General features: G+C 32.2%; 7 protein-coding genes across 19 annotated transcripts in view; 2 read left to right on the top strand and 5 right to left on the bottom strand.

The window, feature by feature from the left end:
* The window catches only part of LOC7462263 (K(+) efflux antiporter 6), a 7,786-nt gene extending 1,508 nt beyond the window's left edge, over positions 1-6,278 (bottom strand). Inside the window, exons 1-17 of the mRNA XM_006381963.3 lie at positions 5,886-6,278; positions 5,330-5,373; positions 4,802-4,860; positions 4,591-4,669; positions 4,452-4,513; positions 4,293-4,368; positions 4,081-4,155; positions 3,546-3,617; positions 3,385-3,468; positions 2,621-2,689; positions 2,439-2,516; positions 2,213-2,301; positions 1,991-2,087; positions 1,814-1,867; positions 982-1,077; positions 221-409; positions 51-128 (exon numbers count right to left, since the gene is read on the bottom strand). Coding sequence (XP_006382025.1) covers positions 51-128; positions 221-409; positions 982-1,077; positions 1,814-1,867; positions 1,991-2,087; positions 2,213-2,301; positions 2,439-2,516; positions 2,621-2,689; positions 3,385-3,468; positions 3,546-3,617; positions 4,081-4,155; positions 4,293-4,368; positions 4,452-4,513; positions 4,591-4,669; positions 4,802-4,860; positions 5,330-5,373; positions 5,886-6,108 — 1,524 coding nt within the window. The 5' untranslated portion in view covers positions 6,109-6,278. The remainder of the gene's footprint in view (positions 1-50; positions 129-220; positions 410-981; positions 1,078-1,813; positions 1,868-1,990; positions 2,088-2,212; positions 2,302-2,438; positions 2,517-2,620; positions 2,690-3,384; positions 3,469-3,545; positions 3,618-4,080; positions 4,156-4,292; positions 4,369-4,451; positions 4,514-4,590; positions 4,670-4,801; positions 4,861-5,329; positions 5,374-5,885) is intronic.
* Positions 6,279-7,522: 1,244 nt separating this feature from the next.
* On the bottom strand, positions 7,523-14,968 carry LOC18100651 (histone deacetylase 2). 2 transcript variants are annotated; one of them, XM_006381960.3, is made up of 13 exons: positions 14,607-14,962; positions 14,478-14,533; positions 13,114-13,231; positions 12,689-12,751; positions 12,191-12,259; positions 10,717-10,883; positions 10,531-10,595; positions 10,391-10,437; positions 10,162-10,206; positions 10,029-10,079; positions 9,294-9,380; positions 8,763-8,850; positions 7,523-7,880 (listed from the first exon to the last, which is right to left on the bottom strand). In XM_006381960.3, exons 1-13 carry the CDS (start codon positions 14,844-14,846, stop codon positions 7,801-7,803), a joined length of 1,176 nt encoding a protein of 391 aa, XP_006382022.2. In that variant the 5' UTR covers positions 14,847-14,962; the 3' UTR covers positions 7,523-7,800. The 2 variants fall into 2 exon arrangements, with proteins under 2 accessions (XP_006382022.2, XP_024460468.2); XM_024604700.2 differs by lacking the exon at positions 8,763-8,850 and having other exon boundaries at positions 14,607-14,968.
* A 7,198-nt stretch (positions 14,969-22,166) lies between these two features.
* Positions 22,167-26,102, top strand: LOC7462262 (calcineurin B-like protein 10). 6 transcript variants are annotated; one of them, XR_008059547.1, is made up of 10 exons: positions 22,170-22,411; positions 22,527-22,701; positions 22,975-23,057; positions 23,759-23,818; positions 24,256-24,364; positions 24,460-24,512; positions 24,648-24,728; positions 24,818-24,930; positions 25,087-25,209; positions 25,694-26,102. XR_008059547.1 is itself a non-coding variant. In XM_052454076.1 (9 exons), exons 1-9 carry the CDS (start codon positions 22,373-22,375, stop codon positions 25,734-25,736), a joined length of 756 nt encoding a protein of 251 aa, XP_052310036.1. In that variant the 5' UTR covers positions 22,167-22,372; the 3' UTR covers positions 25,737-26,102. The 6 variants fall into 6 exon arrangements, 4 of the variants coding, with proteins under 4 accessions (XP_052310036.1, XP_024460080.2, XP_024460079.2 ...); XR_002982602.2 differs by having other exon boundaries at positions 25,462-26,102; XM_052454076.1 differs by lacking the exon at positions 25,087-25,209 and having other exon boundaries at positions 22,167-22,411.
* Positions 26,103-29,949: 3,847 nt separating this feature from the next.
* On the top strand, positions 29,950-32,817 carry LOC7470705 (uncharacterized). Of its 6 annotated transcripts, none has more exons than XM_002309469.4 (6): positions 29,950-30,458; positions 31,065-31,135; positions 31,234-31,262; positions 31,381-31,890; positions 31,972-32,062; positions 32,513-32,817. In XM_002309469.4, exons 1-6 carry the CDS (start codon positions 30,317-30,319, stop codon positions 32,597-32,599), a joined length of 930 nt encoding a protein of 309 aa, XP_002309505.2. In that variant the 5' UTR covers positions 29,950-30,316; the 3' UTR covers positions 32,600-32,817. The 6 variants fall into 6 exon arrangements, with proteins under 6 accessions (XP_002309505.2, XP_006382017.2, XP_024460077.2 ...); XM_006381955.3 differs by having other exon boundaries at positions 29,957-30,458; positions 31,225-31,262; XM_024604309.2 differs by having other exon boundaries at positions 30,281-30,458; positions 31,058-31,135.
* Positions 32,818-33,260: 443 nt separating this feature from the next.
* Positions 33,261-38,101, bottom strand: LOC7470704 (protein REVERSION-TO-ETHYLENE SENSITIVITY1). 2 transcript variants are annotated; one of them, XM_024604305.2, is made up of 3 exons: positions 37,731-38,101; positions 34,468-34,819; positions 33,261-34,066 (listed from the first exon to the last, which is right to left on the bottom strand). In XM_024604305.2, exons 1-3 carry the CDS (start codon positions 37,910-37,912, stop codon positions 33,644-33,646), a joined length of 957 nt encoding a protein of 318 aa, XP_024460073.2. In that variant the 5' UTR covers positions 37,913-38,101; the 3' UTR covers positions 33,261-33,643. The 2 variants fall into 2 exon arrangements, with proteins under 2 accessions (XP_024460073.2, XP_024460074.1); XM_024604306.2 differs by having other exon boundaries at positions 34,468-34,793; positions 37,731-37,894.
* Positions 38,102-44,652: 6,551 nt separating this feature from the next.
* Positions 44,653-47,865, bottom strand: LOC7470703 (uncharacterized protein ycf36). The gene is made up of 4 exons (XM_002308528.4): positions 47,328-47,865; positions 47,067-47,095; positions 45,820-45,876; positions 44,653-45,103 (listed from the first exon to the last, which is right to left on the bottom strand). The coding sequence occupies exons 1-4, from the start codon at positions 47,794-47,796 to the stop codon at positions 44,879-44,881; spliced, it is 780 nt and encodes a 259-aa protein (XP_002308564.1). The 5' UTR covers positions 47,797-47,865; the 3' UTR covers positions 44,653-44,878.
* Positions 47,866-52,886: 5,021 nt separating this feature from the next.
* Positions 52,887-61,338, bottom strand: LOC7470702 (probable serine/threonine-protein kinase SIS8). Its single transcript, XM_024603797.2, has 13 exons — positions 60,603-61,338; positions 58,841-59,278; positions 58,526-58,629; positions 56,862-58,000; positions 55,565-55,605; positions 55,056-55,124; positions 54,841-54,941; positions 54,181-54,259; positions 54,007-54,105; positions 53,805-53,873; positions 53,653-53,702; positions 53,372-53,548; positions 52,887-53,294 (listed from the first exon to the last, which is right to left on the bottom strand). The coding sequence occupies exons 1-13, from the start codon at positions 60,999-61,001 to the stop codon at positions 53,186-53,188; spliced, it is 2,874 nt and encodes a 957-aa protein (XP_024459565.1). The 5' UTR covers positions 61,002-61,338; the 3' UTR covers positions 52,887-53,185.
* Positions 61,339-70,128: the final 8,790 nt, after the last annotated feature.

Here is a 70,128-nt window from a genome sequence, read left to right as displayed (position 1 = left end):
AGTTCTCTATTTGAAAACTTTTCCCAGTAAACTGTAATAGTACCACTTACCTCAACTAGATGAAGATTAGAAGCACGGCTAAGAAGAACAAAAGCAAACTCCCCTATTTGTGCCAGAGACATTCCAACCTACACATTTACATAAATACATTTAGGTTCCCTCAATTAACAACCAATATTCTTGAAAGTAACAGAGCCAGTAGGCCATCATAAAATCTTACAAGAAGTGCGGTCTTGTTGTTGTAACCAAATCCCCTTACAACTGTCGTGATTATGGCTGTCTTTATTATGATAACCAATATAACGGACGCCAGTAATATATCAACATGGCTCCAGAGAAAATGGACATGGATCAGCATCCCAATGCTGGCAAGGAAAAGAGCAGCAAAGAAATTCCGAATGGGTTCAATCTGCACAAGTAACAAGCTTCATGTGTGGGATAACTAGAGAGTACTCTGGTACCAGTAACAAATATCAAATGTCAAAAGCCTGACAAAATAACCAATAAACTATCATTGCAAAGATGGACTGCGACTACAATGCATAATACTGATAATAGCATAGTGGTTTTACAAATTCACCATAGCCTTCACCTTATTCAACGTCACAGCCCTGAAGAGCATCTAACATTCACAGTCTTCATATTCATTTAGCAGAAACAAACAAAACTTGCTAAACCTTAGAGACAAATATTGCCTCCATTGATTAGTTAAAAAAACAACAATAACAAGAAGCCCAAATTCAGTTAAGTCAGCCAGTCAGATTACAGTAGCAATTCATTGCTGAATTCTAGTGCCACCATGGAAAGCTTAACAACTTTCAAGAATCTCCTGATAGTAAAATATCTTTACATCACAAAATAAATGAGAAGGAATCATTTCTATTTTTCATGGTTGCAACATCTCCTTAGATGCCACATATATTACAGTATACAAATGCATACAACTTTCATTGACAAAATAGCATTCTAACTATAACTTACTTGTTCTAGTGTATGCTGAGCAAGATCAGTTGTTGATATCATCACCCCAGCAGCAAATGAACCCAGTTCTAGACTTAAGCCAAGCTTATCACTACTCTGAAATGTTATAAAATAAAAAAAGCAGATCATAGTGTCATTTAACCTGTAATGCAAAGAAATTTATAGAGGTAGCCAGCTTAAATTATCTCAAGAAACCCTAAGATGAAAAGCAAAGCAGAGAATGCAAGGACTTCATTGATTATAAAATGCAACACATCAAAGCTTTAGCAGATGCAACCGAAATTATATAACGATAACAGCCCAGTTAATTATAGCAGTATGTGACATGCCAAATACACCACTCTTATGTTGGTTCATCTATCTTTAACATTCTCAGGAGGAATCATCTAAACCAGATGCCAAAATGAAAACAGATCCAATATCTTATTTTTAGTTAGAAAAAAAACCATGTTCAAAAACTTTTAAAATGGAAAGCTATTCTTGGATCTACTATGTCCCATACAAATTAATTATGGTTTCAATACATGGCATATCAATAATTTCAAATATCATGAAGCATTTCCTGATAAACAACCTCTATTCATGAGCTTAACTCTAATACAAGACTTCTCCACCACAATGAAACACCTCAGACATTTAAAGCCACATGCAGCATCGCAATTCACTGGTTCAAATGCTCTAAGTACAGCTCTTTAAGAGCTACTGTTTGATTTCTGTACATAAATAGAAACCCAAATGAAACATAGCGAGCAATAATAGGAGTACTCATAAAGGTGTAATGAAGCGAAATCAAGAGTTGCAGATAGATTGAAAACAAGCAGATGATTCATACCCAGGCTACAAGCAAGCAGAAAGCGACGGATGCTAATTGATAGAGTTCATTGGTCTGCAAAAATGCATTAATGTCTTAGAAAAAAGACTGATGTAGCTAAAACACTCATACACATTTTTTTTATAAGCCCACAGCAGAACTTCTTTAAAACAACTTATTTACCAAATAAATGTGTACCTGTGATGATAGGCTCATCATCAATTTAAGAAACCATGGAACCCAAGTACGAGATAATATTGACAGAACAGCCAAAAATGCAATCAACAACACCAACCTGGAAACAAGAGTAAGCATATTACAACAGATAAATATCTTTACCGTGCCTGAACACACATGCACGTATACATGCTAACTCCAAAGAAAAAAGTTGGCAACTCATGATAATTAATATTTACTTACACTTTAGTCATGGACATTAGTCCTTGAAGAACACCAGAAGTTCCACATAGAACAGGAAGCAGTGCAAACAGCAAACCAACTGCACAGTCCTGAGAGGTAAAAAAATTCCAAAGTTGTAAGTGGTGGAAGGAAGGAAAGTTCACATAGATAACTTAAGTGCCAGAAAGTGATAATGGAACTCAACAAACAGAAGTGAGATTTGAAGGATGAGTGTAAAGAACCCAACCTGCAAAATTAGAGTTCCAATGGTGACTTGCCCATGAAGGGAATTAATAGAATTCTTTTCCATCAAGAACTTCAATACCTGCACCAAACCATGCACCTTTGAGATCATTGCATTACATTGTGAATTCTATAATGAGAGTGAAGGTTCAAGTGACTCATGATACATTAGGATAAGGTTTTTACCACTGCTGTTGAAGACATTGAAAGGAATGCACCAACAAACACACCCTCTGAAGACTTACCACCGCATAACTGCAAACAGCATCCAATCAGAACTGCAGCATCAAGAATGAATAACTCTGTGCAATATACTCTACTTGCCAAGAAAAAATATGAATGCAACATGCTCTGAAGCAAAACCAATGGCATAGTACCTCTGCTGTGTGTGCACCACAATGACAGGTACAAACTAGAGGTTTTATCACCAGTGGGTTAAAATAAAGAACTCTTAACTTCAAAACTTTTGTGTGATAGAAAAGATGCATATTTGGTCCAATTTTACAATGAAACCATGCAGCAACTACCTTAAACACTGAATTGGGAACCATGAGGCAGATTTGAACTCTAATCCCTTTACCACACAAGGTATGAAACTGGTATGGCAGGATTGTCTTTAGCAAAAACTCATTATGGTCAAACCCTGATGCCAGAATCTAAGAGCCAAAAATTATTGAATGGGAAAAACAAAGATGATGCTGTGTTGAATATGGGATCATTTCTATAACTGTCATTCATTTCAAAATGTCAGTTTCTCAGCCAAAAATTGCATATGTTGAATCATTTCTTATTTCTTCTCATAGATGTTATCTAGAATGCGATGTTTGGTTCCTTGTGATTGGTTAAACAATCAATTATTGTATACTTTGGTAAAAGTGGTCTGCACATATTAACGAAACTCAGCAATATAATTGCATATAATTTCTGAAACAATAAGTAGATAATCATACCATGGCTGTAATGCCACATAAGAACATGAATAAAACAATTTCAAGCAGACCTCCTACAACAGCAACTGCCCGGACAACTCGAAGCTGAAATTGAAGAAGATGAACTGTGAATACAATATTAATGAAAAAACAAAATTTGAAGAAGAAGGTCGAGAACTAACCTTTGTTGTTGAAAACTCCAAGCCCAAGGCAAAAAGAAGAAAAATAACACCAAACTGAGCCACCGTCTCAACCTGACAGATGAAAAACAAGTGAACTGTAAAGTTGGTAGAAGAAAATTAGCATCAATAACAAGGTAAGCTAGGGCATTAAGATTATAAAATTGCAAACAATAACTCAGAAGATTGTCATTGATGTTCGCAAAACATCATAAGAAGATAATGTGGAATCTTGTTTATAGTTGCAATTACAACAGTGGTGAACCATTTAACTATTGATGGCGAAAACTATATTTAATACCCCCAAATATTAGAGAACATTCTGATGTAAAGAACAATCACTTTTATGATTGTGAAATGGTACAGGTGAATCATCAGAATTCTAAGATTCAAAGCTAAAATAATCCAATTAGTCGTTACTACTAGATTATGCATTCAGAGCCTGTAATATATCCAAGTACAACACTAAGGCAGAGAAAGAATCATCCAGAAAGGTTTTAGGGGAACTGGTAAAGGAATGCATATCTATGCTACATACTTGAACCATTTCACTGACAAAGTTAAACCCTCCAGGACCAATAATGGATCCTGCTAGCAAGTATCCAGTGATGACCTGCAAGAATTTATCATTAGAACAATGATATAAGAGTAGCATGATGAGATGGTATAATTTAACTCAATGAAATGCTCCGACATTGATATAGCATTGCAGTGAGTCATGAACTAAGCAGAGATCAAATATAACCAGACCGGTTGTCCAGCACAAGCAAATGCAATGCCACCACAAGTTGCAGATACAATGACGACAACCAAATCTGATATCAATCTACAAGGCAATAAACTCAGATTAAATTACCAGCTGAGAAAGAGAAATAAATTGAATGAAATATAAAATATCAGTACACTTACCGCAAGTCTAGCTGCAGCACCGGATATTTTGATTTAAAGTTTGATATAATGAAGACATTATCCTGAAACAAACAATTATTTAGCAGGTGAACACTAGCAATGTCACCAACTCGGGATAGGTTTAGAAAAGCAATCACACCTTTCGATCTATCAGTGTTGGGGTATCTTCTGGTCCATTCTCATTGTCCAAATTAAAAACATCATGAAATTTAAACGACCTAAAATGAGATTCAGAAGAGAAATGTTTCAGATGATATAGCAGCATTCATATACCAAATAAAAGCAAAAGCCAACTTAAGGTTTAAAAAATAATAAGGAAAGCCACTAATTTACAAGACAGGAGCTTATACTTTTCCTCTTTCGTGTCATTTTTCTTCGATTTAACTCTGGCAACAGTTTCCAAAACTGCCTGAGCAACGAAAAGGTATCAAGAAGATATGTTCAGCAAAAACTTGTTCTAAATGAATCCAAACAAGGGGAAAGATAAAAGCTCTAAACCAAGCAGACTTTTCTCAAAGCAACTAGATCAAATTTATGATGAACAAGAAAAAAAGATTATAACCACAAGTAGAGTACAGGTGAAAAACACTGCCATTGCCAGTTTTTCTCGTCACAATATAAATTTCGATTAAAAAACTACTTGATTAGAATCTCAGTATATATGGTGAGAATTATAAAAGCATGAATTAGTTAAAAAATTCTAATAAACCATAACAGTGAATCAAAGCTAATGGCATCATCTGCCTTCTTGAGTGCATTGTGCCTCAATCACTGATTATAATGTTAAATAAATTCATCTTACACCCAAAACTAAACCCTCCAACGGAGTCAAATCTGCTGTCATTCAAAATTTGAGAAAAGAAAAAAAAACAACCAACCTGCTGTTCAGCTACGCTGTTGTTGAAGCTTCCGGCATCAGTTGCTGCCGATAAGACAAAATAAGTGAGGAAGGAACCATGATTAGCTAGGTGATGAAAATATGCATGCAATGATCCGGTGATTCACATCTTGCACAAACAATAACCAACATAGTAGAGTCTCAGCGCAAATTGAATTTCTGGAATCTATTGTACTGTCATCTACCTTCACAATCTAAAATGCACGCAGGTCACTATATCATCAAATCAAGCCTAACAATTAAAATTGAATGAGATTTAAAGACCACAAATTCTCAAAAAGACTGATAAACCCATCAAGTTTTCGATCCTGAGATCGAGTTCGTCAGTTCTGAGAACGAATCTAAGAAGACAAGATCTAATCCTCTATATATCAATGGTACATTCCCCGTCAATAGAGTAAAATTCACCAAAATGACACTCAACAAATGGCAAGCGTTAATAACAAAAAAATATATATAATTAACTAAATTAAGCATGATGAAATACTTCTTGAACGCAAAATCAAGAAGTAAACCCTAAAATTAAGAAAACGAACCTTCGTTTTGGTCATTCTCAGTGAACTCTTTCTCGAGAGCTTTATCGATCATATCAGCAAAACTACCGCCTTCATTAGGTTTAGGTAGAGAAGTGTTAGAGATTGAAGCGTTGGCGGTGAACTCGAGCCGATCTGAGTCGGTGAGTTCGTCAGCGAGTGAGAGGGAAGCGAAACAGAAGAGGAAAAAAATGAGTTTGCAAAGAAATGGTTCTCTTCTCAACATTGCTTGGAGGAGAAACGTCTTGATAGATAATTTTTTTTTTTTTTTTTGTGGGAGCAGGGTGGGGGGGTTCTCTTTTGCTTTGGGCGCTGAGAGAGAGGGTGAGAGAATGCAGGAGAGCGTAGTCAAGTAGAAGTCATGAATCGAATATGAAGGAAACCAGAAGCAAAGATCTAATTCTCCAATTTGCTTTTTATTTATTTCTCTTTTTTTTTGTTATTTTTTATTATTTTTCTTCTTTTTAATCGGAAACGGGACTGCTAGGTTTTTGGGAGTTTGATAATATTGTTTTTTAAAATATTTTATTTTTAAAAAATTATTTTTAATATTTACATATACATTAAAAAGATTTGAAAATATGAATAAATTAAAATTAAAATTAAAATTTTAAAAAACATTTTTAAAATATAAAAATAAGGGTGGTTTAGTTTTAGTTTCAAAAGAAAGGTGATGATTTAAAAGGTTTATTTGCTTGATTTTATCATCAAATCTTAAAAGATTGATTTATTCTTTAAAAGGTATTAGATCTGTTTTCTTAACACTTTTCAAAAAAAATAATTTAATCTTAATTATCACGTAAATAAATCCAATATTATCCTGTAAATTTGAAAAATAAAATCAATTGGGTTCTGCAATAGGTACAGCAGGTGATATGCTCAAAAATATTTTCTTAATGAAGGTTTTGATTTAAATATGAATAATTTGTGTGTGTGTAACTGGGCCACAGGCAAAAGTATATTTTGTTTGAAAAATGACTAAAATTGTGACAGTGGTTTTATTTTATTTTCTTATAGAACCACGAATTAGGGAGACAAGGGAGTTGAGAGAAATGCAAGTTGGGTGCGTTTGTAGCTGTGTCCTTGACTAGAGTTCAAAACCCATGATCGACCATGACAGTGTTTTCAGGGTGGTCTACTTTGTTAGGCATGTCGGTCCAAAATGTGTGGGTATGGAGCCCAATATATTTTTATATATATAATATATATTACAAAATTTTCATTACATTTATAAAATTCTCTTCTTATTTCTATATAGAAAAGGTAAGATCCAACTAAAAGCAACCAATAATCGGCTGAGGAGTAGTGTTTGTCAATCAAAGGTGAGTGAGTTTTTTTATAAAGAAACCAAAACTAGCTTCTCGAGATCCTCACACCCAATGCATCTCCAGCATGTTGCTGGAGCTCTTGTTGCCGAACTGCCAAGATATACAGTAGATTAATGATTCTTCATTGAAATTCAATCGGGTGGAATAAAAGAAGTTACCCTTTGATCTCCATCATTTTCAGCAAAAAAAACAAATCTAAGTTTCTGCAAAAACACTTTACGACGTCAAAAACAAAACAGCCACAATCAAGAGAGCTTCCAGGCCCGCGGTAGGATTCTGGCAGATCAGTTCAGGTTTCTCTGCACAGAGAGCTTTGATAAAGGCTGTTAAAATTTAATACGGTAGCTGAAAATTTACTACGTACACATTAAATGGCATGGACAGCATTTTTAGCTTTACAGCCCGTATATAAGCACTAAATTGCTCCCTGTGAGTGTCCTACATATTTTCTTTTTCTTCATTTCATATATTTACAACCTTCTGCATAAAGAGGTAAGCTGTCACGGTTTCATCTCAAACACGGACCAAAATCCTGAAGGGCATGCCACAGACTGGTATTAATTACCCTCACTGAGGACCGGTCTACTAGTCTAGAAATTTATTAAGGTCTGTTTTGAGAGGTTCGCTATCGAATCTGCTATAACTCTGGCACTGGACTTCATGTAACCACCTGAAACAAGAACAAGTTACATTATTAAACAATGCATGTAGCTAGACAGATTTATCCAAGATGAATTCTCACGATGTAACCAATCAAACAATTCATATCCTATATGGTAAAGCTCAGATTGTCTAATTATCATGCATGAGCAACCTGGCCTAGATCGTCAAAGACACTCGAGGATGAAAAATAAAGGTTGCAACCACAACCACACCTCAACCCAGACCAGTTGGGTCAGCTATATGGATCCTTTTGCACCATTCCATGCGATATATCTCAATCTTTTCTGTGTCTGTATCTGAGAGAAGCAATACAAAGGGAAGACAACATACTATTTCTCTTCGGAGAAGCAAAAGGAAACTACTTTTAAGTCTCGAGATGAACTGAATCAAGGTAAGCATGGAAAAACCCTAGGGAATTGCTGGTTCAGATACTATACGCATGGACAAAATGCTTGACAATTTGGAGAAACCCAAGCATCGTGTTCACACCTCTGCATAATTTCAGGCTTTGTCCATCCGAAAATGGAACCAACGCAAGTTGTAATTTCTTAAACAGTTTCTAGCAACCTAATGCAGTTTGCAGTTTGGTTGATGACCATGATTACCAAGAAGCTGGATTGGATACAATTTAGTAATGGGATCATAAAATTCTGTGATGTGTCTTACTTTACGCGGAGATGTAACTGAAGGGCCTCATATTCCATCCACCAAAATGGAAATCATAGAAGAATGAAGCATATGATAATCAACAGATTTTTCTTTGCAAGGGACCAGTCTCTCTCAACCAACCAGGCTATGGAAATTTAAAGCACACACAGGTATACAAGCACAAACCCATGCATAGTCAAGTTTGACCGTTACAAACTAAGCATGAATTTGAAAACTGAACCTGATGTCAACATGACAAGAGAGGCATTCTTTTCACGAGCAAACCTGAAAACTTTCTCATCTCTGCTAGTTATTCCATCAGGGCTAATCTGCACCAAGCACAGTATATTACATGGGTTCCTACCAGACTCGCGATGATTAATTAACTTCTTATATGGTTACAACAGCACATCCATTTCAAGTAGCACATACATTATCTCCTTTAGTTAATCAATAACAGCTCAAGAGAAAATAGGCCACCTAAATTCTATTAATTTTTTCTTAGATTCTATAGATGCATCCTAGACAGTTTCAAATCCAATTCATTCAATGACATCAGACTGGCATGATGAAAGTTATATAATAAACTGGAGATTATCATGTTGGTGGGATGATTAAAGCTCGGCTTATTATACAATTCCTCTGGCACAACAGCCAAAAAAGCCCAATGACAATGCAAGATTCTCATCATAACTTCTGCACATTTAGGTGCTATTACAGATTAAACACTTGCAATATTTTTCTGCACAAATAGATCCAAGGATTGTGATACCTTTAACCTCCCTAATGGGTCTCCATCCAGGATATCAGTGCCGGCATTGAAGACCACCAACTCAGGATCAAACATTTTACCAGCAACCTAACATTCACACCTTGTAATAATTAGTGTCGCATAAACATAATCTATAAGAATAGATTCGGCATAACAAATGCATCAGATCCAGGAATTTCAACGCATAAAGTAATAAAGATCTAGAAAAACCTGCGAAGTGAAGTGATAACTGAAAGAGTGGCATAAAGTCAACACCAGCAGCTTTAGGTTACAAAGAACTATAAAGGCATTACCAAAATCTATATTGACATACTGTGCCAATGAACTAACTGAAAGAATGGCATAAAGTCACCAGCAGCTTTAGGTTACAAAGAACTATAAAGGCATTACCAAAATCTATATTGACATATTGTGCCGATGCACCAAACTCGACTAAGCCGAAAAGGAAGAGTTATAGGTAGTTCACAAGTATCAAGGCTATGGAAAATTGTTCAACAAATTACAGGTAGGCACATAGCAAAAAAAGGATGAAACTGAAACTGGCAAAAGATAAAATCAAGGAACCCAGTGAATGCTATAAGATGGATGAAGTTTCGGAATAAAGAAGCCAGCACATAGCATATAAAGAAGACTATCATGGACTCAGACTGAAAGCTTATGCTCTATTGAGTTGATACAATTGAACAAAAATAGAGAGGCAGTGAAAACAATTTTAAAGGAGGCATGAATGTTTACCGCGAGTGCTTCATCAAGTTTCACCAAGTACTCATCTGTTGTGGTACCACTCTGTCCACAGGGGAAAAGGAATAAATTGTATTCTGGTGCATAGTTCAACAACCAAAATCCAACTTCACCAAAAATTGCGTACCACTACTTCAACCTTCTGATCAATGTACCTCCTAGCTTCATGATCCTATCAGAGAAATACCCACAAACTAAGAATTAAAACTAAAATAACCACAATAAACAAATTATATTTTTACCTGATAGCAACTTAATTGTTAAAACAGATGAAATCCACAAATTAACTACAGAGAGTGATATATGTATAAAATATATAGAGAGAAAATGGACAACTTTGAATTTATGCAACTTACAAAAGGATATATTTCAGGGTTGTACATATCCAGAATATAAACTCGTCCTGTCAGAAAGAAACAAAATTTCAAAACTATTTAGTCAAATACAATGTGAATGGACTAAACCATCACAAGGGGAGAAGAACAGATAAACATACTGTCATTGGAAAAATCCCTTTCATGGCCATTTCCTTGGTGTGCATCGAGGTCAATTATCATCACCCTGCAAAATTTTGCAAACAGTGAGGATAGAAGCGTGTTCATAAAGGATGGTTGTCAACTGACACTATAGCAGCATGAACAAAAAAAAGTAGCATCTACTTCATCTGAGCAGCAGCCATTACTTTGATATATCAAGCCGGTTGAAGGCATAATGAATGCAAAGAGAAATGTCTGCATAAGCACAAAATCCACCTCCTCTTTCACTACAGCAGTGATGGAAACCTCCTCCAACATTGATGGCCCACCCTCGCTCTTTTGCAAGTTTTGCTGCCAGAACAGTTCCCCCTACCTATGGTAGGCTATGATCAGTGTAGACACCACGCTATGTACAGAAATTTGAAACCTTGCAATTCTTCTTGTTGTGATGACATGGACTTCAACCAAATCTATTTCATGAATCTAATTTGATAAAAGTGATTAAAAATTTGCTAAATTTAAGGTCTTTTTCTTTGCTAAACCTATTGCAATAGTCAAATCTGTGAAGATAGTTGAACTTCATCAACTTAATCAAAATTTGGTCAGACAGAAACATTGTGATTCAATTTGGTGAAATATGGTTTAACCACAGAATCAAAGCAAGAAATGGAGAAGTGTGGCCAAATTGAGTTGCAGTTATAATATCATCTCCACTAACTCGAGCAAATTCTACAAAGACATTGAAGAAAAGATCAAGAATAATCTAGCTAACAACCACAAAAAGAGATTTTTGTCCCGTACAGAACTGAATGTAGAATTCCTGACTATATGGCTGACCCGACTAACTTGGAAATGCAGTTCGATTAAGTTGGTCAAACATGGTAAAAATAGTAAGTTAAACGCTGTTTATTTGCATGGTGCTGAACTAAAATTAGTGAATTTTTATTTTTTTTGCACTCATTGACTTGCAGACTTTGCATATGCACCAAAAAGACCATCTATGTTTGGAACAATAGGATTGGTCCCCTGGTCTATGCTCAATTAGCGAGAGCAACATGGAAACCTTTGTCTTATACGAAGATAGAAATGATACACCAGCCATGCAAATTTAGTTGCAATAGATGTCACCTGTTCTAGATAGATTAATCCACCTTGCATAAAACACTTTAAGCCTAAGCGATCTTATGCATACTTTTCTCATTTCTCATAGCATTTACAAAGAAATCCCAAAAGTTGGGAAAAACTCCCTTCTTGTAGCCATAAAAAGAAAAAGGATATCTGCCGGCAACACATTGCAGTAATGACATTATATTGTTGAGATAATATCATATCTTCATTTTGTTTGGATATGCTGACACTATTTTACATGTATGGGATGATTCCTACCAAAGAAAATTATACTGTGCATAAAATATTCATTAATTGTGCAGTTTTTATCAATGTTAATTCATTGGCTGAAATGTCAAATTTAGAGAGTACCTTTAAAATCCTTCGGGGTTTATATCATATTTAGCTAAGTTTTACAAAGTTGAGCAAATAAGCTGGATTGGACAAATTTATTCCATGTTTATCACAATAACATGAACTGAAAAGATTATCTAAAATCGCCTTAAAGAAACATGGAGTCTAAAGTTTATCCTTGCAAAGTAAAAATAGAGGTCAAATATAAACTATACATACCTGCTTGCGAAATGGGTAAAGAACTTTTTGCTGCACAAGACAATTGGGAAGTAGTGCGACTGGGGGAACCTGTATTTTAGATCAAATACTGTCGTTTTGAGATCATCACTAATTCAAAGTGATCTGTTATCAATGAAGTTTAAAAAAATAGCTTAGATAGGTTTTGTTTGCAACGCAGTTTGCAAATTAGCTGGATTGGACAAATTTAGTCCATGTTTATCACAAGAAGAACTGAAAAGATTATCTAAAATCGCCCTAAAGAAACATTGAGTCTAAAGTTTATTAACTGGGAAATAGTGTGACAGGGGACCTGTGTTATAGATCAAATACTATCATCTTGAGATCATCACTAATTCAAAGTGATCTATTATAAACAAAGTTGAAAATATTGCCTAGGTTTTTTTTTGCAAAGCAGTTAGCATCCAATATAAAATTTACAACAATTCCAAGAAAGCAATCAAAAAGAAATTGGCAGTAAAAGGAGAAAATATACATCACCTCGATTATCATGGCAACATTTGCACTGCTCTTTAGACTGCTCAAATATGACTCCGTGTGAACCTGTTAAAGAAAACCAATTAGTACAATATATAAATCCGGTCCATAAGCACTCATCTCACATCAATAAGCCAACCATAAGGTAGTAAAATTATTTATCCAAAACTCTCATCCTTGCTGGGCAATTTAAATTGTTCACCAAACTCTCACACAATTTCTAAGGTAAAAATCAGAAATTAACAACACTCCAATTAAAAGTCTGGAGCAAGGTAAATGCAAATCAACACTGAGTTGCATAGATTGAACAGAAGGTTCTTAGTCTCTTTGATGATTTTTCTCCCAAGCATCATATGTTCCCTTAAAAGCATTCAATACAAACAGGAATAAAAAGAGGGTGAAAGTTTTCAAAAAGATATAGAAAGTACCACAAGGAGATCATCTTTTGACGCTTCTAGAGGTTCAATGATACTATTTTTGTCTAGAACACCATCCACGATGAGGAATCGACATATGCGACCCCATTTAGAAGAATCAAAGGGGTGCCTACATCAGTTACAATTTGAGAATTGGGCTAGTGAGCATTAAGACTGAACTCAAAGACCAAAAAGTCAAAGCCAACAAAAATATGCAAAAGTTTCATTTTTGTAATTCCAAATAATATGTATGACTTATAGATGATTATACCAATAGCAAGTCAGAACTAAGCCATGCGACTTCCCATAACAGCAAATAAATTCAAAAGCAGAAGCAACAATATAATTTTTTCATCTCTTTAAGCTTTTCCTAGATCTGTAATTTTATCTCAAACGTCCAATAACAACACAAAAATAAAGTACCAGAAATGTCGCAGTGAAATATGCATGTTTGGGAGTGTGGTTGCGGTTGTTTTTCAAAGTGCTTTTCACTCAGAAATGTATCAAAATAATATTTTTTTTTATTTTTTAAAAATCATTTTTGATATCAGCGCATCAAAATGATCTAAAAACACTAAAAAAATATTAATTTGAAGTAAAGAAAAAAAAAATTCAATTTTTTTCAAAAACGCTTTTGAAACGCAAAAACAAACAGGACAGCTTGTTAGAATTACAGTGTCCATCAATTTATCGATTTCCCAACCATTCCAAACATCATAAAGCTTGTTGCCTTTAGGCATTAGGTAACATATTAGTAACCATGATCATTGACCCAAATGCTCTCCACAAACATTGCACGATTTTTAATCTATAGTTTAACTTGTAATCATGATTTATTGAAAAAGACACCAGTGAAGAGCAAAAATTATGCTTTGAACTTTCCAGGGCAGCATATAGATACTAACCATGGTAATTAAAAGTTAAAATCCTTTAAAGGTTTAGCACATTGCAGTGCCAGGAAAGCAAGTACCATTTCATCAAGTTAGAAAACAGATCTGATTCTATGCCAAAGAAAAGGCATGACTAGGTTACATATCTGCTATGTATTCAATACGTTCTTCCGCAGAAGTTCAATAGTCTATAAAGTTTTTCAGTGAAAAAGCATCAAATGGTTATTATTATAAGGAAGCACAAATTATAATCAAATTTCAAAAACAATTCTAAAATATGATCAGATGCTATTAGCACATAATAAATTACTCCATATTTAATCTAAACCACAGAAATTAACAATTAATCATACTGTTAAATCTCGAAAAAAGGAAAGGAAAGTAAAAATCAATACCATGACAAAGGTACCATCAACCAAGAAAGCAGCAAATTAATTACAGCTACACAAACAAATACAACAATAAACTTCAAATAAATTATCTTACAGCTTTTCCATGCCAAGAAACGAAATATCATAAGCCGTCGAGTAAATTAGCGGTACCTGCTTGATCAAACATAAAAACTCACAATAATGAAATTAAATTGCTAATTACTTTATTTCTTAGAAAACAAACCTTAGAGAGAGGCACGTCAAAATAGAGCTTGCTAGAGAGAATACGATTTCGGCGGAGAGTAGAGGCATCAGCAGTACTGTTACTCGTTGAAGATGAAGAAGATGACATTGTTAGAGAGCGAATGCAGCGGTAGAGAGAATGTGATGCTTTGATAGCGGCGATTGTGAGGAAGAAATATAGCGTTGATTTGCCGAGATTCCGAGTTGACTCAGTGATTACTGGTGTGACTCGGAACGTCATCTAGATTTTTCGAATTAAAAAAAAAATATCGGTGTTAGCGTGGTAGCGGTACTGTAGAAGAAAGCAGAAGTGAAAGAGAAACGGTCTTTCACGCGCTAATTAAGAGAGTTTGCGGTTGGGTTTACCGATCAGGCGATGGAAACTTTTGACTGTTTTACACGTGCTAAATATGGTAATGTTGTGTTTGTGATGAATTCTAGTGGTGGGCTGCCGTACTAATGAACCCAGTTGTATGTACATGGCCCTGGCCTGGGTATATGTTTTAATTAAAATAGCTTAATTATTAAACTCATCCGGCATATCGGGTAGATCCGGAATGTAGACTGGGATAGGCTTAAAAAAAAACGACCACGTGAGTTAAACTAGATAAACTTAAGTGATCTGGCATTAATTTCTCATCCGGTTATAATTTAATTTATTTTTTTTAAGAAAAATTTAACGATGATGTTTTAATTTAATTATCCATGCTTTGAAGTAGATTTGAATTTGATGGAGTTTAAAACATTGAAAAATACCAGTTAAATGTTAATATAAATAAAAACTACTAGAATTTTGAAACTTTTTGGAAGATAATTCATAATCTTGGTGGTTAAACAAAGAGGCTATAATGTAGGCTAAAATGTTTGCATTAAATTTAATTGTTAAAGTAATAGAGTGTTATGGTAAGATAGCACATTTAAAAGAAAATGTAAAGTAACAAATGCGAAAAAATAATTAGAAATCTAGTATAGTTAAGAGAGTCGCAGAATGTCATTTGCGACTCCTTTAATAAAGACGTCTGGAGACAATCTATTTTACTATCAATTTTATGCAAAATAAATAAATAATAATTCACACAATCACAAATAATCAGTTCTCCACCATTAAAACACGATTAATATAAGCAACACATAATATATTAAATCGCAAATAACAAATGTATACTAACATTTAAAACAACATAATATTTTATTAAAAATTAAACTAACTATACATCTATCCACAATTATCATAACATATAATAATATGTAATTATATCTAATAATCTCCTCGTCTAATCCAACTCAAGGTGGGGCCTGTAATATCCATGTAGATTTGAGAATGAACAATATCATCCTAACTCGTGGATGGACCTGGGTCGCTCGTGAATGAGTTTGGGATGCTCGTGGACGGGCTAGTATCCTCAACACTCCCACGATAAATAATCTCATCTTCTGTTAATGTGCTTCAAGATACTCAACCTCCTCAGTCTCTTGAAGTCCGCCACAATATAAATTGAGCGTGGTGTTGGCAGCAATACATTCCATCTCATTGACACCTTGACGGGTAGTTGTTGTTGCTTTCCAAGCTTCTTGTACCAAGTAATTAATCTATATACATACATTAAAAATCAAGTAGTAGTCATCATTCACAATAAATTATTATGGTATTTAATAAATGTAAAACAATATTGCATACCAATTGATTCTATCTTGGATACTGAGAGGCATGGTGCATCAGGTTGCATGAACATCTCGAGAAACGCGACCAGGTCGATGTAATAAAATGATGTGTAATGGACATATATCATGTCATGTAGATATTTATATCATTCGTAGGTTGTCGCTCCTCAAAAACACGATCTCTCCTAACATCTCAAAGATCAAAGTAAGATGCATGAATTACTAACCAATTCTCATCGCGCTTACTCTGACGACTAACATTGTGTAGCTCCTCTCTGGTATCAACATAATCCGGTATATGTTAAGATAATCAAAATTATCGCATTGCCCGATCTAGACAATGCATCTTAACAATGTCGAAGTAGGGCAGAGGGACTTGTGCTAATCAAATGTCAGATCCCTCGCGACATATAGATGAAGTTAAAAGTATCAAGTCCTCTGTATATGGCATCCATATAACCTATCAGAACATATAAAACAATTATCTTAAATAATCAATTGAAACTAAATAACTAGCTTTAAAATAACAAAAAATCAAATACATTTACAATATATACATGATGTGATTGCTGCGTGTCCAACTCATCCAGATAAAACTCGTGGACATGAGTGATATTTGGCATTTGCTATGAAATGTCTAGCCTCACGTCATTTGACAAGACAAGCCATAAAGTTAGTAGTATATGTTTTTACATTCAATTTATATAAATAACATGTTAACTAGAATTAATTATATTTTATTATTACTTGAAACTAATGGAGAGTAGTCTCTGAGTGACATATCAATCATGTTTTTACCCAAGCTCTCTGAAAGCCCGATATGAATATACTCTCATGACTAGAACTATAATATTATTACAACCTAGCCTAGATGGATCATCTGCTCATGATGTCTATGTAGTTCTCTAGGAGCTACTCGAAAACCATGTCAACTCCATACCAAAAGAGTTTCCTCGTATAGGTTTACTATTTAAGTAGAGCCCCGACATATTAATCCCATTAATCCTAGCAAACTCAAACATTGAATCCACACTCATGTCACTACAAATTGGTATACCGACATAACGAGCTTGACTAACCCCGGTTTGTAATATTCTTCAAGTAATTTCAACTTCTATTTCAAACATATTTCAGTCAAGTCGATCATATAATATTCTCAATAATTTGTTAAGGGACATGTTCGATGTAGCAGTTAGAAATTCATGATTTTCTCCATTACAAGTGATATCATTACCGGTACTGATAATGATACCACTATGAAAACATAATATTCCTAAATTATCAGCCATTATGTCAAACAACATAACCAAACACAATTATATTTTATTAATATCTTGGGGTTAATCAAAGTGCATCAATTATCAACAAAACATAAATTGATCGACGAATACCTGCTTTAATTAAATTTTGGTACCATAACAAAATTATCAAATAAATTCATGTATTTTATAGCTAGTGTTATTATTTTATACAAAATTCGATACAATTCATAATTTAACCTAAATCAACACTGATTATCTAATTACATAATATTTTTAATTCAGAATGTTTTAAAGATAGAGAAAGATAAGTGTTTAGGTCTACTAGGGGGTGTTTTTGATGGTGGAGAAAGAAATCTTGACCAATGGTGAGAGGGGAGAGAGGGGAGGAAAGGAGAGAGAGAAAAAACACTGGTTTTAAATTTTGAACAAGTCATAAATGATATATGTAATTGGTGTTTCTAAATATTTTTTCAATTGTCTTCGTCAAGTTTTTTTACTATGTTTTTTTAAAAAAAAACCAGGAGATTATACACTAGTCTATTGGCATTCACCAAACAACAAAGTCAAGCATAAATGCTTCTCTAACTTCTCCTTAAGATTCCATCTGTCTTAATCTGCGGTGAGTTTGTGGATGCACACACACGTTTCCTCCTCTTCCTAATTAATTCCTCAAGGCTTTCACTAGTTATTTGAATTTCTTGGTTTTGATCATCAAATATGAGATAACGATGGGCTTTCTTCCGTAGTTCCGAGATAGAAACTTGCTCCAATCACATTAAAATACGTGACAGGTCATAATTTCAATCTCTATCTCCCCACCTTAATCAATTCATTGTCATGCAATCCTTTCAATATTAAAACCAAATGCAGGATTTTCTTTGTTTCTGGAAGAATCAATTGATTCGTAATTCTAATTTCAATGCGAAGACCGTCCATTATATCAGAGAATCATCTGCTCTGAGGCTACATCACTTATTGTTTTTTGTATTTTAAAAATATTTTAAAAAAATTGAATTTTTTTATTTTTTTATTTTTAAATTATTTTAATATACTAATATTAAAAATAATTTTTAAAAATAAAAAATATATATAATATTTTAAACCTCTTAATTGGTCTATATAGATCAGCATAAATGAATTCAGATCGGATGACAAACTTTTGAGTGTCAATGATGGACTTCTAAGTTCCGTCTAGAATCAAGAATCGATACAATCGTAGTCAATTCAACGATTTGCAATTTTGAGTGATTGATGAGAGTGGAATCACACGACACAATATGAGACGTTTTTTCCCCCCCCTCAAGATGAGACGTGTGGCAAAAAATTTACAATGTAAAACAACTAGAAAAAAAAGTCGAGGATATAACACACTAACTACACGTGGCAGAGCTACTCCCAGCAATTCAGAGCGCAACCAAATTAATTAGGATTAATGTTTTTCTTGATATAATACATTCACATGAAACAATTCTTTTAGGAATTGGTTTTCATATTTGAATTAAAAAAAAAACATTTGATTATTAAACCAAACTATATGATTATAAACTATATGATCTATGAAACAATTTTAAAGTGAATTTTTACACTTTCAAACACATGAAGTGTACAGTAAACATGTTTTAAAAAACAATATTTATTATTTTTATCCCTGAAATATTCATATAAAAAACTCTTAATTTCAAACTTGTGTCAACCATTGTATGCAATGATAAAAATAGTTATTATTATAGTTATAAAACTCAACACAAGAGTTGATACAAAACAAGTCTCGGGTCATGGGTTGAGAGTGTTAACTCGAGTTGACACGTCGTGTTGACAAAAATGTTTTTTTTTCAAAAAATAGTTTTCAAGTTTTTTACTATGGTTTTAAGCGGGTTGTTGGTCGGCCCATGTTTTTAATCGGGTCAAGCCTAGTCAATCTTTCATTCATGTTTTCTTAAATATAGACTACTCAAGGCCCTGTGTTATTCATGTCATGGGGCAACACACCGGATCGATATGAGTTTATATGACTAAGTGTTTTTTTTACATTAAAATGTTTTTGATCCAACCTGTAGTGTAGCACTAATAAAAAGTCTAGTATTAATCAAAATCAATTTGAACTTTAATTTTTTTTTTAGAAATCAAAATAATATATTTTTGATGATTTTTTTTCATTGACTTTGCTTAAGTTAAATCATGTATCAATGGATGGAGAGGTTAACCCAACAAGCTATACGAGGTTTTATAAATATAGTTTAGGTTGTTAATTCAGAACATCAACCAAAGCAGACATTGTTAATTAATTTACTACCCACGAAAGATTTTGAAATGTGATGAAATTAGATGGGGCTGGCTTGCTACTCGTTCTCACACCTAATCCCCCTAAAAATGCCATCAAAATAATGATGGGGTGCGCTAATTGTCTCATCCCAAATTATGGTCTAAACTTAGCTATCATAAATCAAACTTTAACACGTATATTATTTAATAACATTCTCAATTCTTACAAGCAACCATAACGACAATGCCTGCGTTAATTAATTATTGTGGCTTTGATTTAATTAATGAATCCTCAACTATGTAGAGGTCGGCTCGACATCATTATTTATATGAATAGTCTAGTGGTGTCACACGCAATCGGTCATAATGGACCGCACACAAGCTATAATTTAGTCGGGGTGGTGAGAATCTAAGATAATTTTGTTCCACGGTTCAAAAATATTTTTTTTATTTTTAATTATTTTTTTATTTTTTTATATTGTTTTAATATGTTTATATAAAAAATAATTTTTAAAAGATAAAAAATATTATTTTAATATATTTCTATATAAAAATACACTTTAAAAAAACAACTACACCTACTCTTTTAAACTCCTGTTTAATATAGTAACACCAGGTGTTAAATGCTTACATGGATTAATTAATGTGCTCTCGCTCTCATTCAATATTTCTTATATGGTGGGAAGTCCAATCAGCAAAATAATTTTGCTAAAGAATTCATTATGGTTGTTTTAAAGAGATGGTGGTGTCAAATGGCAATTTTCAAGAGCCTATTTGGCCTCTGCCGTGCTGGATTTTGCCTTGACTTTTGTGCCGTGATATGTTTTGTTTATTATGCAGTATCTTGATGTGTTATAAAATAAAAATACATAAATTATTTGATAATAAATTATTATGTCACGATGAAGTAAATTTAGTGTCATGCCATCATAAATTTTGTATCAATCTTGAAAAGGTATAGATAAATTAATCAGATTTTAAATTTGTTCTCTAGAAATCACTAGTTCAAGTTCCACAAATCTCAGGGCCACTAAATGCTTATATGGTCGATAACTTCAAGCCCGAGGGATTAGTCGAGGTATACGTAAGCTGGTCCGGACACTCACATTAATAATAATAATAATAATAAAAAAAATTCTGGTGGCTAAGTTAAAAAAATAGTATGGTATTTTAAATTTGAGATGTCACATTAATTTAATATTCTAGTACTTGTATTTATTTATGTTTAAAAGTCCTATCAAACATATTTATCTCTTTATTTTATACCATGAATATTTTATAACAAGATAAAATGTTCATTGTTAATATTCATAATTATGTATATGTTTATAATTAAAAAATACAAGTTGGCTCTTAATAAAATTATAGTACTTGTATTTATGGATATAAGGTTTGGAATGTGAAACAAGGGTAAATATGCACCATTCACAATTTCTTAAGTTATAACTTAAACAGATTTTAAGGCTGTTTTTTATTTTTTTTCAAAATATAAGTAGCAACTCATCTAAAAAACATTTGTCCCGATGTTTTTGAAATATAATTTTTAGGTTTGGTTTTTTAAAGTAAAACTTTCATATTTTTAGGTTTTTTTTAAATTTTTTTGGGTTTGTTTTTATTTTATTTTATGGGTTTGATTTTATTGAATTAGCACTTTATGATCTTTTTTTTATAAAAAATTTCATCCCTATTATTTTTTTAATATAGAAATAATCTATCAAATTATAAATATTTTACAGTTTCATCCTGTATGATTTTTTAATCTTTCAAAATATACTCATGTTTTTAATTACTATTTAGTTTATTTAAAATCATTTTTTTTTCTAAATTTCATCATCCTTAGGTGCTTTTCAAACTTCATACTTATTTTTTTGTTTTTTTTTATTTCAATAAGTTTTTTTATTAATATTTTCTTAATGATTCCATTTTTAAAATTAAATTGGATGATATTTAATGAATTGCAAATTTTTTAAATTAGAACGGGTTTAGGAGGTTTGTCTAAGTCTTTTTAGTTTTTTTCCTCCCTTTTTGAAAGATGTTTTATGTTTTTCTTCAGTTAAGTTAATATTGAGTTGTTTGATAATTCAAATAAGTTCGAGTATGATTTTTTTTTATTGTTTATTTTTTTGTCAATTTATTTATTATTATTATTATTATTATTTTTATATTATTTAAATTATAACTTGAATCAATGATTAAAGAAGACTTGAATGTTTTTTTAGCTTACATAAAAATAAAAATAAAAAACCTCGGCCCACGGCCGAAACGCTAGCAACATATCTAGTTACTGAGCTGTATAAATATATTTTCACCAAGGCAGTTAAAATATACACACACGTTAGCCCCACCTTAGAGTCAACAAAATAACAACCCACGGTGTCAATTTCTGTTTAAGGATAAACACCGTATAAAGTACAGGCCTTCGTGTCTGTCTTCCGCAATAAGCAGACATTTCGACATCCTATTCTCTGTGTCTTCAGCAGTTTCCTCGGTCAAATCAATCAAATGCAATGCCATCTTCCATATTAGGACTCCCTTCAAGTGCTGCTCATAATCTCATGAACTCTCTCTGCTTACTGCCTCCATGGATTTCAACAACAACAACAGCAGCAGCAGAGCACCTGTATTATTATATCACTACATCCTCTTAAACCTTCATTATTATAGCATTTTGTGTTTGTTATATTTTGGCGACAATTCTGGAAGAGAATCATTTTTTTTTGTAATATTTTTTTTAGCAGAGATTGAGTTCTTTGACGATTGGGGAGCGGATCTGTGCCGCGTGTATACCATTTGCGGCGATCATTGAGATTTTCATTCTGGCTGTTGGTAATTGCTTTGAGTGGCGGCCAAGTGTTAACAGAAATCGATGTGGTTTCCTAAATATAGCTCGCCTTGCCGATGGATCTCGATGTACTGCCCCTCTCTCTCAGTTTTTGTTATGTTTTGTTTCCTAGTGGTCATTGAATAATGATCAAGGGGCTGATTGGTTTCTGAGAAAAGCAAAGAAAATAATTTAATTTTAATTTAGCCTCTTGCATTAGCTTAATTTGGGTGAAGTTTAGGGGGAAAAACACGGGTTTTGTGTTTGTTTTTGGGTGAAAATGCTTGTATTTAGATTTTTATCTGTTTTAATAATCAAAAGAGAATAGTGTGGTTGAGTTTTTAACGGAGATGATATTGCAGTTACTGTTAATGAAGTGGAGGCCTTGTACGAGCTGTATAAGAAGTTGAGTAACTCGATAATCAAAGATGGCTTGATTCACAAGGTGATTTTAATTATTTGACTATTGCTAATTTGTTTTCGTTTTTACAGTGTTTGTCTGGCAAGGCATGGTGCCTGGATGGACTTTGATTATTATTTTTTAATTCAAAATAACTTGTAGAGAAGTCTATGATGGTTGAGGTTGAAATATTCATGGGTAACTCAAGCTTTCTATGAAATTGAATGGCCTTTGTGTGACTGTTCATTTGGATTTTAAAGAGTCCAGGTAGTCTGTTATGCCATTATACATGACATAGCTGAAGTCTCCCTTATGGTTATGGTGTGTACTTCTGTTTTTTTTTTAATTGGATAATCTCAAGTCTGACCAATTTTATTGATGGATGTTAAAATCAGAATTTGTCCCTACAACTCATGATTTATAATATTAAGCTTTTCTTCACATGCCTGAAAAGCGGTGAAGTGAACAAATGGTTATGTAATTATCAGGTTGACAGTTAGAAATTTGTGTATGGGACTTATAAACGAAAAAATAGGTATAGCTGATGATCTAAAAATTGCAAAATGAAAAACACAGAATCAATGCACTTGCTCTCTGGTGATGTTAAGTTTCATAGAATTTTGGTTCTCAAATGGTGTAACTGATTGATCATGCAGGCAAACATTAATTTTTGTTGCATATTTGACAGTATTCTAGACTTGACCTGTGATTGCATGCTTTAATTGTTTGTGCTTGTTATCTTGCAGGAAGAGCTTCAATTAGCGCTATTCCAAGCTCCTCATGGCGAGAATCTTTTTCTAGACCGGGTAATGAACCTTGAATAACTTCTATTACGTCCTCATTTCTATTGCTTCAGTTGGTCTAATAAGTGCAAAAAAGATTTTGACACAAGCAATAGAAATATTGAACTGGCATTTGTAGATCTTTCATAATTGACTCGACTCCCACAGTGAAAACAACGCTATTGATCATGGATAATATATACGTGCATAATATGAAATCATTTTACGTTTGATGTTTTTCTTGGCATAGAAGTCAAGAATTGATATTTGTAGGAGCCAAATAACAGATTTACGTTTCCAAAAAGAAAAAAGAATTTATGACACAAAATATGAAATATGAATTTGGAGAATATGGATATTAATGAGAGGAGTTCCCTTACATTTAATTGCTGTTCTTACATCCACTTATTTTTGTAACCGACTGTTTTAAAATAGTGTGCTTGTCTTTTTTTCTTCCCTAGCTTTTTGATCTCTTTGATGAAAAGAGAAATGGTGTCATCGAATTTGAGGAATTTGTCCGTGCACTCAATGTGTTCCATCCCTACGCACCCATGGAAGAAAAAACTGATTGTGAGGGCTCAAGGCTCAATACTTTTCTTTTGATTCACGAAAATAAATTGGAATTGTGGTCATGTTTCATCCCCACAAACTCTGTTTTTTGGCAGTTGCATTTAGGCTGTACGACCTGAGACAAACTGGGTTCATTGAACGAGAGGAAGTGAGTATCCTGTACTGGCTTTTGTTCTCAAGTGATTGTTGCCATAGTTAACGGGCAAGCTAATTTAAATACTGAAAAAAATATACTCATAGTATCAACTAAACTTTTATATATTTGGCCTTTTAATGATTTCAGGTTAAGCAAATGGTGATTGCCATTTTATTGGAATCTGATGTGAAATTGCCAGATGATCTTTTGGAGGCTATCATAGACAAGGCAAGCTGTAGTCTAAATATTTATTTTCTTGTTCCTACTTCCGACATTTACATTTTGATGCTCACATAGTACCTTCAATCTCCCTTCAGACATTTGCTGATGCCGATGCCGACAAGGATGGTAAAATCAACAAAGAAGAATGGAAGGCTTTTGTGGTTCGACATCCAAATCTATTGAACAACATGACTCTTCCTTATCTGAAGTAAGTGGCTTGCCTTGTACCTTGTGCACTTTCCCTGTTTGTAAAATTCGTCCATTTTGCTTTTTTCGTTTTGCCAATTTCTCCTCTCTTTGACCATGACTGAAAATTCATGAAAACTACTGATTGGACTTTGCTATTATCATCATTATCTTCCAGGGACATAAGCACTGTCTTTCCAAGTTTTATTTTCAACACTGAGGTTGAGGATTGAGCATTCTCTAAGCTAGATGTTTTAAAGGGTTCAGCTTCTCACAAAACCGCTTCACTTGGCAGTGTTTGGTAATGCATTTACACTGCGTTTGAAAGTTCTTTTCAAAGTGCGTAACATTAATTTGATGCCTTTTAAAGTGCTTATGGATGATTTTGATGCCTTTTAAAGTGTTTATGGATGCTTTTGATGCTAAAAACATAAAAAAAAGAACCTGACAACGCATCAAGTAATGTTTTGAGTACAAATGCATTTTTGCAAAAGCACTTTCACTGCATTACAAAACACAAATTTTATATTAAAGAGGCTTTCATCTGGATCAGAAAAGTCATATATTGACCTGGGGAAGGAACTGTCTCTACCTTCATTAAGCAAATTCAAAACCTAAGTGGTCGCTTCATGGGAGGATCGCATGGTTCATCCTGGCTAGCCTACGATCTAATCTAACCTCTTTGCTGTACAGTGAGAAGGGAAACTTTTTGTAATGGAAATTGGTATTATTGCTTTTAAATTTTGCATTTGGTTGTCTTGTGTACATTCTTTTGGTAATCAAAGGTTGCTGATTGGTGCGCGCGCGATACTGCGTGCGTGTGTGTGAACTTAACTCGACAAGGCGGGGCACTTGCTATGGCAAGGACTGATAGGTGGCAGGGCGTCTGCCATGGCAAGCAGTGGCAAGCAACATGCTAAGCACACTCACTACTAGCGAGTAATGCACCTGTCATGACAAGTTCTGGCAAGCTTGTCATGTGATTGGCTGTTACAAATTTTTTTAGGGTTGTTGCTTGTCTGCGTGCCCAGCAGCATTAGAAGTGTTAAAAAAACTGGTTTATATGTAATAGTTGCATTATCTTACATGATTGGACATGTTAAAGTCGGATAATATAGATTTTACAGATCATAGCGAGTAAATCAATTTTATAAATGAATATCATGAGTTGGGTATGAGTTGAGATTTTGAAAACTTGCCTAGCCTTATATGAACCAATGTAATTAACTTCCCTTTTAGTATGGATAATAATTTTCTCTCTATTTATTTTGTCTCTCTCCTTCACATTTACAACTGTCTCATTCACTAAATTTCTTTCTCTTTTCTCTCTTCCACATTTTCACATAAATTATTGTAGTTTTTTTTAAAGTTTGTTATGATAAAGTGCAATTTTACAATTTCAATCTTTTCTATCATGTAACTAGGAGACCATGAGAAAACAAATAAAAATTTCAAGAATTTATATTGAATTTATATTTTTTTAGTCAAATCACAAACTCAAAAGCACTTTATAGTCTCAAGTCTATTTTTGAATTATATTCCATTTTAACTATTTGATAAAATGTTTGACTGTAATTTTTGTTTTTGTAGAAACTATGATAGTTTTTATGTTATCCTTAATATATGTATTTTAGGGGTTTTATCTAGTTTCAACCTAATATTTTTTTTAGGACCGTCAAAAAATAAAAGAATTAATATGTCCAACTTGTGGATATTTATAATATCCAAAACAAATATAGCTCAGTCCGATATATTTAACCAGCTTGAGTCAAAAACAAATTGAATGAGTTGAGTTTATATTTTGTAAAATATTAGAAGTTGAGTTAGATATAATTATAAGTCAAAATCTAACCAACTATATCCATGAACTCCCCTAACCAACATTATACTAGTCCGATAAGTCCTTTATTTTTTTTAAAAAAATACCTTTAATTTCCTCACGTGTTGTGGAAGACAAGCCAAGATGTTTTGCGAGGTAACGTTTGGCTATTATTCTGAGATAAAAAAACAGAAACAATAAAGATAGAAATATGTTTAGTTAAAGAGGTAAGGATACGAAAATAAAAGTCATTGAAACAATTTCAAAGTTAATTTATGTACTTTCAAAACATTAGATAAAAAGTTAACATATTTCATAGACAATATTTTTTTATTTTTTTATCTCTAAAATATCTCAGTAAAAAACTTATAGTTTCAATATTGTTCAATTAAAACATATAAGGATAAAAATAGTTATTATCATAGTCTTAAAACTTAACCTGGAGGTTAACTCTAGGCAAGGCCCAAGCTACGAGTTGTGAGGGTTAACTTGAGTTAACTCAATTTTTTTAAATAATTATAACGATGTTGTTTAACAAAAAAAAATTAAATAAAAAAGTTTAGTTTTTGACCCGATTCTTGATTAGGTTTTACAATAACCAAATGCTACATAAGAGATTTTAAGGTAAGGATTTTCTTTTGGTTATCGGTTCGCTCTCTTATGTCAAGGTATTTATTAAGCAAACATTTTTGTTGAAAGGTAGGGTTTTCTTTGTGTGTACATGGATATTTTATGATGAATGAAGTTTTCATGATACACTTTAAGAATTGTTTTGAGCTTAGAAGGCAAAGAGTATGGTATAGAATGACAAATATTCATGATTAATTAACAAATTATAACTTTTGATCTGACTATGCGATTAACACAAGCTTTGCTAATTTGAAAAGCCAATTTAAAGGCTCATATCTTAGTTGTGACACAAAGCTGGTAAAGGTTGTTTTCGAGATTAAAATTCATCATCATCATCATCTAGACCCACTAAACAAGTGACAAGCAATTATCTATAATGTGTTGGACAATAAGTCTTAAACTAAGCTTGTGAAGCATTTAGTATGTGTTGGAAGGCTCATGACAAGCCTATTACATCTTTTTATTTATTTATTATTGCAAGTCCTTATTTTTCGAGCTGTTTATACCATGTCATTTTTCTTAAGTTTACTTTCTTTATATCTCAATTAGTCGGAAGAAAAAAAAAACTGAGTTGCATGAAGAATTCACTATCTCTATACACATATCATTATTCACTACAATAATATAATTATCATTGTGCCTTTCCAACAAAAAAACAATGGACTTACTATTAAAGGCAATATGGTCTTTTTCCACAAGGGTTGTTAGTGATTATGAGATTAATCGGGGATAATTTAGTCTTTTTATCTTTGAAATGCACAGTGTAAAAACTATATTATATTTAAAAGCAGAATCTTCTAAAAGGTTGATTAGGACAATTTTTTATTTTTATTTTTTATATGCATAATGTAAAGACTATATTACCCCTACGACAAAATTTGTTAAAAGGGTGAACATTGTTTATTTATATTCTTAGTGTACATTATTTGTTCAATATTTGCGACATGAATCTAACGAGATATAAATTAGGGCTAGTGGCATCCATGTTTAGATGATCAGGATATAATAACTAGAGAAGCTGAATGTAATGGGTCTAGTGGCATCCATGTTTGGATGACCGGAATATAATATTTAGACTAGCTGAATGTAACAAGGCTAGTGGCACCCATGTTTGGATGATCAAGATATAATAACTAGACTAATCAAACATAATAGGGCCAGTGACATCCGTGTCTGGATGATCGGGATATAATAATTAGACTAGTTAACTATATTGGGGCTTTTAAAATCTATGGATAAATTGTTGGGATAACTTTATTCAATTAGTTCTTAGAAGAAATTGGTTGTTACCGATTGTATGACTGTTGAGAAATTTAAACTTGCTATATGGTATAGGTACGAATGATATGTATTACTGAGAATAAGAAAAAGAGTTAAATTGTGTTATGAAATAAATTAATAAATAAATTACTCATGCAAGAGGTTAATTATTCTGTATTCTAATAAAATATGAAAAGTTTGACAGGTACTTCAAATGGATAATATTTCTACTAAGTTATGACATTTGCGACCGAGACATATAAGTGAGTGGGGGATGATAGAGTTAAGCAAACGAGATTCATTATGTGATCAGAAAACATGTAAATTAAATTTATATGAGTACTGTGTTTATAGTAAACAGTGCATGGTGAAATTTGGTACATATATTCATCTTATCAAAAGTACTATAGATTATGTTCATTTTGATATTTGAGGCTATTTTCATGTTTTATTAAAAGATGGAGCATAATATCTATTGATATTTATTGATAACAACTATAAAAAAGTCCAAGTGTATTTTCCGAAAAGAAAGAGTGATGTGTTCGTCGCCTTTAAATGGTGAAAAACCTTGATTAAGAAGTAGACTTATAAAAAGATCAATTATCATGTGTTGATCCCAAGTCACATATATTAGTAGAGTCATGACCTTTGATGAGTCCGCATGTTTCACAAGGAAAAGAATGAGTCCGCATGTTTCACAAGGAAAAGAAGTTGACTATGTTGATATTGAGATGATCAAAGGTACTAACAAACATATAGAGCCTGAGGTTATAGCTTTAGAGACAATATAAAAAGATACTTCAGCTAAGCCTATTAAGAAAATGGTGCAGGATATTAATGAAAAAATACACATAAAAAACAACATTATAATATTACTTTTATAAATCAAGGGACTCATGGCAAGTCCTTTATTATTTTTCAAGCCATTTATATGAGGTCAATATTTTTTAAAAAAATTACTTTATTTATCTCACTATATAAGATTGCACGAATATTTTTATTGTCAAAATTGTTTGTGGAGCTGACTAAGGGGGTATTTGAAAGTATAGTATCAATTATTTTTCAGTGTTTTTCACTCGAAAATACATTAAAATAATATTTTTTATTTTTTAAAAATTATTTTGATATTAGTACATCAAAACGATATGAAAATACAAAAAAAATAATTTGAAGCCGATAAAAAAATAAAAAAAACAAATATTTTTTTAAAACATTTTTAAAATACAAAAACAAAAAAAAAACAAATATATAAACTCGTAATTTAGCTAATTTTATTATGAGCTGCCTTGTCTTTAACTTGTTCTCAAGAACTCTCTCATATCATATTCGTATACTACTACACTCTTTTAAAATGAACAAGGAATTTAGTTTTAGTTGATGTTCAAACCGTTTTGAAAATATCTCTTACGTTTGAATCAAACAACAAAAAGTAAGATCCTGCCCTCTATTGATCATTAGTCATTTTTTAAAGGAAAAAAATCAAATAATATCTTTAATTTTACAAATATATTTAAAAAACAATGAGCACTATTTTTTTTCCTTGTTTGTGTTGGGCTGGGCCAGGCCTGTGCCAGTGATAATACAGCATCTTCTGCTTTAGGAGTTGATCACTTCGATGTTAGATTAGAACACGCAGACAAATATTCTCTTTACACTCTTCTCTGTTGTGCGTGAAACCCAGTTTTAGATAGGTAGAGCAATGGCAGACAAGGCAAGCAGAGGCTTAGTGATATACGGAGATGGACTGGCTTCTTTCATCAATCCTTCCCATGCTCATCTCCACTCTCTTGCTTCCAAAGCTTTCTGCGGTTTCTTAACCCTCCCCAATGCTCCTCCCTCAGGTTTCACTCACTCTCCTATTTCTCTTACTTTAACTCTCTTTTAATTCATATTGCCTATTTTTTATCACTTAGAATTTCACAATCTTGTTCTGGTTTTGTTATGGAATTAGCTTAGCTGTGGGTATTAGTATAAAGGGTTGCGATTTATGCATGCTTAGAGTTATAGCACAGAACAGTTTAATAGGATTATTGGTGATTTATTCTTTATTTATTTTGATGATCTTGAATTCTACTATCATGGCTGTTATATCCGTGGTTGATTTTTACAATAAGGTTTTTAGGCTGCTATTCATCTTTAAAAAATATTTGCTTTTATGGGTTCTTAGAATTTTTTTTTAATCTTTTCTATGATATGCGCAGCGGAAATGTTTGATCTGTTGCGTTGTGATTTTGATGTAATTTTCATATCCAATATTGTTACAGGATTTGACAGCACACATATGCGAATGTGGATGTGATCAATTTGTTATATTTTGAACTGAAAACTATGTTTCTGGTATTAAATTTTTGAGTCGTATAAGATTATAAAGTCTAGGTGTGTTTAATTTGAGTTTTTGAAGTTGTTGTGTATATGATTACCTGGACTTACTTGGATTTAGATTGCAGAAAGTGAGGATGAGAGGATAGTTAGAGAGTTTGCGTATCTGTTAGATGCATGTGAAGCTTATCAGAATGTGGTAAGATATCTTTAACTATAATTTTGGACATAAAAGAGTGGTTTCTTGTTGTAAGCTATTGACAGTTATTGTTCTTTGATTCTTGTTAGAGTTCTCAGAGTACCTCAATTCCAACCATATCAGAGAGGTATTGGTAGTTTTTTTTTTTTTCCAGTTTATGTTTAGTTTTTTAATACCAGTGGCAGGCTAGATGTTGATTTATATTTGCATGAAACCAATCAACATGTTCTATGATCTTACTTCAGGTTCATGGGAATGAAGGCTGCTATAATAACTAACAATCCTGGCTTGAAAGCTTTTGGTGGCAAACTCGGTTTGACTGTGTTTCCATTCAACGATTTAAAGGGGAATGAATTTTCCCTTTCTGGATCATCTACTGATTTTGTGACATTTGAGTTACTCAAGTTGCTTGGATTTCAAGAGGGGAAGACACTAGAGACAAGTCAATTTGATTTAGTATTTGTGCATGTTGGAGCTGGTGAAAGAGTGAATGCTGAGGGACACAAGACTATTGCCATTGATGTGGAATATATTGATGCTTTAGTTGATGGCATCATGCGCATAGCACAACCTGGCTCTGAAATTGGTTCTCGTCTGCACTTGTCCCTTGTAATGAGCTATGGTTATGTTACAGAAGGTGATGGTAGAGATTTATCAATTTTGACTTCTAAAGATGAGATGGATCCTGCTCTTTCAAAGCTCTTCCCTCTTCAAAGTTATACTATGAAAGGAGAAAAACCACGAAATGATATCAGGTAAGGGAAAAAAAAAAAGGGTGGTAAGCTTCTTGTAATAATTTCAAATTCCTTTGGATCCTGCTAACTTGTGATCAACAGGTACCATTGCCCAATGTTAATTTCTCAATGGCAGTATGCTGTAACCCGTGTGGATATGGCAGAAACATTTTCTTTTAAAGATTTTAAAGAGGTAAGTTTTAAGATTACTGGGTTTTATTTTTGCAGATTCACATCTTATAAATTTATTGGACAGATTTCATTTATGAATATATGACCTTTCATTTTACCATCCATCATCAACCTATTAGTTTTGACTAATATTTTCAGATAATGGAATGGTAGGGGAGTTAGTCTGTCACTAACATCAGACGTGATCCTGAAAGTGGCATTTAACTTTGAAACTGAAACAATTTCTTGGTAAACTTTGTGTGTGTAGGCTTAAGAATTATCTGTATATAATTGCTTCTTGATTTATTTGCATCAAATACGTGATATTCTTCCTCTTAATTTCTGGATCCTCCAGGATAGATAGATCAATTTCTCATGTCAGATGTATGTCAATTGACCTTATAGTTCAAATGTTTCAGTATATCTAAATGCTTTTATGCATTTCCGTTAAGCATTTTCCTTTTCTTTTCAGCATGGTGGAAATCTTGTAATACCAGCTGATAGATTCCTGCACGAGGTAGCATTTAAGCTTTGGAAGGCCCCCAAGTATGGAGCATAAAATAGGTTTTCTTGAAGTCGGGCTATATGAGACAATACTCGACCAGTAACTCTTTGACATAAGCAGGAAAGTTAACCCGAGTCTTGAATGAATTTTATGCCCCTTATCAAGCTGCAAACCAATGCCAGTGACCTTGTTGGAGTTATTATCTCGATCGATTTTGTAATGTGATGTCATCTTTATAAATAAAAGGGTTTTCTTTGTTTGAATGGCTACAATCACTGTTGCCGTGTTTGTCCATTTGTGTTTCCTCTCTAGCGGTGGAGGTATAAATACTTGTCTTCGGCGTGCATGTGCAATAAGAAGATGAAAGTAGATAGGTTTCTTGATATTGATAACACAAGCAAAAAGCAAAAGAAAGTTGTGCACCATTTGTTTGATACGCAACAACGAAATTCGGTGATTATTATGATAGAAACCAGCAAAGTTTTCTTTTGTAATGAGCAAGGCGTGGAGCAATATAACAAGGAACCTTTCGATTGATGAATGCATTGAACCTTCGGGGAACTAAATTTCTGCGAAAACATGTTCCGTGAAGTAACTGGAGTACATACATGATTCAGCCCTCGGCTCTAATGTTTTAGCAGTTAAAATCTTCCCGAAAGGAGGCAAATGCAGGTGAAATCATATTTAAAGAACCAGGCACCCGACCCAGGAAGGCAAAATCAACATTTCTCTAGTATATTTGCAATGCAACGTTTGGATGAATCTAATCATACAATAAACTTATCTCTGGCAAAGATGTTTCGGCTTTTCCTCTCATTTCCAAGTCCCCAGGCAGGAGACCAACTGTATAAATATGACCATCGGATCACACACTGAGAAAGTAATGCTCCCATAGGTAAATTTTCAATTATCAGTAAAGAACATCCAGTTCTACAATGAGTTCAGTTCATGATGCTGCATAGATTATCTCCTAGCATCAACACGAGTTCCATGGTGTTGCGACTGTATTTGGTATTATGAACACTTCCAAAACGAACAGAACAATACTGGTTCAACTCCTTCCTCTAAACATCGCAATCAGCATCGACTCCATGAGTGCTAGCATTCTAATAGGCTTTTGAAACAGTAAGTGCCCAACAGAAACCACCCCATAAGGAGGAGAGTGAATGAGAACAGCCCAACTAAGAAAGGCCAGCCAACCAAAACTATACCTAAGCAAAGCACAATTGTGAAAGGAAGGAACGATTTGATTATTGACTTCCAGTCTATCCAATGCCCCTTGAAGAGTATTAGAACTGCCACATCTATCAAGTTCCAATCCATCGATCCACCATAACAGAATCGATTCAGGCAGTGGGCAACAAATGAATGACAGTTGCATGTGAAAAGGTTGTATGTTTTGTGCTCAAAGCTACGCGTGCTTGACTGCAGAGCATCATCCCACGTGATCGCAGTCCCATACTCTGAGTGCTTGTAGCCGTGCTTGCATGTGTGCCCAGCTAGGTTTGGCGGAAAGCAACACTAATTTTACAAATCATATTACAAAGCAAAAGAGTTAGTGGATCAACTTGTAGAATACCTTTTATAAAGTAATGAGAGATGGAAAAGAAATAACAAATGACAACAGCTAAAATACTTGATAAATTCATTATTGCAACCAATTTGCCATCTTATTTTGGAAAACAAGGCAGATCTCAACATCAAGATGCGGCTAACCAAAGAAATCACTTTATTCAGTCAACCCGCCATCTTTTGAGGTCATTATGCAATCTATGAGCACGGATCCTAAATCCTCTGTTGCCATTAATCTACTTTCTCAGCAAGCGATGACAGTAATAACAGCAACTGTGTCTGCGTGCATGCATATGCATGGGCGTGTTGGAGGAGATGGAGATAATAGAAGAGGATTCAAGAATTAATACCTGTTCTCTATCAAGTTGAAGATACCTAGCAGCTGCACCAAATGTAAAATCATCAACATTCACAGAATTGGATCCTGAAAAATCTAAAATAGTTCCATCCTCCCTGCAAATGCCAACATGTCCGATAAAAGGTGCCAACCATGAGACAACTGGGAGTGGAGTCCAGATGAGACAACATGGAAACTTAGCTTTCTTTGGATCAATTCCATCAAGAGGCCACAGGTCATGCTGAATTCTTGATGTGGAACTCATATGCTCAACATCAAAAGCTCCTTTTAAATCCATTGGAGAAAATCGTCCACGTGGCATATAGCTTTGTGCACTTTCTGTGATGAAACATTGATGTGTCAAACTACACCCTTAGACATATTGAGCCTGTTCCAAAACAAGCAAGCAGATACATTATTGTATGCCACCAAGATGACAATCTCTTCAGAAAAACATGTCATAGCCCTTTCGAGAATTTCACAACAAACACAAAATGAATGCTATTAATGATCTCTCTAAAAAAAAAAACTGTAAATTCCTAAAAATAAGAAAGAAAGATAACAAGTAAAAGAGTTTCTAACATAGAAAGTTCAATTGAATCATTTTATAAACTTTAGGGTAATTCATTCCCTTCTGCTAGGAAGCGGTCACAAGTAAATGCAGTGACTGTTATATAAATTTGAATCTTTGCCACTTATGGCAAAGCTCCTAAGTTCCTAGGGCTGTACAAACAGGATATCACCCCCTACCCCCAGTCATAGATTTTGCAGGATTCTAAAGAAACAGCAGAGTGCAGCATTGTAGTAGCCACTTGATTTATTTAAATGAACAGAAGGCCTTTAGTCATTGGGAAACAGCCCACCTCACTCGGAAGATTTAAAGTTCCCGGGGAGTCTCGAGTTCAGGCCTCGTCCCCCAAATCACATAAAACGGGTAACCATTAATCTCACAAACCTTTAATTAAACATTATTTGCACGACAATTATTATGAAATCTAAAATTATCTATACACGGCAAGATCTATTACATTAAAAGGGCATATAATCATATAAGTGAAGTCTGATATTTTACTGTTTGCTTCATCTTATGATTGCTGTCTAAGAGTCTACAACTAGGTAACCACCCAATAAATAGTTCTAGCCCAACAGGTTGTGTGTTCTTGTCATATATAGTTGACAATTCCTAGTATCATAAAGTTCGAGGAAGTTAAGTTGGTAACCAGCCAATTCTTTTTCTTCAAAAGTTACAAGGAAATGACCAGTGTCTTACCACGGATGATATGCAAGTCCAACTATAAGTAGTAATCATAAAATACACTATATCCACTACCACACCAACCAGCATTTCATATTTGACTGAGTCAACTGCTCCTAGCTCAGCCAATATTCTTTGTGTCCATCGCAATCGGAAAATCTTTTAAACACTGATATATTATGGAGCCATATGTCTAGTTGTTGACCGAGCAGGACAAATCTATACAATCTTTAGCCAATACCTATTTTTATTTGAAACAGACAAAAAAAATTGTTGCCGTAGTTAAAGAGTAAAGCTCATTCTAGATACTTGAGCCAGCTACAAGATATCCTAACATCTAATTTCAGCTATATTATTGGTTAGTCATCTTTGTTTGCCTTGAGACCAATAACCATCAATTTTCTATGGCCCCCGCCGTAGTATGAACTTGGAATGGATCATTCCCCATGTCTTAGACAGCTCACTTATCTTGCTATCATATCATATTTCATTATAACCAAAGCACATTTTGATGCAAGTTCTAATGATCAAGACAAGAACATCAGGAGCAGAGTCAAGGGAAAGAGACAGATTGAGTCTAGCAAAGGGAAGAGGGATGATAAAGATAAGGATTATGTTGATGCAAGTTCCAATGGGTTGAAGTATTCCGTGCAAGCTAAAGTTCCAGCAATACATGGTGGCATGAACGAGCAGTTGATTTCCAATAAGCGATGTCAACCTTGTTATCATCCAAGTGACAGCAGGGGTTAATATTAATTGTTGTTTGTCTTTATCGTGTTAGTTACGAGCCGTTAGAATTTTCAGTTATCAAGTAACTGTTAATTATAAAACTATTTATTAGAGATTTATAATTCTAGTAGGGGATGTTGTGATAAAATTAAACCTTTAATTGATGTGATTCCCTAAGTAGTGTGAGGCTACGTGTTATTCATCCATGTAATTCTACATTTGCAATAAAATTCTGAGATTTCCTTTCTTTCTTGTCTTCTTAATCTTTTTTGTAAAAAAATTCTTGAGATCGCTTTGTTTGCAAGTGATTATCACGAGTCCACAGTGTTGTTGGCATTACATTTTGATATATATATGCAATCCTTTTCGGTTGAAAGAAAAATAAATTGAAAATAGATTGTGCTATTAGCAGCAATAATGTGAGAGAACCATTCTTTTCTCATAGTCAGATTCCTTGTTTTTCCATTTGAGAAAGGACACAAAAAGAACAAAATCTTCAACAGTCTACTCTCTATTATGGCTAAAACCACCTGCATTCATCTCTAACCACATTAATAACAATCTAGACAAAAGTGGAATAAGGCAATGCACATCCTCTCTGCGCTGCAAGGACACATTAATAATCTCTACTCATAGTCTAACAGTCATTTTACCATTCACCAAAATGAACACCAAGCTTCACATTCTATACTAGGCTATCTTCATTTTGATGCAGAATAATTTGCAAAAACAGGTATCATATTTGACTTGATTTGGCTTATTTTATACAATCCACTACGAAGAGGAGGAAAAAATCAATATGCAAAAATATTTTTTTCCACAAGGGGAAATAGATATAACTTATTCAAACAAAGAACTCTGTTCAACCACAAATTTGTCAAAGACTCAAATGCCCCAAAAGAGGAAACATTAAATGCAATATTTTATACGATCATCAAAAGCTCTTAATCATATATGACTTGTTGCTCAATATATGCAATCAAACATATACATGAACCTGGCGAACCAGGGAAAAAAAAAAGGGCCAATCAAGTAACAACTGACGGTGCTTTACATAGCTGCTCGAAACCGGAGGCAAAGCAATAATTCAAAGACACGAACTTTTTCAATAAACCCGCAAATAAAAAGCCTTCAAATTCACGTTTCCCTACCTTACTTATCATTATGTATCAACCCAAAAACAACCAAGAAAAGTTCTTCGATTATATAGTAAGATAAACCCACATTCAATGGAAAATAAAAAAACAAGAAACAAATGAGAGATTATAGAGTAAATTGGATCAATGACTGACCTGTAAGATTTGTGATGCAAAGACAGGAGGAGGGGGTGTTGATATAAAAAGGAGGTGAAACTGAAGCGAAGATCACAAGGTGGTTGGTGGCGGCGGGTGGCGGGTGGCGGCGGTGGAGAAGTAAAGCAAGGAGAGAAAAAGTTGCTTTTGTTTTTCTTCTCGTTGATGATGGCTGTGTTCATTGTGAAGGAGAAGTACAAATATACTAAAGAGGCTGCTTCTTTTTTCTTTCAAAAAAAAAAGGTGCTGTAATAAAAAAAAATCAAAATAGAGAGATATTTTTAATAAATTAATAAATTAATGTTATTGAGATTTGCTTGTCTTGTGATAGGGAAGAAGATGATGGCGAGAGGGGGAGGAGGGCAGAGTTCAAGGTTCATGCACCCTCCCCGATTTTCATTTCTTTTGTGGGACCCTCCACCCTAATTATTTTTTACTCTATCTTTTTCTTTCTTTCGTCCTTCTTTTTTCTTTTTTTACCTTCCATCCATATTTAGAAGATTTTTAAAAGTAGCATGGAGTAAAATAAATCAAGCGAAATTAGATTTTTGTTTTTTCCAAGTGACATGATTGTGCTAATTGAGCATTTTATCCCGGGGGATGTAAACTCTATTTTTTTTACGTAGATGTCCGGGCAAACTTGTGTATACCTCGACTAATCTCACAGGTCCTAAAGTTAACAACCGTATAAGCCTTCAGTGGCCCTGAAGTTTGTGGGACTCGAACTGGTGACCTTTAGAGAGCAAACTTAGGATCTGACCAGTTGAGTTACATCCCTCAGGATTTGTAGACTCCATTTCTAAGCTTATGGTAGAGCTGTTTCGCCACTCTTATGATAAGGTCAATCTCAAAGACCAAGAACATGAAAAATTGAGAATGAAATTTAATATTATTTCGGATTGAAATCATTTTTTTTCCCCACATGTTATTTAGGTTAATTGAATCTAAATCAATAAAATAAGATGAGTGTTATGAATTTAGCATACAAATTTTTTTATTATTATTAACAATGCATTTGTATTGTTGATTACAAATCTCTTCCCAATAACCCTCCATATCACTTTCGAGTACTTAAACCTAACCGAATCAGGCAGTAAATCACCAAATGACAATTGCATGGAGAGGAGAATTGGAACACGCATTGACTTGGAAAAAAAAAACACAGAAGGGGAATGAAAGTGACTCGGGACTCATATTACTATTTATTAATATAGTGATTTCACAGAATTGCATCTAAGCTAAAAAAAAAACCCTTCAAACTAGATATCGGAGGTAAGTTATTATTTTAACTATGATATGATTGTTTTCTATAAATTATACGGGTTATATTGATAGTTCTTTTTACAGTAAAATTATATATTTAATTCTAAAATAAAATAATTTAATGTTTACAATTCAATGATATTTTTGTATTTTCAATTTTTAATATTACTATCTATTAATATAGTGATTTCACATAATTGCATCTAAGCTAAAAAAAAAAACCTTCATACTAGATATCGGAGATAAGTTATTCTTTTAACTATGATATGATTGTTTTTTATAAATTATAAATTATAATTATACGGGTTATATTGATAGTCTTTTTTTACAGTAAAATTATATATTTAATCCTAAAATAAAATAATTTAATGTTCACAATTCAATGATATTTTTGTATTTTTAATTTTTAAAATAATGTAATTATTTTTATGCTCATAAAGAAAAAACCAACAAAACTCTCACCCAATATCTTTTTGTTATTTTATATTTTTTTATTGTAAATTCAAATAGTACTCGTGGGCATTGTTATAAATTACATTTATTAAATATAATTTAGAAAAAAACTTATTAGCAGGTGGATAGCTCCTGTGCCGTTCGGGCAACAGGTGAGGGGTTGTCCGGCCACCAAACACCATCTTTCAGGGCGATGTTTGAAATTTTTTGGTGCCTCCATCACGATGAGGTGGTGCATATTTTAATATTCATAGTGGTTTGACACCGTCGATGATTTTTTTTCTCCTTCTTTTCTTTCTCCACCTAGATTTTCACAACAACCCCTTAAAAATTAAAGACCAGCCCTTTAATTTGTTGATTCTTCAAATTTGGTCCCTTTTCTTTTTATTATATATATTTTTTTATCTTGAATAATTTATAAAATGGTGTTTCTTTTCAATTTCATTCCTCTTAATTTTTTTTTATCTTTTAAATTTGATACTTATTTTTTTTATTGCTATTTTTTGTTTGAAATTATTTTTTAAATTTATTTTATTTTACAATTTCACCCTCTTTTTTTTCCTATCAAATTTAACCCTTATTTTTTTTATTGCTGGTTTTTTTTGCTTTGACGGGTTTTTTAAATTGATTAATAATAAATTTCTTGATTGAACCCGGATCCATAATTTCACGAGTTGCGAGTTTTTAAGATTTGACAAAGTTTATGATATTTTCCGGGTTTTTTTAAGGTTTTTTTCTCCTTTTTCTAAACTAATTTTTTTTCTCATTTTATCATTTAGTATTTATTCAATTGAAGATAAAATTCTTTTTTTTTAGCTTGCTTTATATGGAATTTTTTGTTGGTCTTGAAAATAATCTATTTATCTCGGGGCTTGTTGTTTAACATTTTTGGTTGTTTTTTTTTAATAATTCTTTAAATTTATATTTTTTCTGATACTTTCCTTCAATATTTGAAATGATTTTTTTAGTAGTTTATAATGTTAGAATTTTTTTTCTATTTCATCCCCCTTTTTTGTTTTTTTTTAAATTTAATTCTCATTTTCTTAATTGCTATTTGTTTTATTTGAGATAAATTTTTAAAATTATTTTTACTTATTTGTTTTCTCTAGGATTTTCTATTTATTTTAAAAATGACCCGGATTTTCTTGGGTTTTTTTAATTGTTGCTCTTTATTAGATTACTCTGGCTATTCAATGTTAAATCAGTTACAAATTGAGCTTCTTAATTCAGCTTAGGTTAATGATTTAATGGGTTGCAAGTTTGAGACCGTTGCTCAGGTCTAAAAGGTTCGCATGGGTTTTCTTGGGTTTTTATCCATTTTTTCAAAGTTGGTGTTTTTTTTTTTCTAACTTTATCATTCGACATTTATATACTTAGAAGTTAGACTTTGTTTTTTTCTACCTTCTATATGATTTTATTAACTGTGCATTTTTAGTCATTTCCATATATTTGTTGCTTTGTCCATATACCAGCCTTTTTTTCTCGATTGTGTATTTGTCCCAAGTAATGTTTTTTTTAAAAAATTTCAATTTCATCTTCTTCCATTTTTCTTATCATTCAAATCCAGCCCATTCTTTTAATTTATATTTGTTTTGTTTAGGATAATTTTTATTTTATATTTACAATCTCATCCTCCATGGGTTTGTTTCTAGTAAATTTGATCTTTATTTTTTTTATTGCTATTTTTTTTTGCTTTTGCAAGTTTTTAAAATTGATATTTTTCCATAATTTCATCATTCAAAATAAAATTAGTTGGGAATTAAGCTTATTTATTCAACTCGGGTTCGAGCATTTAGAAAGTTTTTATCGGGTTTGCTTAGTTTTTTTTATTTTTTTTAAGCTGATTTTCTTTACCTTTTTACTTAGAGTCTTGCTTTGTTATTTATTTGACTTCTATAGGGTTAGTTTCGGATTCATAACCAAAGTCACTGATTTCAAAGATTAATGTAAGTTGACTTTAGTTTTTTTTTTTCATTTATTTATTTCAGTTTTATCATTCAACATTTAACATATTAAAATTAATCTTCATGTTTTTTTTCTTTTCTTTGTGTTGTTCTTTCTTTCCTACTTTTTTTTATGGGATCATTTTAATTATATATCCATTCATTGTCACAGAGTTCATGAATTAACTAATATTAACTAATTTATACATTTTTTTTATTTTATCTATTTTTCTTGTAGTTTCACCTTGGATATTGGTTTTTCTTATATTTTGAATGGCTCATGTCGGGTTTTTTTTATCTAATATTTGCATTTTTACTAGGATTTGTGTCTTTGGTAATGTGAAAAATTGCATTATTTTTTTTACATCAAGAATGTTCACACATTATTAAAACAATGTGAATAAAAATAATTAAAAAATTAGAAGTATGTTAGTCAAATTACCCGCGCTAGTCTTGTCAAAAATTATTTTTCATGCACTGCCAACATCTTTTTTTAGTTTTTTTAAAAAACATTCTTGTAAATCGAAAAGTTTACAAGAGAAGATTTTTACGTCCAATAACAGAAAACACTGTACATTGAGAATTTTTTTTAAAAAAATTAATTTTAATGGACCATAAATTTCCTCTTCTATTGGGAGACTCTGTTCATGCATAGATACAAGAAGTTCCAAGAACCTTAGCAATCTGTTGTATCGCGAAATTCTCACCATCAGTTTTAACCAATATGCTTGACACAAGAAGTTTCAAAATTAATTTATTGTTGTTATATTTTTTTAATTACTATTTAAATTATTAATTGGTTTAATGATTCTGATCATAATATTTTTTATATTTTTTATATAAAAAATTAAATAAATAATTCACAGTAAAGCAAAGTGCGAACATAAGAGAGTGCTTGGAAATGCAGTCTAATTCGTATTTTTAAAAAAATTAATTTTTTTTGTTAAAAATTATTTTTTTAATGTTTTGTATCGTTTTGATATATTAATATTAAAATTAATTTTTTTAAAATAAAATAATATCATTTTAATATATTTTAGAATAAAAAACATACTTTAAAAAAATAAAAACCACTTTGGTGTTAATTTTAAAAATATTTTTTTAAATTAAAAAAATATTATTTTAACATATTTCAAAATAAAAAATATTTAAAAAAAACTCACCAAACAGCACTAAATCTAAGATACTAGAATAAGGGAAAAGAAAATTATAACAACAAACAAGATGATGGTGACCTTGAAACACCAAATCCCATGTACTGTCACACAGAAAGAAAGCTTACCAAACTGATCAGACAGAGCAAGAATCAAGATTAATAGTCACAAGCTCGCTAGGTAGGTAGGTACGTGATAGTGTCATAGACTCATATGCGTCCTCCTCCTCCTCGGCTGGCTTCCTTTCCCATCTGGCCCTGTTTGTCACTTCCGCCGTCGAGCTGTGCAGACAATATTCAATGTTTCACATGATAATCGAGTAAAGAGAAGAGAGCATCATGCATGTTTCCATATTTTGATACATCCATTGGACTGGCAACTTTGAAGAGTGGCATAGGCAGTGTCCTGGCTTCCAGCAACCATGATGCTGTCACCGCTATTGGTCGGGCTGCTACCCACTTTTTCTTTAAAAAAATAATGGAGATGTCTATGCATGGAGGTTTCCAGAATGGCTTCTCCTAATTATCTTTCCTTTCACCATAACGTGACCATCCCTCTCCTTCTTGTCTCGACTTCAACGTTTATTTCTGTGGTTGAATTATTTTTAAAATATTTTTTAATGATTTTGTGTTTTTTTTTTTAAGAAATAGTTTTTTTAGATGTTTTTCTTGATAGTTTTAATAATTCTGTTTACTTTTTTTTTTTTTTAGTTTACTGTGGGTGTCCGGGCCAGCTTGGGCGTACCTTGACTAATCCCACGGGTCCTGAAGTTAACGACCATGTAAGCCTTCAGTGGCCATCATATGAGCAACCACAGGGCTTGAACCTGAGACCACAGAGAGAGCAAATCTCTTGGTCCCAAGCTCTTATCACTGGGCCACCACCTAGATAGTTTTTTTTAATTCCGTTTATTTTTTAATTCACTGCTTAATGGATTAAAATCAATATCAAATTGATATGATATGGTGAACATCACTACCCTGTAATTGGATTGGACTCGGTGGTGGAGGGAGAAATCAATCTAGAGAGCTGTTTTAAAGGGTTTTATGATAATTTAGTATAGAATTGCAGTGGTTTTGCTTTTTCTCTAATTATATAAAAAATTATTTATTTAGTTAAATAAATTTTGTTTCTCTCATTAAATGTTATGTGTAATTAATTTTAATTTTATAAAATTCAAAATAATATGTTTTTTACTCTAAATACCTACTTAAAATTCATTTCAAATTTTGATTTAACTAATAAAAATATATTTTTAAAAACCTACTCGTAGTTTGCATAAAAAACATTCATTTAAAATTTTATGAATTGAAGATTATTTTTTTTATTGATAAATGTGATACGGGGGAGTAATTTGTATACAAAGAGTCGATTCATAACTCAAGATTTTAAATTTTTAGATTGAAGATGATGTCTATTAAATCCTTGCGTGCATATATCTGCAAAGAAATTCACATACTCCTTCGATGTAGATCTTTTCTAACAAGTAGTAGCAGAGCCAATAATTTGCTATGTACGAGTGGATAGAATGGTGGGAAACAAGAAGAATATCTAGAGATGATACGAGTAATTTATATAAAAAAATAAACTCATGATCCAAACATCTAGAGATGATCATATCTATTCAAGCATATGTAAGCTATCGCCTACAAAGCACACAAAATGACCCGCACACTCATCAGAGGAAGATCTCCCCTAAGAACTGAGAATTTATTAAGCTTAAACTGAAAGAGCTACGTGATGGCACCCCAGAGCAGAGATTCTTTTGCTAGCAGCAGCCTTGCACTTACAAGTAAGAGATGTGCCTTTGGAAATGCTAAGCACGACATGACCGCAAGCAATCCATTTCCAATCTAGAAATTTCCTCCAAAAATTCGACCAACAGTTTGGTACTTGTTTGCTTGCGCAAATGCTTGTTTTCTACGTTTACATCTATGGGAATGGGATTGCTGAGAGTCTGGCACTGTATATATATATGAATGGCTTTTTTTGGTGTTGCATGTGCAGAAAGAGGAGTGATCTTGTCCAGTACAGGGCCTGCTCTGCTCCACTTCCGGACAGCCTGGTTCTCTATAAATCCTGATAGCATGCATATTCCAGCTAAAGGGATAATAAAATTTAGTATCACTGCACCTATATAAATTGCTCGTAGTAACATTTGGTTCACTGGGAAAAATATATGACCTTTTACTGTGATTATAGCAGACATGGAGAAACATGTAAAAAAACTGTACAAAAGTGGGATGTAGAATATGCTTCTGAATCTATACAGGACTATGCAAGTGTTGACAACTGATTTGATGCTTCATAATTCCATTATCAAAAAGAAAATGCCTCATGATTCAGGAGGAGCAGGTTCACCACAGAATGCATCTGGCTCGAAAGATCTGGCTGAATCATCATTGTAAACTCCAGGAATAGCTCTACCCCCAGCTTCTTCAAATGGTGTGTAAGAACCCTTTTGGCCTCCCTCAATATTGATGAAGAGAACAACGCATACAAATAATGATGCTGCTAGAGTGACCAGAGTGTACTTCAATCTGCTTAGCACAGGCTTGACCTATAGGAGGAAAATATATATATATATATATATATATATATATATATATAAACATTCCGATTAGTCATGCAACAATTCCCTGAGTTTGATATAAATACGATCCACCATCTATTTCCAGACAAATCAAACATTATATCAATGAAGAGAGCTTCAGTGTCACAAAGTTTGTGACTTTTTAATAAAGAATAACAGTCGATCACCAGCATCACACTGAGTGGCAGCAGCTCTCCAATATGACACTGCCTTGTAGCATTATAGTTATGATAAAAGATATAGCATAGCAAAGGTGCTAACCTACTTCCATCATGAATCGACATATTTAATACCAGCTCAACATGTACTCTTAATTGATGGTCTTAAAAGATGTTATCCTTGGTTTTAGACATGGCAAATTCATACGCAAAACAACACATCCTTTTAGATTGAAACAGCCAGAATGCTCCTGCGGTGCAGACAAGCATCAAGTTGAACCTAAAAAAAAGTCCTCGCTGCATTGTTTTGGGGAGTGACCAAGATGAATAGTTCGATATAAGGCACATAAAACCATTTAAAAACATTATGCTTCTCAATACATTAAGAGAGGTGAATAGATTAATAGCAGGCATGGTAAAACCGTTTAAAAACATTATGCTTCTCAATACATAACAGACATTGGTCCTGCTCTCCACAATCAGGAACAACGAAAAAATACAGTCTCTTTGGAATAATTTACTTACTGAAAATGAACCAAGAAGCCGATCTCGAGCCAAAACTTCAGCTGTCTTCACCCATATCTGTGGAGGAAATTCAAATTAGTTAGGCTTCAAACTTGCATGTTTATCTCTATTAATAATGCTGCAAATGTATATATTGCAACTAAATCAGAACTTGAAAAAGAGATTTCACTTCCTTTAGTTTGCATCTAGTTACAATTGCAAAATAATCCCCCCCCAAAAAAAAAAAAAAATTAATAAATCTTACTGTTTACTTTCAGAGATACTCTCTCTCACATTATGCGCCTGCAAACTCACCATTAGTTAAACATTGAAAAAGGACAGCTCCCTTTTCATTTCTATTTTTTTCAGCTCCCTTCTCTATTCTTCAAAAAATGCACCCCACCAAAAATACAGGAAATTCAAATTAAAAGCCAACCAAAAGCCTGAGATAGAAGAATTAGGCAAGAACTATCTACATGAGATCTCATCCAACAAATACAAAACTCGTCAAGTGAAAAACTAGAAAAAGAGCAAATGAGATCAATTCAGCACAAAAACCATTACTACAATCTCAAAAGAAAGAATCAATGCGGGGTGTGCCACATTCTCTTTTGCAATCACCAAGTCCTTTTCCTCTCTCTCTCTCTCTCTCTCTCTCTCTCTCTCTCTCTCTCTCTCGTGCTTTCTCTACATGCATATGCATATTATTTTATTTTATTCAGTTTCCCTTTTACTTCTTCTCTATCCTTTTCTTGTTCTTCGCCTTTCTTAACCCAATGCTCATCACGTGAGACCTTGCGACCGTTGCAGCATAAACACTGCCATGGCCTCAACCCAGCCCTCACACAATTCCACACGTAATCATAATCTTCAATCTTCATTGCCCCATCCTTCTACCATAGCATAGACCTCCGCATCACCACGACTTTATGGTGAGATAACTTTGTGATATTCTGATCTGATGACAAAAGCTCATCTCTCAACAAAGGTTTTGGTAAATAATGGCGATGCCACAGTTGTTTCTCTCCACTGTGAATCTATTCTGATATTTCTTAAGTTGCACAAGATGGCTTAAATCCAACACAGCTGTTCTTCCAAGAAAAATATTACTGTAGAGTTAATTAGATAACCGTTTCTCTGCTATTAGCTAATTAGTTATTATGTATCCTTTTTCTTTATCTCAATAAACTTCTCAAATTCCCTCCATAATGATACTGTGCCATAAAGTCTTTCTGATAACGATTTATAACAAAAACAAAATCATGTACCTGACCATCATACCACCCTGTCTCTTCATCTGCAAAAAATAGAGATTAAAAACCACCCTATCAGTCAAATATACCAAAAACAACAACATGATATGCCTAAAATAGTAACCTTAACTAACTTGACATCAACCCTTCTCTCTCAAAACAGAAAAACAAAAACATTAACTCAAAATTCAAAATTATGACTATCCCTTAAGTTTTTTTTAAGGTTTCTAAGCAACCGAATAAAACAAGAGAAGACAGAGGAAAGAGAGGAATTACATTCAACAGTGGCACTGAGCAGTCGATTCCCAACATAAGCCCAACCCAGATACATTCTGACAACAGCAAGACTAACAACAAAAACCCCACTTGATAAAGCTGCAAGAACTGGCTTCAATGGCTCAGTTTTTGGGGCCACGGTGCCAAACCAAGCAACAGGTAGGGCGATAAGGAGAGCAAAAGAAGCGCCAGTAACGAACAAACGAGAGCAGTACTCAACAATGTCACCTGAAGCCCAAGAGAAAGGGAAGGAAGTGGAGAGATTTTGGTATTCATTTATGGGTTGTTGATCGAGTGGAACAGGGCACTCTGTTTCTGGAGGAGTGTTGCTGCTTCCATTTCTGAAGGAAGACGAGGGTATTTTTGGAAGTGTGTTTTTGTAATTGTGGTGGTGATGGTAGATAAATCTTTTCTGTGTTAGAGAGGAGAGGAGGAACGGTGATGATAGGTGGAGGAGTGGAATCGCCATGGAGGATTTCTGTTGTTTTGCTCTCTTGATCCTCCATCCAAAATTAATTGGTGGGAGATTTTCATTTTATTTTATTTTCTTTCGCCTTTTCTTTTAAATAATTGTAATTTTGTTTATTTTTACGTGTTTATCCTTTGCTAGCTGTACTATTTGCCATTGATGGCAACAGTTTCCCCTCTCTTTTTTTTAGTTTATTTATTATATAAGATATTAATTTCATTTACGATATAAATCATACAAATATACAAATAATAAGAAAAATGCATGAATAATAATAGTCCTTAACATAGCAATTAGACTCTTATTTTAATTTATGGAAAATTCAATGAAATTCTTTTTTGACATCAAATACATAATCGAATTTAGTATCATCAATTTTTTTAACGAAGATGTCAACTGCTTACAACTATAAAAACAATATTATTATTTTTTACCACAATGAAGTAAAAGGATATTAAAACCTTATTACAAGAAATAAAAATTATAATAAAATAATAAAAACTTGAGCTTTGAGAAATTACATAAAAAATTAAAATGCGTGCCTCGTAGTCATTTTTCACTCTTTACTCTTGGAGAGGTGCTATTTCTTTTCTTTTTTCCAATCCCATTCTCAAACTATTTTTATTTTAATTTGATCATTTTATGGTAAAATTATTGACAAATTGATTCTAAATTGTTAAGGAGAAGCAATATTCAATTTATGCCAATTATTGACAAATTGTTAAGGAGAAGCAATATTCAATACTCTTTAAAATTTATGCCAATTATTGACAAATTTGGCATAAATTTTTTTTTTGATCCACTTACTTTTTTTTAAGTTTCTTTACAATTCTTTTAGTAATTATTTTTTATTCAAAATTTCATTTTTTAGTCATTGGATTTAAAAGAAAATAAAGAGTAGTCAGATTATAGAAGAATATATAAAAAAACATCAATTAACTCAGTCCTAATCATGAAAATATTAATTTTAATATTAATATATTTTATTCGATAAGAGGAGTTCTATTATGATTTTCTTTGATATTTATGTCGCCTAAAAAAATAGATATGAGTTTAGGAATATTTTTAAATTCAAATTGATTTTTTTAAAACAATTTTTGGCTAATTTGATATTTTATTTTGATAAACATTGTATTTTTAGATATTTTTAAGTAAAAAAATAATTAAAATGAATTTTTTAATTTAAGAAATTAGAGACCTTACCTTTCAGTCGCTTAAGGTGACCGACAGTACAACCATAGAAATAGACAAAGCATTGTTTGATTATTTTTTTAAAAAAAAGTTAGAAGCCTGACTTTACAAAAAAAAAACATATGGGCTTGCCCTTCTTGCTAGATAGGAGCAGGTACATCATGTCTAAGCTCTTTTTAAAGGTTTTTATTTAAAAAAAAGTATTAAAATTTATTAAAATAAAATAATTAAAATTGTTTTTTTAAGTTTTATTTTATTAAATATCATTCAGTTTTAATTTGTTTTCAAATTTATTTTTAAATAAAATTATAATTTTTTTTAATATTAGCTGACGCTTTTTTATACAACCTTTATAATTATTATTTTTTATAAAATTTAATCAAAATTAATTATAATTGAATGAATGAAACTATGTTTGAGATATTATTTTATTAGATATCAATTAGTTTAATATTTTATTTTGGATGAAATTCTAGTTTTTTTTATTTAAAAAAAACAATTATATTATTATACAATTGAATAAAAAAATTATAGAATTGCTTGCTTGCCGTGGTTGGATATTTTGTTTAAATTTACGTGCTCAAGCTTTGATTAGCGTGCATAAAATTTTCGATTTAAATTGTTCAACACAAGTAGCATTTTCTTATTCGCCATAAAAAAATGGTATAAATTGACACGTTACCTCTGCTTATATTTTTTTTAGGTTTTTATTAAAGATTTGAGCCTCGTACTAAATGTTATTATTTATAAGCATGATAAAATAACAATGTAGAAATATTAAAGAACTTTAAAATACGTGAGATATTCACTGTAACATGTTTTTTTATTTTTTTATTTTTGTTTTTTTACATGTTTTTTTTTACCCAAAATTGATTTCTTCTTCTTTTCTTTGTTTCTTTTTTTTTGTTTCTTTTTATGATTTCTTTATTTTATTTTTTTCAAAATGGTCTTTGTAGATTTTATTTTTTTATATTAAGTTGGTTGAGAATTTAACTTTATAGTTTTTTTTAAAAAAATAATATGGATTGCTACAGTGTTTCCCCTAAATAGTTTTTGTTTTGCTGCAGTGTTTCCCCATATATTTTTTTAAAAAATTATCTTTATCGAATTTATTTTTTCAATGTTGAGCTGGCTGATAATCTAGCTCTAGCTTTCCCCATATGTTTTTTTTTTTTTATTTTTCTTTTTTTCCAAAATTGTCATTTTTTACATATTTTTTTTTTGTTTTTTTTTTCAGAATTATTTTTGTTGATTTTATTTTTTTACTATTAAGCTAGTTGAAAATTTAGTTTTTTTATTTTTTTCTTTAAAACACTATAGCTTTCCCCACGTGTTTTTTTTTCCGCTTTTGTTTCCTTTTTTGTTCATTTTTTTTTCATTTCTTTTACCCAAAATTGACTTCTTTTTTTTTTAGATAGTCTTTGTCGGGTTTTTTTATATATTGAGCTGGTTGAGAGATTAGCTTTGTAGCTTTTTTTTTAAAAAAAAATACTATGGATTACTACAGTGTTTCCTTCACATGGTTTTTGTTTGGCTACAGTGTTTCCCCCACATGTTTTTTCTTTAAAATTATCTTTGGTAAATTTATTTTTTCAATATTGAGTTGATTGAGAATTTAGCTTTACCTTTAGCTTTCCCCACTTTTTTTTTCATTTTTTTAAATTTTCCCCACGTTTTTTCATTATAATTATAATTATAATTATTATTATATTGTATTATATTATATAACTATTTTTTTCTTTTGTTTTTTCTTTTTATTTTTTTTAATGAATTTTTTTTGTTTGATTTAGTTTGTTAATGTTAAAATTTTTTTATTTAGTTATCAGATTTTCATGATACGAATCTCGGGTTTGATGGGTTAACATGATTTGACGAGTTATTTTTTTTATTTAGTTTAGTTTGTTAAAGTTAATTTTCTTTCTATTTAATTATCAGATTTTCATACTTTCATGACACGTATCCTGGGCTTGACGGGTTAACTTGGTTTGATGGGTTAACCCGGTTAATTCTAGGTAAACCAGTCATTTCTTTTTCTATTTAGTTATCAAACTTTCATGACGCAAATCTCAGGTTTTACGGGATAACCTGGTTTAAAAGGTTGACCCAATTAATTCCATGTTTTTTTTCTTTTTCTTCATTAGTTTTTTCCTTCCTGTTGATTTTTTTTCTTTGTTTTTTTTTAAAATCTATTTAATTATCACACTTTTATGACACGACCTTATAGCCAGACCCACATCCAGTATTCTTGGGTCTAGTGTTACAGCTAGACTCACTTAAACTTGGGTCATGCAAGTTTAATTTTATTATTAATATTATAAATATTACTCTTAGATCAGGCGTTGCAACCAAACCCAAGATTCTTGGGTATAACTTTGCAGAAAAACCCAAGATTTTTAAATTTTTATATTTTTTATATTTTTTATGCAAAAAAAATAACTCGCGGCATCGCGCGGGTATCAAAGCTAGTATTTAGTAAATGTTGTGTTTTTAAAATATAATATGATCAAACTCTAATCTTCTACCTCAACCGGTCCACTAGTTGAATCCAGTTGTATTAATCGGTCAATCGTTTCACACAAAAACTATAATTTTATGAAGTTTTTCTTTCAAATATATTTTATGAGTTAAAATATATATCTTTGTACAACTTGTTGACTTAAAAATAAACTTCAATTAAAATTTCAAACAGTAGTGAGGGATTATAAGGAGTCAGGTGTGAGTCTGTCATAATTAAATGAGGATCTGCCCCAAACAGATTACGTGAATAACCTAACAAATACATTTATGAACTATTGTGATAGATTTAGGTTCAAGAAGAGGTCTGGTCGCGCTGAACCAGAATAACAGCTTAAAAAAACCATATCTTTTGACCTGCGCTCAAATTTTTATAGGATTTTCCGTAGACTGTTTTTCCTATAATAGCTACTGTGTCGCTACACCGACTATCGGATCTTTAAATATCAAGAATCTTGTCGAGACCTCTTGGTTTTAGTAGTTTTGAGACTTTCCTTATTATTTTTAGAATCTGTTGACTGGTTGAGCAAAAAATAACACAGTTTAACTATATCGCACTTTAAAAACGCTATTAAATATCGTTATTTCTAAGCATGACAATTCAAACTATGCTATTTCACTAAAAAAAATTTGAACCTATATCAATTTACTAATTTTTTAAAAATTTACTATGCTAATCACCTAATTTATCCTGAATCTTGCTGATTTTCCTCATATGAAATTACTACTTCCAAATCATGTAACATAATAATAAAAGAAATGATGTGGCATTAATAATTTGCTACAAAATAACTAAAAGAATAGAGATATTAAAGGTGGATTGGAATGTGGTAGCTTTAGAAAATGAAGTAAAATAATATTTTTTTTATTTTTTAAAAATTATCTTCACATCATTACATAAAGTAATATAAAAACATTTAAAAAATTAATTTTAAGTAAAAACAAAACATTTAAATTTTTGAGGAACAGTTTAATCGCAGTCCCAAACTGCCCTATATTATATTTTGTCCAAAAAGAAAAGGAAAGATCTTCAATGTTGCAAATGGAACCAGGAAACATGCAGAAGCAATTTCATCCCAGGCAAAGATTGATCAGCAAGCCATAAATACCTGTTAGCGTCTAAAAGGTTATAGCTCCACATTATAACCTGCAGATGATCACAGCATTGTTTGATGAAATATTAGTTGGCAACTTAAATCCAAGCAGCTTGATGCGCCGAGCCCAGAACATAACTTTCGAAAAATATACATGCCCAGAACTTTTTTTTTTTTTTTTTTCTTTTGCTTTACAATTCCGCAGGTCCACAATGATATGCTGGGATCACATGTTTACAATTCCAGAGTTGGGATTGCTTTACCCAAACAAGACCTCCACGGGACCACAGATTAGTTGAATGGTTAATTTTTTTTGTTCTTTTTGTTCTTTTTTTCATTTCTTACAAGACATTGCCTATTTAAACTTTCCGTGGAATCCTCCACTGCACTTATATTGCAGTTTTTTTTTTAACTTGGGAGGATCTCCACTGTGTGATCAATGAAAGGGCCTGTGCTGAGTCCCCACTTTGAATGAACCAACACTTCCCAGTCCGTATTATCTACTTAAATCAAATGAAAAAACTTGCTGCTGCTCCAGCTCTTCGAGCCAAAACACAGCTCAAACTATCATTGAGGAAGCATTGTTCCAGTCAGTCTGCTGTTTGGTTTCTATAATTTGTTGTTTCAACAAGTAGATGTTGAACATGATGAAGAAGACGGGATATAAGCTCTGCGAAAGTGGGTCGTAAATTTGGCTCCCTGCAAAAACAACAAAGGATTCATCATCACAGCACACGTTATTTCAAATGAAAATATTGACCTGGTCTGTAACTCACAATTGCCAACAATCACGTATTATCTGGGCGATGGCTGGATCAATGTCCTCTGTAATTTCAAGATGTCGATTTTGGAATCCAACAGCTCCCACAACCTGCATTGGGTTTAAGCCTTTCCAAGGGATTTGACATGTAGCCAACTCCCATAGTATCACACCAAAGCTGTATATATCACATCTGCAAGCAAGCAAGCCAACAGTTTTAGCGCTAGAGAATTTTCCTGTGATGCAACTTCTGGCAATGGAGCATGCTGGCATGTTTATACAGGTTGGTATCCTTACTTCTCATTTGCTGGCTCATTTCTCAGAACTTCAGGTGCCATCCATTCAGGCTGCATTGAAAAGGCAAACTTCTTGCTTATTATTTGGTTGGAAACAATCAGAAAATGGAATCACAAGAGTTTATCATGCTATATGTTTCAAAGAAGTCGAACCGTTCCAGCAGTAGACTTTGAAGACAGAAAAGTGTGGTGCTTGATACGAGACAATCCAAAATCACAGACCTGTGGATAGAAATTTAATAAGATGTTGGAAATACATGCATGGTTTCTTTCCAAAAAGCTGCAAAAGATAAAGCAGTCCATTGAATTTCCAAGTAAACATGTGCATAACCAAAGAAGAAATTGAGAGCCAGACCTTAACATTCCAGTTTTTATCAACAAGGAGATTAGGAGACTTTAAATCTCGATGCACGATGGTAGGATGGCTTGTATGCAAGTAATTCATTCCCTTGGCCTATAAAAAGAAGAAACCAGCTTTACTTCGGAAAATAATCGGACTAACAAGAAGAATAGATTATTTGACTCATACCACATCAATAGCCATTCGCATACGCCTCTTTTCATCAACTTGAGAATGGGGACGATGCAGTAACCTATACAAACTCCCCCTGTACACCAATAAGGAGGAACAAGAGGAGTATGAGAAAAAATAAATTTACAATCGACTCAGTATTAACTATTTTATTTAAAAAAGTTGGTGGCAGTGACTAGGATAATAATGAACTCCGAAAGCTCCTTGACTGAACCCTTTAATATAACATTGCTTTAAAGAAAAGCTGAAAGTATGCTCTATTTTGCATAAACCATGGAACATGTATGCTTTTGATATGGCTTGCATGGTGGTAAGCGCATTACAATGGTTGGGCAAGGCTAGTGATTTGATTGTTATCACAGATTAAATAAAATATCAGTGAGATGCCCAAAGATGCATGCATCCCAAGCAAAACTGAGGTGAAATTCACAATTTTAACTACAACTGGTGAGGGACCACAAGCTTGAGAATCATGCTTCTAAAACAAATTTGAGATATAAAAGTAAACAGGTTGAAATTTTTATCATATAGGTTATTCAGTTCAATATTATACCAGAGTGAAGTACTAAGGCATTCGACGTATGGGGTTTAATTTAATAATCTTGGAAACAAGAAAAAGTAGCAGGTTTTTTTTGTTCTAGGGGAAGCAATTTTAACCTGGGCAAGAACTCCGTCAGTATTGATAAGTGTGGGGGGCGAGTAACTGCTCCCATGAACAGAACAACGTTAGGATGTCTTAATCTTAGCATGATTTCAGCCTGCATTAAACAGCGAGCAGAACTTATTTGAACGTCATAAAGAAAGCAATTTTATTAGAATAGCTGGGGCATGAAAGTTAATATATGATGTAGGAAGCTAGAACCAGTGCTTACTTCGCATTTGAACTGAACCAATGCATCACCAGATAAATCCTGGTCCAAAAATTTCTTCACAGCAACTTCCTGTAATCAATAAAATGATATCAAGGGGGGTCAATATGAGCAAAGCCTTTAAAACAAAACAGATGAACCAGTAAGGTCACAATACTAAGTTTCTGGAAGTAAGTCCTATGCTGGAGTCAATGAATAGATTGGTGATTCTGTAAGCCACAGATGCAGTTTCAACAAACACAGACCACCATCATGAGAGTGAGACAAACTACTGGAGGTGACAATTTTGAAACCAACCCATCTTCCCACATGAATAGTGAAGCCATATTTCGACAATTTCCACAGATATCATCATTGTTGTAGCCAAAAAGTAGTAGCATAAGTATTGAATTGTAAACTATAACCAAATGTCAGTATTTTGTTGAAAGGATCCAATTCAATGTGTCAGACTATGAAGTATCTCATGGCAAGTTAACATCAAAATACCCATATTGTGTCAAAGGTTAACTTACAGTGCCATTCCAATCCCCATGGTAGACCTCGCCGTATGAACCTGCACAACAGGGCATCATGAGATTACTATTAAACAATCATAACTTAAACATTTCATACTTCAGAGATGCATCAATTCTACAACTAAGCACATCTATAACTGATATCATATCCTACTTAATAAAATCAATGGATCAAACCCTCAAAGGTATTACTATGTTGACCAGTAGATTTCAAAGTCTTCTCAGCCTGAATTCAAGACAATTCAAAGGCATAGCAAACTACAAAGCTTAATAGGGCAAGGTAGGATGTTCGATAGAAATTTGGTCTCATATTCGAAACCAAGTCCAGAGAAGCAGGCTGGCTATCTTTACCAGCGTCACTTGACCTTTTTCCAGGTTTGTTTGGGCTGGTAGGCAGCCTCCTATCATATATAATTGCAATTGCAAAGCAGCAGTGGCAGCAGCACAATTCCTCCAAAAGGTGAAACTCAATTAGATTGATAATTTTAATAAAAGTGAAAGCGGCGTCATCGATCAGCTTCCTTATTTTTACAAATACATGGCATTTAGATAATGCTTCCATATGTTCAATGGTAAGAGATTCAACTTTCACTCATAAACTTAGAACTTGAGAGATAAAGATAAGTGGAATGAAGTGCCATCCATGCCTATGAGACTAGTTCAATAACCATTTCTATATCTCATCAATGCGTATTTCTTTTCTTTTCTTTTAATACATTTCTAAGACGTAACCAAATAACAGATGTGCATGATTGAACCTCACAAGCTGTTTATGCAGGAGATCAATTCTGGATCCAATGGTCATGCAGAATGGTGCAAAAGGATCCATATAGCCAACCCCAACTAGTTTGGGATTGAGGGTTTTTTGTTGTTGGTAAGCAACTGTATAACACTGGATCACAGGGTGTCATGTCTTTGTAATATTTCAATTGATTCCAACTCTTGTACGAATACCTTATCCAAATGATCATTTTTTGATTGTAAGAACCTTGTCCAAATGATCCTTTTTTGACATACAAAATCATAAAAGTTTTACATATTAATAACCAGCCAATTCTCATGCCTGTCATTACTGACCAACTAAGCCATAGGACTACATGTGCAAATACATCCTTTGTGTATATCACAGTAGTATGACTAGCATGCATTAATGGGAAACTTTAATAGAGATATACCAGGAGGGGGTGGGGGGAGGGGGGGCTGATCCCCTTAATTCAGACATGATTCTCTAGTCTAAAATTGCCACCAGGTTCTTCTTCCTTATATAAAATCAAATTAAAGAAGGAATTCTTACCGATGCCTATACGCTCACCAATCTCAAGATCCTCCCATGGAATTTCCCATTCTGCTACCTCCCCCAGCATAGGGTTAATTCTCTCACTGTGACCACAGCAAGAAATATGCTGACCACTGTTTGCTGTTTCAATCAATTTCAAAGCAGATTCTTTGCCTGCATCCATGCTTAAAATCCTTCCCATGTTCTCCTGAAAGCACTGGTTGTCACTACTGACCAAGGCATGTTCAGGTTGTAATTGGCAAGGCTCCAATGCAGAGAGCAAGGAAAATGCATGAAGTGGATTCTCATGCATAGAACTTCCAGCCATTCCAGGTGCATTAATAGACACCATGTCCACAACAGTGCTATCTGTTTGCAATTTTTCGTTTGTTCTATTATCAACAAGCACAAATCCTTCACTTGTAACATCAGAAGGGAGAGATGGATCAGAATTAAAGACATTCATCAATCTTCTTAGTTCATCCACTGAGCCCTCAGCAAATTGTTCTTGTTCACAATCACACCTAACATTTTTTAAAGTATCATCCCTAGTTAAAGATGCAAGCGACTGTTCACGCCCTGTCAACATGTCATCTAAACAACAGCGAAGCCGATCGTCAAGATTGACCCCGTTTTCTGGATGAACCTTTTCAAGCAGCTTTGGTTCACCCAGGTTCATGTCTGAAAACAAATTAGGAGGAGGTGATGCCCCACTCTCTAACAACACAGCATGTAATTTTTGAGCAAAATCTGGATTCTTTGCTGCACTGATGACATACTTGGAAACATTTTTAACTCTATTTTTTTGTGCAGATGAAGGTTTTTCAGTGCCTGATAAGCTAAGCTTCCCAAAATCATGTTCAAATCTTTCAATTTGATTTTTCTCAACCAAGTTCACACCATCCTCATTTGTTTTGATGCTGACAAATAATCCTTGCCCTGATGTTGAGGTGCCAGCTTGGGGAATCACATCCAGATTATTAGGTGAAAATGCAAGAATCCCATAACCTTGATCCATCAATGGAGTTGAATCTTCAGGGGTTTCTGTAAGACTGGCGAAACCACTTATGTCAAATCCAGCAGTTGGGAGATGGCTGCTGGGCACCTCAGGAGGAATTAGTGTGCCAGGAGCACCCATCAGATCAATAATGTATTCACTGCACCAGTTCATCAAAAACAAAATTACAAAAAATTCCCATTTAACATTTAAACCTATAAGTGTTAATTTGATTAGACAGCTAAAACATATAAAACAGTCGAGAGGAAGGACCAAAACAACATGCATTGAACCTCTGCCTTTTTTAATAAGCATTCTCATGCAAAATAGGTAATCAAAAATTTTATAATTTAAGGAAAGTGGGCCTTTAAAAAGAAAGTATATGCAACTAATGCATGCAATGTAGAAAATGACATCTGCAACAAGGATGATTATTCATATTCAACATTTCTTGCAAAAGTAATATCCAGCATTTTTTTTGAGATTTTACTTTATACATGTTTATCTGGCAACACAGAAAGCTTGGAGATTTATTAACCAGAATCCAGATGCTAAAATAAAATATTAACAAGCATCACCAGCACGTGTAATGATTACCAATAGAAATCATTTTGCAGCACCACTTGAAAAGGCATGACACCAAATTAAATGGGCAGAAAAACAAAAGCCAAGAAAAAAAAATCACCTTCCATCATCAATCTTAATCAAATTTACAGCTCCATCATCAGTGCCAGTATAGTAGCTTCCTTTAACCAGCATACACGGGAGATTAATCCTATCAGCTATCACCTATCACCAGAAATGAAATAGTTAATTTGAGTCCAATTTGTTCTGAAGGACCCAAAACACTATCAACAGATCAAATGATGATTCAGATATTCTCTGAATAGCAAAATCACAAATATTAAAACTTTAAACAGACAGGATGCCCAATGTTAAGTAAAAAAAATCAGTATGTTCATTTATCAACTTTTTAACAGAAGTTAAAACATCTCAAAACCTTAAAGAGCAGGGCCCTGTGGCGAGAAAGTCCAACATCAAGACAACCAAGGGGTAGGATGATAGAGTTCAGAGCATTCTGTAGCTCTTTGCTGCGCCTCTTCCACCTGCTTGACATCTCATCAGCATCACTTACAGGACCACCCATTCTATCAACAACAACATCAGCAATTTTCTGGATCAAGCCACTTGAAACCAAGCCATCAGAGAATCTGCTTTCCAGGGACATGATATAAGCTCTTTTCTCAAGCTCTCGCAGTTCAGCATCAACAAAGCGGTTTACCATGATCACTTCATAATCAACATCATCAGAAACTGATATTGCTTGAAGATCCGCTAAAAATGGCATGTTCCCTTGAATGACCGAGTTTGAGGTAACGCCGCAAACATCATAAAAGCCATCCATCACTTTTTCATTATAATTTACAACACTATAGCTCTGCATGAAAGATAGGGGGGAAATCAGTAGAATGTTTTAGATATATAACATCAATGTTGCATGTGACATACATAGGTAAAGAAAAAAATGAACTTTATGCTTCTTTTTTCCTACTCGCGCTAGGAAATGGTAAGCAAGGGATGACAATGAAATTCAAGCACTAGATTATTCAACACCGTAGTTCGTAGGAAATAAAATTCGATCAACTGGCCTTCACCTTTATTTTTGCCAGGTTGGATAATTTTTTTTCTATGCTGCATAGAACTTATATGCATGTATGCATAAAGCCAACCTAGAAAAGCTTAGTTCACAAACAACTATAATAAAGAAGTGTAGAAAATCACTAGAAAAAGGTACGCCGGGACTTGTATTGGAAGATCATCTCACTATGTTTACATTGATTATAAAAATAAATGAGCCTTTGCTTGGCACTCTTAGCTAGGGAAAAAAATAAAGCAGATAGCTTGCAATTGTTTAGTAGCCATTGCAAGAAAGATCTGAGGAGATTGCATAAACTTGCCTACAGACATCTAACAGGTTCATTTTCGTTCTGCCAAATTATTATCAAGCACTTCCATTCCGTAAAATTCACAATGCAAATCTCAGAGCCCCAAGCAAACCACACAAACATTTGGGAAATTTAGGTTTTATTCACTCTAATGCTTCATTACTATTTTCCTTCCATAAACACCACAAGCCAAAATTATTCTGCTTTGTATAAACAGAGCCCTCGGAGCTAAATAAACAACGAATCAACTAAATCAAGACCAGTCACTTTAATCACAATCCACAAGAACCCAACAACAGGTAGCATGAAACTAGGAATTCAATTAATTTCCATTACTCACTTGAATTTAATTTCTTTCCATTCCTTGCCCTCTTTAGCAAACACGAAGTTTTTGTTAAACATTTTTCTTCGGAAAATTCCCTTTCTCACCAATTAAGGAAAACAGGCAGCAATTAACAAATCAAACTTGTTATTCAACGCAAGTTATCTGTAGAAATGAGATTAATCATCCACAAAAAAAATATAATAATAATAAAACAGCTCTACATTTAGCACATTAATATCAGTCCATAAAATAAGTACCTCAAACAAAAAACAAGCAAATTCTATAATTACTAAACTGATTCGTGCATGAAAATGCAGAACCCTAAACCAACTATCAAAACCGCAACGCTATGCATCAATCAAAACCCTAAACCAAGAAAATTAAAATCGACAGAACTGATCAAAAACAGGAAATGCAAAGACAAAATCCAGCGAAATAACCAAAAATAAGATCCAGAAGTCAAAAAACTAACCAAATAGTCAACAACGTACCCCATATCTGAGTGAGAGAGATTCGGCAAGAGAATCAGCATCATTAACCGGGACCACGGGACTGCTCCGTAGACTAATCCGCTTAGCAGCATCGATCTGAGCAGATTCCGCATCCTGAATCGAATCCGGATCCGAAGCACTAATCGCCAAGGCCAATTGCATTTGGAATTCCTCCTCTAGTAAATTAAAATCAATTCCAGTACTATCAGTACCACTAATCGCTTCCACGTCCGTCCGATCCACTGCCGCGGACTCAACGGCCTCGATTCTTCCATCTGACGGACTCGGAGTCGTACTGGCACTGGTACTTGAACTCGAAACGGGTCGGGTCTCGCCACCTAATCGGTTGTGATGGTCACCGATGTGGAGCTTTCTTAGTAGATGCTTCATCTTTGACATGGATCATTAACAAAAATAAATAACTATATATATATATATATCAGTTTTTTTTTGTTTTTTTATTTATTTATGTCTGTGTTTTGAGTGGTGGGTTAAGCTACGCACACAGAGGAGAAAGAGGAAGATTCACTTAACGAGCGCACTCCTGTTCTTGAAGCTAAATACGAGCAGGAGCAGGAGCAGGAGCATGTGTTTATACATCCATCAATAAATTGTTGAGCGAGAGGGAGAAGGAGAGAGACTTGACCGCTCAAAATCCATTCCCTCCAATTGTATTCTCTCTGTATCAGCCGACACCAACAGGAAAAGAAAATGTTTTTTTTTTTTTTAAGACTAAACTCTAGTGGGTGAATACTGTCTGTTTTCTTTGCTATTTTTTTCCCCTTACATCCTCTCAAGTCAATGACCCCACAATGTTTCTAGTGTATGTTACTCTATGTGCTGTTGCGGTGCCCTTTGTTTCATCTTGACCGTTCAAATGGTAGATTTTAGGTGGTCGTTGGATTTGTTGGAGTACAAGAGGTCTTCTTTCTTTTTTTTCCTTTTTTAGAGAATGGAAACAAGGTTTTAAGCTCTTATTTAATTATATGAATCTAGAAAGAAATTGAGAGCTTATATATAGTTAAATAAATATATTTGAAAATGATTTCCATTTCATATCATACATATATCTTTTAGGTATCCTTATAGCGTAGGTATTGAGAGCTATTGAGATCATAAAAAGTTTTTTTTTCTTAATTTTGTTTAATTAAATATTAATTTATAATTTGAGTGATTCTTATTACTCTAAGATGGTAAAAGTTAAATAAATTAAAGTTTAATTGATACTCACATCTGTGTTTTAATTATGTAGTATACATGTTATTAAAAATATAAAAAACTTCTGAAATCTTTTTTATGATTAAATAAAATGTATTTAATGATAGTTTGAATCTTATATTAATAAACCTATTTGTCATGTGCTCTATAGTAACATAAGTATCAAGATCATGTGAGATTGCCTTTTAGTTTTTTTTAACTAGAATTTAAGTGAAATCAAAATGGTTATGAACATATGTTTTGAGATTAATATAATTTATACTATTATATTTAGTTAACCCTAACAAGCATTTATTTTTACACGTTTAAAGCATTTCCATATAAATAAAGTTCATAGTTAATATTAATTAAAAAAATATTAATTTTTTTATTTTTTATTCAATCTTAATCTACGAAACATGAACAATTAGTCAAGGAGTTTTAGAGCATATTTCATGCATTAAAAAAAAACATTTTTCACGCACTTTAAATAAATAAAAAAACTTAGAAAGAGAACGACTAAGAGTCTGTTTGGTATTATAATAACAATTATATTTTAAAATATTTTTTATTTTTAAAATTTTATTTTTTATATTAATATATTAAAATGATATGAAAATAAAAAAATATTAATTTTCAATAAATAAAAATAAAAAAATATATTTTTTAAAACGTAAAACCAATCGTTCTAGAATATGAATATGGTAGGTTTGCATTAGGGTGCAATGCTTGTAGATAGACCTGCACCGCATGGAATCATTTTCGAGTGAATGTAAACGACTTGCTGTACATACTCTGTAGATACGTATCTAGCTAAGAAGATACATATCTGGCCACACATGGAAACGAGAGGCTTGTGTGTTGTTTTTGAATTGACCTTTCCTTTAGTATTTCTTCTCTCCAAGTTTTCGTATTTGTACATCAGCTTAGCGCTAACCATATCCTAATCTCAATAGTTTTATTTTGAAAAATTAGCTTATTATATTCTTAGGTTTAGTTTTTGTTCTATCCTTGTAAATTTAATTGTTTTTTATTTAATTTTATATTCAACCTATCTTTTTAGTAGATATTATTATATAAACAGGTGAAAATATTTTCATGGTAAGAAATTTAAATCTACCCTTTAGCAGGTATTTTTATATAAATTATTAAAAAACCCTCGTGCGAGTTTCTAAATTTAAATTTTTTTTTTGCCTAAGTGTTTTTCAGCAATTTATAAATCTTTTTTCGAGAAGTGAAATTAGCATACTCTTGTCATATTTAAATCTAATATAATTCATTAAGAAATTAAAGAAGACAAAAAAGAATTGTAACATTATATGAAGATTTGTTTTTTAAATAAACTAGGCAAGGATTTGAATTTATCAAATGAGTATTTTTCTGTCAGTTTACTTGAAAATATTTTATAAGAAAAATCTAAGAATGAACTAAAATATTCTTAGTAGTGTTATTCCTCTACTTCACATTAGATAAAATTAATTCTCTAAATTTTTTTCCAACTAGCCCTCCAATAAGAAATGATTTTAAATTCTTTATCCATGTCCGCAATTCAAATTATATTTATATGATAATCTAGTGTATATAATAAAAATAGAAATAATTTATTTTTTATTGTTTTCTTTTATCATTTAATTCAAAAAATTAAATCAAAATTAATGATAAAATCTAGAACATTATTGATCTAGTGTATATAACAAAAATCAAAATAATTTATCGTATCTATATTTTTCACTTGAAATAGTCAGCAGAATATTCCCTCTCACGCGCCTACGGCATACTCCCGTGGAATACAATCCACTTGCAAGGCAGTAGAATTGGCAAGAGGACCACGGGCAGGAAATATTGAATGGCAGTTATCTTTCTTTTTTGGCTATATATGTGCGCACATTAGCAAAGATGAAAGCTTAAATTGTAAGGTTATAATAGTGGATAAACTTGGCTGGCAATAAACTAGTCGTGAGATTGACCATGGAATTCATAAAAGGTTGCCTTCAAATTAGAAGTCGGAGCTGGTAAAGATTTTTATTGTATTTAGAATGGTAGCCGCGATTATTTTTTAAATTATATTTAAAAATATATATATTAAAAAAATATTTTTAAAATTTTATTTTTGATATCAAAATAATTTAAATACACTAAAAAATTTAATTTTAAATAAAATAAATTCAATTAAAAACCGTGTTTTTACCGTAAAAAGAAACAAGTTATGTAAAAGTTGGACTAGAGTTTAAACTTTTTTACATAAATGATATTTAAAAAAACAGCTGTGTTTAAATTGCACTAAGTTTCAAATATTTTTTTAACCTATTTTTATTTTATTAGGATTTTTAATTATTTAAAAATAAATCCTCAAATTCAAGAAAAAATAAAAGTCCATGAAAGTGAAGGGTCACTTAGACTCATGTGCCAGAATGGCATAGCCGACAGTTTTCTCTCTTCGATAAATTCCGTAGTGGATAAGATTTGTGAAAATATACAAACGAGAGTTTTTTTCTTTCAACATAGGTGCTATTAAATTATCAAAATAGGATATTTTTAAAAGTTTTATTTCCTAAATCAAGGTATGATTATCACGTATGCTCCACCTCATCAATACATGTTATCTGTCCTTTCTTTTAAATATATATAAAAACTGCTGTTTCTTATTAATATTTATTTGTGTATTTTAGTTATTATAAATGAGATTTTTTCTTTGTGTTTTCGATATCCTTTAAAAAACTAGCATTATTACTAATCTACAGGGCTGCCCTCTATTGTGACTTAAATAAAAAAAATAAACTTAAAAAAAATTTGAAGTCAACGTTGTTATTAAACTCAGTTTAATATATTAACATTAAAACCTTCTAATCCGATTTATTATCTAATCTAAATTTAAAATTAAATTATATAAAAATTATCTCAACGTAATTAATTGACTTGGAAGTTCAAAAACAATTCGAACAACAAGTAAAAAAATATCGTTTGATTTTAAAAAAAAATATAAAATAATATTTTTTTAATATTGAGACAATGATATATTTAATTAACCTAAGCTTCGCGACTTAAACCGTTAAATCCACGATCCGAGAGATAGATTCCACTGGGTTTAAAAATATTTTTTTAAACTATTTTTATTCAATTATATAATAATAGAAATAAATACTCATAAAATCAAGCACAAACTAATACAAATCAAATATCAGAATATTTATTTAAGATTGTAATAACCTCCTAAAACAATTCATGAACACAAAGTTAAAATCAATCAAATAAAAAAAGATACAATTAAAAAAAAATTAAAGAAGAAAAAAGGAAAAATGCAAAAGAAGAAAAAACCACCCTCGAGTCTTTTAGTATGAAAAAGGTTAATATACTCCTAATTCTTCTATTGATTTATAATGATAACTCAACCATGTGTGATATAAAAAATATATATATATTTTGGGCTTGAATTTTTTATAACCTCTGTCAAGAGATGATTTGCTAACTAGAAGGCCATCAATCATCATTCTTATAAAAGATGGTTTCGTTTAATTTTTCAATGTAACAAGTTGTAGCTTCCTTATTAATTTTTAATATTATTGTGTCATAAAAATGGTGATGCATTTATTTGATTTGTATTATCAATGAATTGGTATATTTTATATAAAACAAATATTAACAAAACCATAACTATATCAACCGGAATAAACTAGATAGATGGTTCATACTACATCGTGAGCCGGGTCAAATCTTGTCTAACATTAAAAAAAGATATTCAAACAACGCTAATGGTTTTAAAGAAATAAGAAAAATATGAGATTTGAGTTATTGACTTAACTGAGTTTAATAAACTTTGTTAATTTCATAACATGATTAAAAAAACTTTGATATTAAATAAAGAAAATAAGAAACAATGGTAATTGTCATGACCCGATATTTTGACCAACTTTTTCTTATTTATTTTTTAAATAAAAAATAATAAAAATTCAAAAAATATATTTTTGATATATTTGAATTGTTTTGGAATTTTCAACATCTTTTCAAAAGAATTAAAAAATAAAAAACTTACTTTTGACACGTTCGGTTTTTAACGCACTTATTTCAAAATCATTGATCAATTTTTCTTATTTAGTCGACATTGACATTGTTTTTTTTAAGAAAAAAATATCAAATACAAAAAAAAAACATAAAATATTTGGATAAGGAGAGCAAACTGCAAAGAAAGAAAATAAGGGACCAAAGTGATTTTAGGTTCTCCGATCACCAAGTTTGCTTGGAGACCAAGCAATTAAAAGAAAACGAAAAATTTTATCTTGTCTATAAATAGGTGATTGTACCACACAAAAAAGAGGGAGGAGAAATTAAAAGGGAGAAAAATTATTTGGAGCATTAGAAAGAAAAAAAAAAAACACCTCATACACACCAAAACACTCTCTCACACAAAAAAAAAACCCTAATAGCCCTATCTTTTTTTCTTTTGGCACCATTCGTCGTTCATAAGCCACTCACACTACCTAGGAACAGAGGGAGGGGTCATTGAGACGATTCCATGCCAATGCAAAAAGGGCACGAGCGTTGCCTATTTACTAGCACATGCTCTGCACAGGCCTGCTAGTTTTGTTTTTAAATTGTATTTTATATTCATTAAAACACCAAATTGCCTTTAAGTCAAATTAATTATAAGTAAAAAAACCAAAGTGAAAATATAAAAAAGCCCATGGACGCGAGTTATTTTTTTTTAACTTTTAAGGGTAATTTAGTCATTTTACAATGTTTTTAAAAAGTGAAAATATGAAAAATGTCTTAAATATCAGTTAAATAATTTTTGCTTTCAAGCGCAATTTAGTTATTTTATTGCACTTTAAAAATATAAAAAGACTGAGTTTTCCTCGATCAGTATGATAATAACTAATGGACATGTGAAAAGATCATATTACCCCTAATAAATAATTCAATAATTTTCTTTAAAAAGGGAAAAATCATCATTGATCTAGCTTGTCATGCTAGTTTCTAGTAAAACAAAGTACCTTGAAAAAAAAATATTATCCAAAACACTAATTCTCCTAGGGGTTTTACATTTTCCCAAGACACGAAACATTATTCACTACAATAATATAATGACTTTTTTGTCCCTTGGTTATTTTATCTTTTGCCTTAGCTTTGGGGGTAGGATGATCTTTTCATCATGACATAAATATCTTTTGAGAATTGGACGGGGTTATTTTGGTAATTAAATTTTTAAATGCACAGTGAAAGTACTAATGTAACCCTTTAATAAAATAATCTAATGCTTTTTGCACAACATATTTCTGTATTTTCAATTTTTATAAAACAGTTGAATTATTACATTACCCTTACAATTCAAATTTTTTAGCCTTGACTTTCGGGGCTTGGTTGTAATTTCACCATGGTTTGGTTGTTAATATTGTTTAGTCCTAAAAGTATTTTTGGTCTTTACATCCAAAAAAATAAAAAAAGTTGCTAACGTGTGCCTCACACACGTGTGACTGACTCCAACGGTTGTAATCGTGATTCCGTCGTATCATTTGATTTGTCTTAACATCCTTTTCTTCTATGGGTAGCGTGTGTATGGTAGTTCGGCCTGAAATTGTTTTTCTTTTCCTTTCTTTCTTTTCCTTCTCTTTTTTCATCGAATTGCGTGTTGGCCATGCAAAAATTTATACCAACCTTTCAATTTATTTTTTCTTTTGATTTAGTCTCTCTTCTCTTATTTGCAATTGTTTTATTCAAATTGATTGTTTCTAATTGATTTTATTTTTTATTTCAATTCATGATCATTTGGTTTTTATTCTTTTAATTTTTATTTGTTTTGTTTTGAATCATTTTCTTGATTGTTTTTTTTTTATTCCACCATAGGTATTTATTTTCATTTAATTTTTATGTCAAATTTGATCCTAATTCTTTTAATTGCTATTTTTTAAATCATTTTATTAATGGATTTGTTTTGTACAATTTCATCCCTGAACATTTGATTCATTAGATTTTTTTCCTAGATATTTAATTTCATTTACTTTTTTATGTCAAATTTAGTTCTAATTCTTTTAATTGCTTTTTTTTTGCATTGATTTTTTTTTCTCAATTTCATTCCTCAATGTTTGTTTTATTAAGAACCTTGCTTCTTTGTTTTTTTTCAGGTTTGTCTTTAATGACGTCACCCGAGTCTCATGACCCGGGTAATAGATCTGAAGGATTAACTCAAGTCGACTTTCATATTTTTTTTAAAGTGTTTTGTTTATATTTTTTCGCTAGTGTTTTTTTTTTCTATTTATAGGGACATCCTGATTTCATGTCGTAGGTCATATATTATATTTTTAAATTAGCTTATAATAAATTTCTTGATAGGACCCAGATTCAAGGTTTCATAGGTTGCGTGCTTTTTAAAATTTGATCATATCCATGATGCCTGTCTGGGTTCACTTGGTTTTCACATATGTTTTCAATTTCATCCCCTATGATTTTTTTAATCTTTAAATTTTGGTTTTTATTTTTTAATTGATATTTATTTTATTTTTTTCATTAAATTACATCTTTTTTTTAGTTTTTCTTATCAAATATTATCCTCATTTGTTTCATTGCTTTTGCAGGTTTTTTAATACTTTTAACTCAATGTGACTCCCAAATTATAGGCTCATTGCATTAAAAAAACTTATTTTATAAACTTTTGAAAACCGTTTTTAGTTTTTAACACTTGTTACTAGTTTTTATTTTATTGAAAACAAACAACTTTTTGTAACATGCTTTCAAAATTTTGAAAACAAAACAAAAAACAATCTACCTTAACTATAATGATTTTATTGATAGATATCCTCAATACATTGAATCTATCAACAATTAATAAAAGTAGAATAATTCTATTATTATTATTATTATTATTAGTGAAAATCTCAATTTAGTCCCAAATCTATATATTCATTCTCAATTGAATATTTTTATGTCCCAAACGTTTTTAAAAAAATCCCAATCAAGTATTTTTATAAATGTTCACCAACATTTTCATTAAATTTCATCAAATTGATGCCATTTTAGTGCATAAATATGCGCAATAGATAAAAAAAAATGTTAATGTTCATCAACTTTACATCAATTTTCTTCAAACAGGCACCATTTTAGTGTATAAAATAAGCAAATTAAACTTAAACTATTAAAAGAAATTGACAAAAATACACATTTAAAAAATGCAGGAAATGTTAGAGACCTAATTTATAGATTTGTAACCCAATTGATAATAAATATATAGGTTTGGGACTAAATTAAAGTTTTCTATTATTATTACTATTATTGTTGTTGCTGCTGCGGCAAGTACAATGATATAAATAAAGATTTTAAAATTAGAATATCGTTTCATTGTTTTTTTAAAGTAAAAATAAACTTTATATTCAAATGATTTAAAAACAAATAAAGAAAGAAAGAAAGAACATATTTTCCATTTTTCTTATATAAAACATGATGTCGGTTAACTTATCAAGATCTCTCTCCAAAGTGTTATTCCTTTTATATAAACTTGTTGGAAAACAAACTTCTCCGACTTTTTTTTCAATCTATTGACTTTTTTTAGAAAAAAAAGTCCTCATCACTTTTGATTTAATTGCAATAATGTCCTATATCTATACATTAAGAGGAATAAGTTCAATTTATCCTTATATTTAAGGTCAAGTCTCCAACCTAGTAAATCACATGATTTTGTATTTTATTTAAAGAGGACTTGATTGAAAACTCATAAATATATAAATAAAATATAATTTAATATTTATATTTAAATAAACTTTTAAATAATTTAAGAGCTTAAAATGGATCGGTTGGATATTAAAATCTTTTTTATTTTATTTTATGTTCAATAAAAAATAGAATATACATCTTAAATAAAAACTTCTAATATAATCTATCATTTGTTCAAGATAAAAGTAATTAATAATAAACATATTGTAAAAAAAAAATTCATTTAAAGTTTATTTTGTTGAAAACAAACTACGAGCAATTTCTCTATCCTTAATTTACATAGAAGTGATAGATGGAGAATTTTCATACAAGACACATGAACTAATCATATTGCTCCACTTGTCGGATAATAAACTCCATGATACGGTCATAGGGGTTCGCATCACTCGAATAAATCTTGCTATCTTTTTGTATATGAAGATAGATAAATAGATATTGATTGATCAGACATCAAACATGGGAAACATTATAGAATCTTTCCAGGAATTTGTTCATGTTTGGCCCTGAGTTTAAGTAATTGAACTGACGTCCTAACTTACATTAATTAATTGACATCCCAACCATGAACAACAGCCACTAAACTTATAACATGTTCTTGAGAAGTGTTAGGCATGTTCTTGAGAAGTGTTAG

This window comes from Populus trichocarpa, chromosome 6, assembly GCF_000002775.5.
Source record: "Populus trichocarpa isolate Nisqually-1 chromosome 6, P.trichocarpa_v4.1, whole genome shotgun sequence".
In the NCBI taxonomy this organism is placed as follows: domain Eukaryota; kingdom Viridiplantae; phylum Streptophyta; class Magnoliopsida; order Malpighiales; family Salicaceae; genus Populus; species Populus trichocarpa.
This window is presented reverse-complemented; position numbering and strand designations above follow the sequence as displayed.

What these genes read in the sequence shown, in the direction of transcription:
- LOC18100651 (XM_006381960.3), bottom strand. Translation starts at nt 14,846, where the DNA reads ATGACGTTCCGAGTCACACCAGTAATCACTGAGTCAACTCGGAATCTC. An exon ending in TTGACGTGCCTCTCTCTAAG is followed by an intron (nt 14,534 to 14,606) that starts GTTTGTTTTCTA and finishes TTGATCAAGCAG; the next exon opens with GTACCGCTAATTTACTCGAC. An exon ending in TCTTGTCATGTTGACATCAG is followed by an intron (nt 7,881 to 8,762) that starts GTTCAGTTTTCA and finishes TTCTTGTTTCAG; the next exon opens with GTGGTTACATGAAGTCCAGT.
- LOC7462262 (XM_024604311.2), top strand. Translation starts at nt 22,373, where the DNA reads ATGGATTTCAACAACAACAACAGCAGCAGCAGAGCACCT. An exon ending in ACAGCAGCAGCAGAGCACCT is followed by an intron (nt 22,412 to 22,526) that starts GTATTATTATAT and finishes TATTTTTTTTAG; the next exon opens with CAGAGATTGAGTTCTTTGAC. An exon ending in CATGGAAGAAAAAACTGATT is followed by an intron (nt 24,365 to 24,459) that starts GTGAGGGCTCAA and finishes GTTTTTTGGCAG; the next exon opens with TTGCATTTAGGCTGTACGAC.
- LOC7470705 (XM_006381955.3), top strand. Translation starts at nt 30,317, where the DNA reads ATGGCAGACAAGGCAAGCAGAGGCTTAGTGATATACGGAGATGGACTG. An exon ending in ATTCCAACCATATCAGAGAG is followed by an intron (nt 31,263 to 31,380) that starts GTATTGGTAGTT and finishes ATCTTACTTCAG; the next exon opens with GTTCATGGGAATGAAGGCTG. An exon ending in CTTTTAAAGATTTTAAAGAG is followed by an intron (nt 32,063 to 32,512) that starts GTAAGTTTTAAG and finishes TTTTCTTTTCAG; the next exon opens with CATGGTGGAAATCTTGTAAT.
- LOC7470704 (XM_024604305.2), bottom strand. Translation starts at nt 37,912, where the DNA reads ATGAACACAGCCATCATCAACGAGAAGAAAAACAAAAGCAACTTTTTC. An exon ending in TTGCATCACAAATCTTACAG is followed by an intron (nt 34,820 to 37,730) that starts GTCAGTCATTGA and finishes CTAAGGGTGTAG; the next exon opens with TTTGACACATCAATGTTTCA. An exon ending in TTCAACTTGATAGAGAACAG is followed by an intron (nt 34,067 to 34,467) that starts GTATTAATTCTT and finishes TTGTAAAATTAG; the next exon opens with TGTTGCTTTCCGCCAAACCT.
- LOC7470703 (XM_002308528.4), bottom strand. Translation starts at nt 47,796, where the DNA reads ATGGCGATTCCACTCCTCCACCTATCATCACCGTTCCTCCTCTCCTCT. An exon ending in GCTCAGTGCCACTGTTGAAT is followed by an intron (nt 47,096 to 47,327) that starts GTAATTCCTCTC and finishes TATTTTTTGCAG; the next exon opens with ATGAAGAGACAGGGTGGTAT. An exon ending in CAGGGTGGTATGATGGTCAG is followed by an intron (nt 45,877 to 47,066) that starts GTACATGATTTT and finishes TTTCCTCCACAG; the next exon opens with ATATGGGTGAAGACAGCTGA.
- LOC7470702 (XM_024603797.2), bottom strand. Translation starts at nt 61,001, where the DNA reads ATGTCAAAGATGAAGCATCTACTAAGAAAGCTCCACATCGGTGACCAT. An exon ending in CTCTCTCACTCAGATATGGG is followed by an intron (nt 59,279 to 60,602) that starts GTACGTTGTTGA and finishes TCTTTCATGCAG; the next exon opens with AGCTATAGTGTTGTAAATTA. An exon ending in ATGGGGATTGGAATGGCACT is followed by an intron (nt 55,125 to 55,564) that starts GTAAGTTAACCT and finishes TATTGATTACAG; the next exon opens with GAAGTTGCTGTGAAGAAATT.